This window comes from Phaethon aethereus (assembly GCF_964289735.1).
Source record: "Phaethon aethereus genome assembly, chromosome: 2".
Lineage (NCBI taxonomy): Eukaryota > Metazoa > Chordata > Aves > Phaethontiformes > Phaethontidae > Phaethon > Phaethon aethereus.
Genome location: NC_138582.1, coordinates 25566474 through 25632534, shown reverse-complemented (window position 1 = coordinate 25632534; position 66061 = coordinate 25566474). Strand labels below are relative to the sequence as shown.

At 41.6% G+C, this 66061-nt stretch overlaps 3 protein-coding genes across 3 annotated transcripts in view; 1 reads left to right on the top strand and 2 right to left on the bottom strand.

Annotated features, from left to right (window-relative positions):
- Positions 1-5881: 5881 nt before the first annotated feature.
- Positions 5882-14634, bottom strand: RIDA (reactive intermediate imine deaminase A; the record flags this gene model as incomplete). Its single annotated transcript, XM_081996871.1, has 6 exons — positions 5882-7048; positions 7476-7531; positions 9136-9204; positions 10079-10133; positions 10691-10796; positions 14570-14634. 6 exons carry the CDS (start codon positions 14632-14634, stop codon positions 6986-6988), a joined length of 414 nt encoding a protein of 137 aa, XP_081852997.1. The 3' UTR covers positions 5882-6985.
- A 361-nt stretch (positions 14635-14995) lies between these two features.
- POP1 (POP1 homolog, ribonuclease P/MRP subunit) lies at positions 14996-37596 on the top strand (the record flags this gene model as incomplete). Its single annotated transcript, XM_082014981.1, has 15 exons — positions 14996-15116; positions 18231-18413; positions 19258-19433; positions 21835-22083; positions 22647-22734; positions 23051-23226; positions 23839-24089; positions 24223-24316; positions 25111-25222; positions 26208-26327; positions 32256-32371; positions 33728-33919; positions 34839-34993; positions 35767-36111; positions 36936-37596. The coding sequence occupies 15 exons, from the start codon at positions 14996-14998 to the stop codon at positions 37594-37596; spliced, it is 3039 nt and encodes a 1012-aa protein (XP_081871107.1).
- A 26342-nt stretch (positions 37597-63938) lies between these two features.
- Positions 63939-66061, bottom strand: part of NIPAL2 (NIPA like domain containing 2) — a gene marked incomplete at its 3' end in the record, with an annotated part of 52591 nt that continues 50468 nt past the window's right edge. The window contains 3 exon segments of the mRNA XM_082014752.1: positions 63939-64033; positions 64351-64445; positions 65783-65846. Of these exon segments, the coding sequence (XP_081870878.1) occupies positions 63939-64033; positions 64351-64445; positions 65783-65846 (254 nt within the window).

Sequence of the window (66061 nt, the reverse complement as noted above, 5' to 3'; positions counted from 1 at the left end):
TGGCTGAAATTATCCAGTGATTTCAAAAGTTGTTAGGAGAAAATGCAGCAGGGTGGGGAGGACCACAAGACTGTTGCAGTGTAACTGGATTTCACATAGGTGATGTTAATATCTGTAAGAGGAAGACTATGAATGGGATGGGGAAAGAGGAAGCGGAGCCAGTGGATGCTTGTGGCTGCTGCAGGTCTACACAGAACATCCTTACAGATCGGGTAGAAGAGCAGGTACCCCCTTCATCCTGAGATGCTTTTAGGGAACTTTCACATTGAATTCCTGTTAGATTTATTGCTTATCAAGTTGTACCCTCAAATAATTGTTAAATTATTTTTTCCATGTGTTTCAGAGACAGCTAATAACAAGGAATAGAAATTACGTCTCTATGAACATCCTCTTCTTGGGCCTCGCTCTTCTGTCCACATGAACATTTTTTAATTTTATTGGGCTGGGAAAATGGAAAAGCTTTTATGGATTGAGCCACAAACATGAATAAGAGGCATCAGAAAAAGTTTTATGTATTTTTGAAGTCAAGTTGCCAAGACTTCAAGAGTTTGAAACACCTGAACTTTCACCTCCCTGCCACAGAGTGCCTTCTGTACACTGCTTGCACAGTGGAATCATTTTCCGACGTCAGTATAACCATTCAGTTTTTATTTAGGATTTGTTCCAGGTTCAGTTAACTAAATTCAAACCTTCGACACCTTCAACCACCGTTATATAGGATAAAGAATATAGGGTTCTTTTTTTTTTTTTTAATGGTTGTATACAGGCAATTTCTCTGAAGGTCTGGAGTACCAGTGTATGGAGCTGCTGAAGTCTATAGCACGTAGAGGACTGGAAGACAAAAGTGCCCATTAACCAGCCTGTAACTAAATGCAGAGGTTAGTTTTTCAGAAAATGGAAGATTTATGGAGTGCAGTGTCCAGGACCCAAGTGAATGTCTGCTGCTCACTCTCCATGTTTAAACACAAATTTATTGAAAGGCCAGTAGTCCAATATCTGTGATGACTTCCGCAAAAACAGGGAGAAGATGGCATTTTTAACTATGATGTTTGTTTTATAAATTCCAGCACACTTAAAATAGTATGTTAACTTCACAGCTGTTAACATTCATGGTGATTAATAACTTTCTTTAGCTGTGTAGCTCCTCATATACATTTGTGGCTTCTAAAATAGATCTCTAACCAGAGACATATATAAGCCTGTTCCCAAAGGAGAGGTCATCTATTATATTTCTCTGTAGCGCTGTCCTCCAGAAGGAGTATGCTGTCAGGGACTGCCTCGGTTATTTTCCAAACTGCTAAGTAATCAGTTTGGAACTGAAGCTGAATGGCAAAGCTTTCAAACAAATTTCCTGTGCAAATGGGCCCTGACTATAATTGGTGTTATGGATCAGACAGAGAGTAAAAATTTGTTCTGATGGTGAATGTTGCAAAGGGACTGTATATTATATATTATTGGGGACTGCATTTACAGGATTCTTTGGCATAAGGAAGTAGAATACAGAGAAAGGGTTAGTTATCTAAAAAGGGCAAGTTATCTAAAAAGGGCGAGAACACGTTGCTATTTTATTAGCTTTATGGTACAAAAGACCTTCACAAAAATTTTTAGTGTCACCAGCAAATTATACAAATCCCCTCTAAGAGCTAAATTTTGTGCTGCATGTGCACATCTGACTCCAGCTGACTTTGGTTTGTATTAAATAATCTAATTTATATCCTTGGCCTATCAGCCTTTTGTGTAAGCTGATCTTCCTTGGCTATATCACTAAATCTAAGGTTTTCTGCTTATCAGCACTCTTATCAACTTGTCAGCTTCATTGAAGGTCACTTGCCTGTTGGCAGCACCATAAACTTTTAGAACCAAAATGCGTATTGGGGCGGGGGGGGGGGATTTTTGGTAGGCGGATGTTGCAGAGTTTTAGTTTTTATTTTTACTAGCTGTCTATAATAGAGAAGTTAAAACGAGCAGCTAGTTGTATTAAACATCTATTGACATTGAAGTGGGAATTAAAAATTCAAACAGACGTAATCAAACTTTTTACCCACATGCCCAAATCATTCTATAATAAAGAGCCATAAGAGACACACCATGTACTTGGGAGAGCTGAGGAGTGGGGGAGTGGGTACTGAGCAGGATGAGGACTCCCTGGGGTGATACAGGACTGGGCTGGGTGTACAGCCAGGGTCCAGGACACCCCAGGACTTCCACAGCGCTCCTTCTGGTGGCTTGTTTCCTCCTGAGAGCTGGGAATTCGGTTCAGCCACCAGCACCTGTGCCATCTCCGAACACAGGATATGAAATCGCAGGGGGAGCCACGCTGACTGCTTGTGAGTTGCATGTTAGATCATGAGTTGCAGTTTGACCAGCTACATCGAACAGTGTAAAAACATAAACCAAGAGGAGTTCTGTGACAGAGATCAGCAGTATTAATAGCAACAGAGGAGATTGCACTTGGAAATAAAATATGAAGATACATGGGAGTCAGGATAACCTCCTCACCTCAGTCAGTCTTTCTACCACTGCTGTTATAAGACAGACAGATAACAATATATATTCTTTCCTCACTGTTCAACGTTTTCAAGTCATTAAGCAATGCTAACTGGAAGCAAGGAATATAAGCCAGTCAATGACTCAACAGTATCAGCCCTTCGCAGTCATCTTCAGTCCTTACACATTCTGCCATTACAACAAATTAAAGCTATTTTGCCTTTTCCCTTCTAAAAGATGAAATATGCCTGATGCTCTGCTAAACATGGAATGTTAAATCACATAAATTACAAGATCAGAATTTGGCTGCTAGATGTTGAATGCTGAACACCCCTACCTTGAAATACATTGGGGCGTTCCTGGTCTATAAGCTACCAAAGCACGTACTATGCATAAAGGGCCAAAATATGTGCAGTTACTTGCCTCTGCAAACCTGCAGACATCAGAGATTGCCAAGGGCAGAAATTAGTTTGTGGTTCAAAGAGCTTTCTGATGTTAAAGGCTGAGAAGATGATATGAGAAGATGATATGCTCCAGCGTCTGTATTTACAAGACATACCTCCAGAGATAGGACAATACACCCTAGCTTGCTTTTTTCTTTTTTTAAACCATAATCAAAATACAACCCCATCTTCAGAACTGTTTATCAAAATCTAGACACTCTTCAGCCCTCAGCTTCATCCACGGTAGACATAATCATTCCATGTCACAGGGTGTGCTGGGCAGGACAGTTGAAGGAACAAACTTAATTTCCAAGCTAACAAGAAAGCTCTGTTAGGAATTTTGTTTCAATTACCAATAACCACAGCCCTAGAAGAGGTTCAATTTTCACCCTGTCAGCTCTATGCAGACACATATACACACCGTGTTAGGATCGCAAAAGATAGCTGGCAATCTGGCTGGCTAGGGTTGGCTCTTGCATTCAGTGAGGAACTGCTTTCTGGTAAAAACTGCAGTAAGGGCAAGGTGGTTGTAGCAGATGATGAGAGCAGTTTAAGTTTAGCTATATGTTTTAACAGAGAACAAAGTTTTATTAAAATCATGTACTGAGCTTTATTTTTTCACTGTTTAATCTGTAGAGGATATAATCACTTGGAGAAAAAAAAACCTACTAAAAGAAACACCTGGTAGAACATGAAAATTTAAGTATTGCTTTACTTTTCAGAAATAGAGGACCTTTTTGTGCTTGTGTTTTTTTTTTTTCCCCCCAAAGTTACATGTGATAGAAACAAACTTTAAATGTTGAAATTAGTTTGCCACAAGCTGAATTGCGACTTCATATTTTGCATGCTAGCAACTCAGTCTAGCGAACAAAAAAAAGCTAAGTTTAACTTCGCTCTAGTTAAAACAGGGTTTCTTAAATGTTTGTGTACTTTGCTAAACTAAGACCTAAGAGATATCCACAATACTTGCTTTTCATACTGGAGAATTATGGGGTTTAGCCTTTTTGTCTTAAAGAATAGAATCAAATAATATAACACTGCTTAAAAAAAAATAAAATTTTTAAACATCTCTATGGAAGGCTGATTGCTTCTGTTGAGAACTGCTGTGTTATAGCTGTAAATGAGAGGTTATTTCAGTTATTCTAGAATTCTGGTACCTGAATAATACAGATTTAGGTCTGAGGCACTGAAGAAACTGTGCAACTGGTCTCCAGCTAAAAGCTAAAGAATCGCAGAGCTAAAAGTGGATTTTTACCTCCTGAATTTTTGCAGAATGTCACCTACCAATACAAACATTTTTAAAGGAAGTAATGTGGCTTGTTAGCTGCATCCAGCATGTATTTTTCACTTACATTTCAGTCTCAGACTGTACCTTACTGCAAAAAGCAATGGTATATTCATACTCCTGTGTGAAGACACCCAAGGGAGTTCTATAAAGGATTTATATCAGCAAGCAAACAAGTCAGCACTCACCAAGAAAACCCCAAAACTGCCATCTAGTGTTAAGTTCAAGGTTGGCAAAGAGGCAGCATAGCACAAGCAAAGCAGTGGAGAAAAATGCGAGAGGTAAGAAGGGATAACCATAGCGATTACACGAGGCTGAACGTAGCTCCGGTTTGACACTATTGAAATCCACTGAAGGTGAACTTTAACTAAATCTGCTACAAATAAATGAAATATATTCCACAAAGTAATTATATCTGAGCAAAGCTGTAACAGAGAAACACAAATGTAAATTAGGAAACCGTTTAAATCCATTCAATTACATTACTCTTAATTATTCTTAAGTGACAAAAGTGAAGCAACTTCTGCTCTCTGTTTCCTAGAAGGTCATAGTTAGTACTAGCTCCTTCCTAATAAGCCTGGTCATGTTTTTTTCTTAGGTGGGATTGCTGCTTGAGTCAGAGCTGTAAAGAATAAAAGACATTAATAGTCTAGCCAAGGAGAGAGAACAAGAGCAGAAGCCAAGACTAATAAAGTTTATGTGTAGGAAGTTCATATGCAGAAAAGTCAGGTATTTTTCAAAGGTTGTTGCTTGGAAGTTCGCTGTTTGAAATACCAAAACCATTGTCTTGCTTCTAATACAAATAAATAGCTTCCATTTTGTCAAGGGAAAGCAAGATAATGCTGTAAAAAATCCATACATCTGTACATACTTGCCGAGGCAACCTCATTCATTATTAATCTTGTTTCTATAAAGGTACAATTTACAAGCTCAGCGAAAAGCAGAAGAAATGGCCACTTCATGCCATAGCTAGAAGGGGTAAATAAGGTTGACTGTTCTCACAACCTTCCAATTGCCCTGCTGGTGTATGCTGAAGTGATACCAGCAATGCATGAAAAATACAAAATACAGTTACTGCAATAGTGCAACGAAGTAACGAGAGCTGGAAAGCATGGCTGATGAGCAGGAAGGTAAGAAACCACAAGTGGGACAGTTTATCCAAGAATGGAAGATGATTCACACAATGTGGCTGTGGTATTGAATGCGGGGGCTGATTTTCAGGCAAGGCAATATCTGCGTGTGCCACGCAAAGGCAGACGGCAACACGGTGCTGCTAGGTTGGATTTTTCTTGCATGCTTACTGTAAGAAATCCTTATGAATGCATCATTTATAATGAATCATTAACCAATTAGAAGTACGTGAGATGATCATCAGTAGGCATTATACATGGAAGACAAGTGATACACACACAGGAGAACTGAAGTTTGGATTTGAGTCGTTGGACGGCTGAACCCACAGTATTGTGACTTAACCCATGGCAAACCAGCATTATGCCCTCTCCTTGAAGAATTTCTGCTCATTTCCCCCCAAATAAACCAATACTGTGCTTAGTGATATGGCTGCAAGGAAGACAGGGAATCAACTACCATGAGGTAGCTGACTTTCAAACTAGTTCCTTAAAAACACAGTATCCATGTCTACTTGGCTAGAAGACAAATGCAGAGGGATGGGATAACTTACTAGCATAGTCAGTCTGACTTCTCAATGTTGCTTAATCACCCCATCAAGCAGATGCTTCTGTCCTTAATAGCAGAGAGAAAAATGCCAAGAACTGTAATGCCATGGTAGCTGAAAGCTTCCTGTCTTGGAAGATTATTTTCATTCTTAGCTATTAGGAGACAGATAATAAACCTATTCTTTTGGTTTGAATTATTTCTTCTTGAATAAGCAAGATAGGGACTTTTTGTAATGGAGTATCAAAGCATAACCAGAAAAAGAATAGATTGTTCCCAGAATAGACAAGCACAGTTTTACAGATATAATTATAATTTATTCTCATTAAACAGGATTATTTTTGGTGGTTTTTTTGTTGTGTTTTTTTTTTTTTTAACCAGAAGATAGTAAAATTTGAATTGCTATGAAAAAGATTATGAAAAAGGTTACAGGTAGAGATTAATTTACAGCTGATTTATAAAGTTAGCACTCTATTTCAGAAAGGCATAATTTTCTTCTTTCTGAAATCAATATTCACTTTCTTAAGCAATTGCTTCCATATGAAAAAAAATGTCAGTTCCAACAGTAATCTGTTCTGTAAAGAAAGAGTTTAAGATGGTTCAGAAACAAATCCAGCAAAATTCCCCAAAACACAAAAGTGAAAATGTAGGCTAAGCAATTCAAGTGTTCTACTGTTTTCCCATTTGTCATTTTTTCTTATTTAAAATTGTTACTAAAAACTTACTACTAGAAATCATTACAGTTTTCCATGTCCAGATCACCCATAGTGTAACTGCCATACGTTCACCCAAATGTGTACGTTAATATCCAAATATCCAGTCCCCATCACAAAGTAAGGGCCCTGTTGTCCTGCAGTCAGGCTCAGCTGGTTTTAGCAGGACTCCTGGAGGTTTCGGGGTTTGCCTGCATAGAACTCACTGTAAGCTTGTATTTTAGAGAATCCAAGGCCACAATCCAGAAGAAAGCACCTTTCCTTGGTAAGTTTAGTGATTTCAACTGTATGTAACTGCTGATAGTCAATTGTAGCAATAAGATGTAAGGGAGAAGTATTAAATCTAAAACTGCTGTTGTAGGATATTCAGTCTCTATTTATAGTCAGGCTGAAGCATCTTGGAGGGGTCCCTGAATGGCAATAGCTTCAATCTCAACTCGGGCACCCTGGGAGAAAACAACGAAGAAACATATTAGGAATTTAATATATCTATTTTGTGAAGCAAGTGGATGTATAACACAACCTTGTGAGAACAGAGTGACATTTGAGGGTGATTATACTTCTGACAGCTATATTACTGATTTAGCCATGTTAAGTAATACTGAAAATTCACTTTACTCTTACTTAAGTATCATAAGCCCTTCTTTCTAGTGTTGTAGCCATGTTCCGCCACAAAGAAATGTAACTCATATTCAGATCTCTCTTCATGTGTGGGAATAAGACTGGTATACTTAGAAAAAAACTAAATACTTAAGAGCCTTCATGAAAATAATTGCAATTGAAGCTATTCCAGAATAAGAAAAGCTGTCAGAATGCTTCAGAATTAAGAAATTTCAGAAATATCTTTTTTGTAGGCAGAAAAGTGACACTTACTTTTGGCAAAGCAGCAACCTGATAGGCTGCTCTGGCTGGAAAGTTTGTCTTGAAAACTGTAATTTAAACAGAAACATCCACCAATCACTTAACTTTGCTTGATAAAACACAGTTCAAAGTAATCTGTATAAAATACAGTCATTGGAACAGTTTCAGGTTCAAGGCTATAAGACATATAGTCTTCTGTGCCAACTATCATTTCCCCATTGTTTTTTTTTCTTTTTTTGGTCATTGCCTGGTCTAACATCTCAGCAAACTACCATTCATCATCAAGAAGGCAGCTACAGTTGTGACCTAACGGCCAGTGATAATTTGCGCTCTGCTGACACTGCATGGCCTTAGCACTAACTTGGCTGAAAAAGAAAGATTAAATCAGAAAAGTGATCATCCAATTATGAAGACCAGAGAGTGGGAGGGCTCTTTCATAGACAAAGCAAGAGGGAGAAAGGCCCCTGCCAAAAGAGTCATGAGCAAAGATCCCAGATTTGCCTAAAGTCAACACGGGTCAACCTTACTCATATCAAATGAAAGCAGAGTTAAAATAGACCCTCGACCTGTTCCTCCATTCACAATTAGGCCTGGCACTCAAGGATATTAAAACAGCGGAGGGAAAGGGTATTGGTCAAGATATAAGAGCTGAATGTATACAAATCATAGAATAGCTTGGATTGGAAGGGACCTTTAAAGATCATCTAGTCCAACCCATCCCCCTGCCAGGGGCAAGGACATCTTTTACTAGATCAGGTTGCACAAAGCCCTGTCCAACCTGACTTTGAACCCTTCCAAGGAATTTGCATCATTAAATGAAAGCTTTACTAATCAGACTTAACACTAAGCTCAGAAATGTTCATTTCAGGGTCCTGCACTGACAAGGCAGGATAACAACTCAGAATCAAACAACAGCAACAACTGCTTTCTTCAGCTACAGGGTGGGAGGCAACAAGCTGGTCTTTTTTTTTTTTTCCACCCTGCTTAAATGCACACACGATTCCATTTTGACATGCAGAAGACTACGTTGATAGCTCATAAATGACTTAATTCAAGACCAGGTGTTGCTATCCAATTAAAAGCCAAAGCTATATAAATATGGAACTTATATGCATACTCTCACAAATTCTTCTGCACAGTATGGCTCATTGGAATCACCTATTTCAGTCTACATTCGGTTTTGTTAACCAAGCATTATTTTTTTTTCTTAAGTGGAGCAGTGTGGCTCATCCTTGTATAAAAAATGAGCCCTGTCCTATAACAATAACCCACAAATCATTCAAAGACATGAACTGACTTTAAAGAAATGGAGATACAAAATCTGAAATTAAGCATTTGAAGGCTGCTTACAGCAGAATTACATTAGGGACAACACAGCATCTATCAACGTAAAGAGGCATAGAAGTTCAACCTGTAGTAACCCAGGTGGTGATCTTTACATGACAGTGAGTTAGTGGAATGGTAGGACACAAATCCAGAAGAAATTGGGCTGTGCTTTATCTGGTGCTTGCAAATTAAATATTTTTCTTTAAATGTTGTATTTCTACTGGAATCTCAAAGAATCTGGAACTACATCATCTGAGTCATTAAAACACTTTGCTTACTGTGAATATAATTTGTTCCACAAGCCATACTGGTAAAACAGAAAAAAAAAAAAAAAAAATCTACTTACACTGTTTGTAAGTATCATTAATATCATTGAAGTCCTTCATGTCTGCCATCAGAACCGTAGTCTTCACAACTAGAAATTACATTACTGCAGTTATTTTGGACCTCTGACTTTTATACAAAAGTTGAAAATCTTTAGTGCATTTCTTGCTTTTATTTCATAAATTTCTCTCAAATATTCTAAACATTTTGCAAACAGATATTGACCATTACAGCTACCACCTACAGAAACATCTAGAAAATCCGAATATCTAATACATAATAAAACCTTAAGGAATTAGACATTCCTGTCCAGCTCAGAAAATACCAGTTTTAAATTTGTTCTAAGCCCAATTCTTCCAAGAGGCACAGAACTGATAAGCAGGGTAAATAAAAAAGCTGTTGTAAGCCAACAGTTGGCAAAGATTACATCATATATAATATCTGCTGCCAAAAAAAACAAGAGTCTATAAAAGGCCTGAAGATATAATCTATGCTAGAATTTTTTACCCATGACAGCCCAAGCCAACATCAGTCCTGGTTTGACTCCACTATTAGAGTCCTCTTCAAAACAGGCACTTAAAGTGCCTAGAATATTAATATTATAGATAACAGACCTGATTTTACCTGGAGCAATGTTTAGGATGCTTAAAATGCCTGTAGTCAGTTGCAGCTCTGTCTATACCTGAGGTGCATCAGTTCAAATTAAAATAGTAGTACTGTGGACAGGAACTTACGGTGAAAAGTAGTGTCCCATTGATACCCACCACAAACACTTGCACGTTGATTTATTTCTTTTCTTTTTTAACCCAGACTCATGATTCCTTTTGTCTCCTTCAGTTATTGATAACAACTGCATGTTTAGCAAACAGCTGCTTTTTTTTCCCCTTTAAAATGTCACTTAATTTTTTTTCATTCCAGCTAGGTAAAAAGAACGACTTGTTTGCCACCATCACCACAACACTTACCATTGCCATAGTCACAGCCTGCAGCTTTCAGAATTTCTCCCATGTTTTTTAGAGCCTAATGAAAAATGAGACAAAAATCTTTAAGTATAAGCTGGGTTGTATTTAGTTAAGTATGCAAATATGCGTTGCAATCTAGCTACATCCGTGTCATAGTGTAAATTCTCCCATCAAATCTTCAACTGTGATCAGTAAGCAAAAAGAGAAATAGATTAAAAAATAAATTAATAAAAGGGAGCTTCTAATAAACCACAATTATTAAACCATCCATTCATTAGATGTAAATGCATGATGCAGCACCATCTCATCCTACCCATTACCTCACACAACCTCTTTGCTGCTGGGGGAACAAATCTTTCCCCATTTCAAAGCCAGGGTTTTCAGTAGGGTCTGAACCTTTGTTACAAACATTGGGGTTTTTCCTACATGAAATACAGATTCCTCCCCTGACCTCCACATTGTTTGGGTGGAAAATGATAGGGATAGGACGGAATAACTCCTCCATCTTCGAGGATGTGAAAGGTGCTCTCTAGGGCTCTTCAGTTTCTCAGAAGTCCATGTTTAACTAAGCACATGCCAACTCCATGACAAGTTTATTGCTAGAAGACATCTTACCTGCTTAGCTTCTTCCTTTGCCCCTCCGGAGACAAGCTGCCCAGTGGAAGGTTCTATACCTATCTGTCCTGCAATGTACATCGTCCGGTCTACCAGCACTGCTTGGCTGAAAACGTAAGTGACATTTTAGGTTTAATGTTTCCCCACTGACACATTTAACTATCTGAACACACACTTCACATTTTCTTCAGTAGTTTACAGTAGCTTAGAAAGATAGAAGACTTAGGTTATGCATGCACAAGTCTGTACACATAGTCATATGTTCAATTTGCTTATGCTTTGGGAGACGTGGGATTAGATCACCTATGGAAAGACATAGCTACATTAGCATAGCTCTGTTTTTGAGGTAATAAACCCTGTTTCTTGGAAAGGCAAAAGGCATGAGGGCAGCAACACAACACTAAACACAGCTACACAGCTTCCACACTGCAGATAACACAGAGGGGAGGCAGAGTAAATAAACATTTTTTGCACTTGCCCATAAATATTTCATCCCAGTTTGATAGGTAGACAATACCTTTCATCTACATCTCAGCAGCAGAACAATGAAGTTTAAAAAAAAAAAAATCAGAAAAGAGCTGGTTAGTAAATTGACCATTTTCTTCTCAAATGGGCACCATTATAAACACAAATTACAGCTTGAGGTGAAGCCCTGCACACTAGTTCTCTGGCATTATTCATCCAGAGTCATGAATTTGGCCCACCAGCACACCACCTTGATCACTCCATTCCCAGAGCAATCACTCTCCTATCACAAAATAACCTGGATGACCTGTTGGCTGGGTTAGTTCAGAATAATGCAAATTTCAAGCTATTTGCAAAACATTTTTATATAAATGTCAGCTGTGTTTTTGCTGAAATAGAGTTGGCAACTATTAATGTCTTTAATTACCACAAAGAGATTAAAAGATTAAAACAAAGATTTCAACTACCTAGCAAATGTTATGTGAGAGACATAATTTACTTCAGCTGGTGATTAAAAATATCTTGCAAAGAAATTAAGAGATATTCTTTTGAAAGTGTTTGTGGTGTGTCAACACTCGTTTTCTTATCTCTTCCCATTCCACAAGAAAATGCATTGTTTTGACAGTTCAACAAGCCTCTCAAGATACTTCAGGGAGGTGCCTAACTCTAGTTTGTGTACCTCAATTAGGAGGTTAGCTTCCCTTTAATGTCAATGGAAAAAGAAAGGAATGCTTTGAGTGAACATTTTTATTACATCTCTTCTCTTAATTGATAGTGACTCGATTGGAATGGATCAATCCATTGACTTCACAGGGGACCAACCTAATTTAGAGACTCGGTAAAATGATTATGGTTAGGCAATACGAACAGTGCCATCACTCCCCATCTTTCCTTTTACCCCTGTCCTATATGCACCTGTAATTTCATAAGGGGAAAAAATAGCCAGGAACTTATCTGATATAGTAAAATTTCTTACACGGTGATTATTTTCTCCATCATCAACTACCAAAAACTGGAGTAAATCAAAAAACTACACAATTTAAAGAAGAGAAACTAGTGAATGAAGTAGTTTTCTAGCTAATGCAGTCTTGTTGATAGAAAATGCGTGTATGAAGCAAACACATATGCTGCTTTAATTTTTTCTTTCCTACCATGTCCTGGTTTGTTTGAGGCACAGGCCCTCAGACCACAAACTTCTGTTTCTGTTTGAAGCACGGCAAACCATGCAACAAGAAGGTATGAGCTCTTTAAAAAAAGAGATTGTCTTGTACTGCTTATTATAAAGCAAATGACACAATAAAATTTATCCCAAAGACCTTCAGACAGTTCTAAATCATTAATAATTGGGGAAAAAAAACAAGCTGAAGCCTTCCGATATCACTGCCAGATCAACATCTGCAGCAGTCTTACTGGGTTCCCTCCTCTGCTCCTCAACTTTCTTCTCTTGGTATGCTTACCAGTGGAGTCCTCCATTCACTGACTATTAACAATTTACCAGCTGAAGGACATACTTCTACTGCAGTCAAATGCATGAGTGAAGCTCAGAGAAACTTCAACTACACAAACGCCAGTCACACTTTAACTGCAGATGTATCCTATAACTAAGGTCAGTCATACCTATTCTTTCCACTCTGATTCAGCAGAGATGTGTGTGCCTAAAGTCATTCAAGTTTCAGTATAACTAAGTGCATAACTGGATGGACATTGTGACCTTAGAAGAACATCATCCATCAGAGAGATGGTGTTAAGAAGCATGGTCTTTAAAGACAAGGACTGCAAAGTTAATCAGATCTTTACACAAATGATTGTTGATTAATACAAGAACAATATCTCTGCTGTGTCTTTTTTAAAAAGTTTATCATCATTAATGAGAGAGAGATATATACACATACACACTCACACATATGAGTCTTTTTATATACCTCTCTACCTACCTATCTCAAGGTACTGGAAATCGGATGCAGTAAAGGAAATGCACAAATACATTAAAGATAGGTTACCAAAAAACATAATGAAGGGTGGAGGCAGAACCAGGAATGCAGCCCATACATCCCAATTCTTCATTCCATATTAAGCCCTCATCCCTCTGTTGCCATGCTCAGACTCCACAGCAGAGATGTAGCAGTTATTTCTTGTGCAACTTTTGCTCGTTGGACTTTGACAAGTTTACTGAAACCTGATAAACTAAGTTAGTGATAAACTTATTGATGTTAGACCCGTCATACAATTAACAGGCTGCACAATAAGCTGGATTTCATCAAGAACTACCAATAAGTACAAAATGTTGGAGTGCAGTTAAACCACAACAGAGGTGGAGAGCTATGTGAAGGCTAGGCCAGTTGCTCTGTGTGTGTGTGTGCAGCTGAAAAATGGTTGTCTTCCCATGTCTTAAATGTTCTCCTAACTACAAGCGATGCCAGGCCCCCAGCTGCAATTCAGTTTACTGTTTACAGAAGTTAACCTTCATGTCACGTCTCTCTGCTTCTACACTTCGTATTTCTCCATCTCTGTAATTCCTATAAAGAACACACAGTTTGAAGCTCAGAAAACTCAAAGTAATGGAGGCAAAAACACACCCGGAAGGCACTATGATGCTACAAATGAAAAAGTTTAAACTTTTTATAAACTGTGTTTATATTGAGAAAGCAAAGCCTGAAAACAGAATTAAAAATTTTTAGAAAATACCCTGGTAAAAATCCCTTAGATATAAAAGTCTACTATAGTTATTGAACATTTTTTTCACATTGAAATAGTAAAGAGAAACCTTTCTCTAATTAAAATTGGGATTTATTTTTTTAAATTACATTCAGAATTTGTTGCAACAACATACTTGTGAAAATGTTGAACAACGCCTTTTATATTTTTACAGCAAAGCATTTAAGCTTCCTGGGAGTCACGTTCAAAGAAAGAAAAGATGTGCAGTTCCCAGGCAGCAAACTCCCCAGCTGCCAAAGCACGTCCTGGATCGGACTCAGCCTTCACTTTCCATGGCCTCCAGAGTCAGCAGTCACTGCTAACTTGCCTATGCAACATGCTTGTTTCCTAGGCAAGCGTTTTTTTCCTTTCTCTTGCACTTGTTACTTTCTCATTCATTGCTTAGCACTAATTTCATAATTATTTTCCCAAACTGACTTTCTGAGAGGCACTTGTAAAACCTCGCCTAGAACGATCAGGGCACGCCAGCCAGGCTGAAGCTGGCCGCTAGCACTTGCGGACCCACTCGTGCTGCAGGGCCTCAGGCGCCCCCGGCGAGGCGGTTACCAGGACGGAGATCGGTCCCTGCTCGGAGCGAAGAGGGGGTCACCTTCCCCACAGCCCCCAGGGCCGCCTGACAGACACCCCCCTCCCCCCTCAGGGACCTGCTCCCGCTCACTCCTGCTTCTCACAAGAGACCGCCCTCCGGCTCAGGCATACCTGTAGGGGCCCAGTGCGGCAGGGGCCTTAGCAGTGCAGATTATTTTCTTCACGAGGGAAGCCATAGCTACCGCCAGCCCCCTTGTACCCGCTCCGCAGCGCCCCGCCAACTGCTGCCTCCCCCCGCCCGCCCCCTCCCTAGACGTCCCCTCTGGGGTTTCTGGGAAATGTAGTCCTTCGGGGGTGCGGTGTGCCCTTGCGCCACGCGCATGCGCGGTGCCCAGGTTCGGGCGGCCGCGTGTAGGGGGCGGAGGCCGCGCCGCGGGTGCGTACCGGGCCGGTGTCGGGCAGGGCTCTTTCCGTGGTTGCCTTGCCCGCTAGCGCCTTCCCGGCTCTCCCCCACTACAGAGAGGCTCGGCAGCCCCCGCCAGGCGCCTTCACTTGGTGTGACCCTCCTCTTCACACGCTCCCCGGGCCCTGCCGGAGATGTCCGGGGCGAGGGAGAAGAAGCGGGCCAGGAAGATGAGGAACCAGCCGGCCAGCGTCACTCTTCCCGCCGAGCCGGGGCCCTTCCCCGGCGGCGGGAGCAGAGCCTGCCCGCCCCCAGGTACGGCTGGGGGACCCCTTACCCAGGGCTGGGGTGGGTGACCACGGAGGGTGACTCCCCTCAGGGCCGGCTGTCCCCGTCTCCTCAGGCCCGGCGGCCGGTAAGGCGTCCCCGGTGTGGGAACAGCCATGGGCTTCGTCCCCTGCCGTTGACTCCTTTAGCCATGGTTCTCCTTAATAACACGTTTTTTTGTGTCATCCCTTCGATTGCACAACAAATCCCTGCCCATCTGCCGTGGTTACTAGCCTTAAAATGAAATTTAATTTTATACTCTGTCCAGTGACCTCCCTTCTTTTTCCATCAGACCTAGGAGCCGCAGGCGGCGCTGGTTTAGCCTGCTGGCCCCACGGCAAATGCATGTTTTTACTTTTTTTCCAGTAAATGCATGTTTTCCCATCAGATCAGCAGGCCCAACCAACTTGCCTTTTGGCACTTGTGGCTCCTGCATCTATGGAAGAGTGTTGGCAGGAGGCAGCAAGGCGTTTCCCTAAAATGGCAGTGTTGCTAGGTCATTGCTGGAGCATTTGTGTATACAGGTAACCTTTGCAGCTGAAGACTGAAGGATCCTGTATGCTGGATGTGGTTTTTGACCTGCATCCTCTATGCTTCAGCTGGACTTTGATTTCCACCTCATCCTTTTAATGTTTTTATTTTGTTACCCATATTGTTTCTGGAGGGGAGAAAAAAGCACACATAAGAGCAGGGACTGTTATTGTGAGGCCTTCAGAAGTTGACAAATTGCATCTTTGTAACTGAATAAAAAAATGCTTAAGTGTCACTGTGTATTTAGGTGACTGAAGAGATTCTAAGCAGATAGAATGACATAGCAAATTATGGTCAGCCCTGTCTGAAAATTTTGGAACATCATTGCAGGAGTACTGCCAGGTTAAACACGTTTTTCTAACTTTATTTGTAGCAGGGAACCTCAAAGATTATGTGGATATGTTTTTCTGACCTGTTGAATAGCATGCATTTTCATCCATATAACATTCTTTGGTAGTGTTAGTGAGTATCTTGGTTTTATAGGGCTATTTTGTAGAAACAGGAAAGAAAAAATCTAAATAGGAGTTATAAAATGATGGATCCACATAGTACCTGAAATAATTCAAGTTTTCTTTAGGTATTAAGTCAGTCACTGTCTTTTGCAACGTGCTTCCATCTTCTGATTAGAATAGTTCCTCCATTCTTTGACTAACTTGATAGCGAAACAGTGTTTTTGTGGTATGAGTTAATTGCTGTCCAGTTACCCTCCCATGATTGAGTTGGGCTGTAGTTCTACACAGATTTGCTGACTGAGGCAGAACCCATCTCTCCCAGCTGTTTCCTTCACGCATTCACCTCGCTGTCTGGACAGTGCTGCTCTCAGCCATGTGGGGAACCCAGATCAGGGAGTTATTCCTCATAAAAACTAACTTCTGTTTCCACACCGTATTATTTTTTCATCTGAATTACTGCAGTTCTGCATGATGTGTGATTGCATTGGGGCTGCAACAGCATTACAGCTGAACATGAAACTTCAGCATCATACTTATTTGAAATGGTGTCCGGGTTTCAGCCAGGATAGAGTTAATTTTCTTCATAGAAGCTAGTGTGAGGCTATGTTTTGGATTTGGGATGAGAAAATGTTGATAACATGCTGATGTTTTGAGTTGTTGCGAAGTAGTCAAGGACAGTCCAGCTTCTTGTGCTGGCCTGCCAGCAAGAAGGCTGGCGGTGCATGGGAAGCTGTGAGGGGACACAGACAGAACAGCTGCCCCAGGCTGGCCGAAGAGATTTTCCATACCATATGACATCATGCTCAGTATATAAAGCTGAGACGAAGAAGAAGGAAGGTGTGGAGGGATGTCTGGAGTGATGGCATCTGTCTTCCCAAGAAACTGTTACACATGATGGAGCCCTGCTTCCCTGGAGATGGCTGAACACCTGCTTGCCCATGGGGAAGAGTGAATGAATTCCTTGTTTGCTTTGCTTGCATGCGTGGCCCTTGCTTTCCCTATTAAATGTCTTTTTTAAGAAGCTGATCAACCTGAAAACTGATTTTTTTTAATCTCTTACCCTGTTTCTCCTGATGCATAGGTTGATTTTCACTGCAGGAGCCACCTGAACTGTATGGCCCCATGTTCCTTCAAATACTCATCTTGATGCAGTGGGTGGGGTGGTGGGAATGGCTGTTTTGGCCCTTTTTAGTACAGTTGTCCAGCATGAGCTGCCTGAGAACCATATCTCAAGTTATACTTGAGAAATCCTAACCAAGACTTAACTGAATAGGTTGAATATAAACTAATCTTTAAATATAGACTTCAGGGTCTTCTTAAACTTGAAGTACTGTTAGCTGCTTATCACTCTTGAAAGTTGTTTCTGTACCTTACGAAGCTTACTGTAGGCTTTAGTTATTTAATTTCAATATTGGTTTAAATGCCTGTACCAGAAAAGTAACTTACTGCACCAACATACATGTGTCATGCTTACCTTATTTATTGCTGTAACAGAAATACGTGTCAGTGAGACAAGAATACATTTGCTTATGGGAAAAAAAATCAAGAGGCAAGAGGGAAAAATTCTAATTTTGCAGGTTTGGTACTAAAACCCTGGCTAGACAGTAGTAAAATTCACTACTGGTGTTGCATAGACCAGTTTTGGTGAGGTCTTTCCTATTGGGTCCGATAGAATATTGGAGGCAAAGTCTGGGTTGGGTATCATTTTCAGAATGTGCAAAAATTACTTAATCTATCACAGAATCATTAAGGTTGGAAAAGACCTTTTAAGATCATCAAGTCCAACCATCAACCCAACACCACCATGGCCACTAAACCATATCCTCAAATGCCACATCTACACATTTTTTGAATACTTCCAGAAAGGAAGTATTCTTCAGAAGATCTACTGCAGACTTTGCTGCAGGACAGTGCAAAATTTTTATTTTTTCCTGTTGAAAAAGAACTTAATTCTTCTGATTTCTGATGGCTGTTTCAGGTACATTAAAAATATATTCATATATATATATATAAAGGAGGAATGTGCAATGCAATCTTTTGAGGAAAGGCTGTGTATAGTTATCAGTTACTCAGACTGCTTTGCATTTCTGTTATCTCTTTTCATCTCTAAACCCTCCAGGAGATGTTCATTCTGAGCAGCAGTATCAGCAGCAGAGATTTTTGAATCAGTCATCTGGGCCTTCTTACAGGAAAGACCAGCATTTTCCAAAAGGGCAAAATAGAGGAGAGAGAGGCAGAGGAAGAGGAGGATGGCAAGGAGGACGCCAGAGTGTTTCTGAAGAAATGCCGAAATACATAACAGGTATGTATATAAGACAAAGGTCATAATTTATATGTCCAGGGTAACTTGCTGGTGATTACGTTTGTTGACTGTTTTTGTGCAAGAGCAAAAATTAGAACTGATGCTATGTTCTTCTGGTTTTCCTAATTTTCTCCAAAATACAGAAGTAGTTGTGTACTGCAATGAATGACCAGCTGTTGTTCAATGAGTCCTTTCAGACTTCTGAGTTGAAAAGTTGCACTTGTAATGAGGGGTGTGCATTTTGGTTTGTGTTTGCCAGCAAAATGAGTACTGACAGTCATCTGCTTTTAATGGAGCCAGTGAAACTGTTTTTGCCCGTGATGTGAGTTAAAGACAACTTTTCGTCTAACAATGTTTATTTAGGAGAGCAAATTAGCTTTTCAAAATGTGGCAGTGTGGCTCTGATAGTAGGTACACTTCCATAAGCGTAAAACAAGACCAACCTCTGGATTTTTTATTTGATCATTTTAAAGCAGTCTGCAATACGATTATTGCTTCCTTTTTTTTCCATGCTGAAGGTTTTTTTCTCTCTCTGAATACCATCTGAAAAGATTGCTACTTAATTTAATAAAGAAGTACTTAATGCAAATAAGACTTGTTGGTTATACTACAGCTTTCAGATTTATTCGTGTGTAAGTATTTGCTTAACCATTATCTGTAAGCTTCAGAATATCTAAAGAATTGAAATTTCTTCAGTTAATAGTATGTAGTATTTACTTTTCTCTCAAGAAGTCATTAGACTGATGTACTAGGAATACTCTGGTATTTCAGTAATTTATGTACAGTGTCCCCTACTTTAATTTTTGGTGTTTGTCATGCTCTGATGCATTTCTTTCTATTCCAGTGTCTACCTTTGCTCAAGCTCGTGCTGCTGAGATCAATGCCATGTTGAAAGCAGTTGCGCAGAAGTCTTCAAACTCTCTAGTTTTCCAGACTCTACCTAGGCACATGCGAAGGCGAGCTATGAGTCACAACATTAAACGCCTACCCAGGCGCCTCCAAGAGATTGCCAGGAAAGAGGTATAACTGCGTTTTATAGTATTTGATACACCATATATTGGGCATAGCTAATGCACAGTGTTCAGTTGTACATTTATTAATGTTCAAACCTGACCTTATCTGCAACACTTCCCTGCATACACAGGTTCTCAAACTTTGACTGATGTTTGGATTCAAAATGGAGGAACACCTCAGTTTTAGATGTTAGCTCAAGTAGATCTCACTAACCACTTGGCTTTGTGATTATTGGACATCTTGAAAAGTTAGTAGAGTAGTGATGATAAATGGGCCCACTGCAGGAGGGATTGCTCAGGCAGTGCATTGGTCCCAGGTGATCCAGGAGTCCTCGATAACACCTGTCTGCTTTGCACCCCACCACAGCTGTTGGATGTGACCCTGCCAGCTTCAAGCCAGCATAGCCAATTCATGACCAGCATGATGGTTCATGTGTTATAGCTCAAATGTGGGAGGTACACTGGAATCGTTGGCAGGCTGCAGGCAGCTTAAGACTTACTAAATGACTATTCCCAGTTGCTCATGAAACTCTCTCATTTTGTGGCAGTATCTCAACTTCTAGTCAGAATGCTCCTGTGGAGTTACTTGCTCCTTACCCACTGCAGTCCTCCCGAGTGTTTAAAAATTTAAAAAAAAAAAAAAAAAAAAGGTTCAGTGGGAAACTTCATCGTCTCTAGACACTTTTTAAAGTGATCAAGTGAGTTTGCTTCCTAAGTTTTCTATGTATTAAAGTTGATCGATTAACACATTTCTTGCATTCTTTTTTTCCTTTGCATTGTCTATTTCAAGTTCTTTGAGACCTTACCTCCTCCACCCCGAGTTCCTGAAAATAATTGTTCATGATTCAGAAGTTGTTTCGCGTACTTCCACACATGTTCCTTAGGGCGTGTTTTACTGGCTCTTCATAATCTGTATCTCTATTTTTACTGCTCTACCTGGCATTCTTTTTGCTTTGTTAGTCATGACAAGAGATGCAATTTGGCCTGTGTTCTGAGAACTGAGAAGCCAAGAAGGCATGGTAGTTAGTTGTGTGCTCTATCCTTGCTAAATAATCAAGACTTCGTTAATGTTTATGCTTGGTTCTTTTGTGTCCTGTTTTTTTAAATCCTTTTACATGGTAGCCTTTCTAACTTCTCTGTACGTGCTCACACTTACTTTCCCATCCTTGTTTCCACTCCCTGTATGATTCTTGGATTGTTGAGATTATGTAACTGGCCCTTGTGCAGCTGTATTTCTGGTTCTTCTCCTTAGGTCTTTTGGTTTAGTTTGTGTGTTTGCACAGGCTGCTTTGTTTCATGTTTTCTTCCAGCTTGTCATATCTCCTGAGCTATTTCCTTTTGTAAAGGTTCTGCCTATTACGTTTCAGTGTTTGAAGTCTGCTTCTGCAAAGTTCACTATTCCGATTGTGCTGCATTTTCTCTTCCTTTTTCTTAGATCCTTTATTATGACCATTTTCATCCAAACATTTATCTGGACCATCTCTTATCTCTTCAAAAGCTTAAAGACATACATTTTTCACATCCCTTTTTCTCTAATTGTCTTTCTGAACCAGTGAGTCACATACCATTGATCCAGTGGCTTATATTGCCTGCTCTCTGGTGGAATGATGGGTCTGAATGGGAATGTATTTTATTTTTTTGTGCATTTCTATTTTGATGTCATGGGTTGCTTCAGTGTTTTCTGCACTCTTGGCAGCGATCTTCTAGAATTCTCATTCCTTTGCTGTTCTTAGAACCACTGGTCTGTTGTCAGCTCTTCCTTGGTGAGCTTACAAAGAACATCCTAAGAAATTTTTTCTGTGTCTTACAGTTCCTATTTCTTTCTACCACTTCCCTTCAGAAAAAGACAAATCAAACATTGATTGAGAGAGTCAAGCCTTCCTCTCCAGCCGTGCATTCATGCATAATAATTCAGACCTTGACTGGGTATTTATCAAGAACTTGATCAAGACATCACCACAGTCCTTTCTTGTTCGCTTCTACATGTTGTAGAATCCTTAGGACCTTAGGGTCCTACCTGTCAATCTGAGACTCCATACTGTTTCTGTACAAGCTCAAATCTCCAGGTGTTCCTAATGTCACATTCATTTGTTCATGTGGATATTGATGTTGGGCAAAAACTTCACACAGGAAGTAGCAGATCTTACAGTTCACTGGCAAGTTTCTGCATGTGTGGGGAACTTGGTTCATCTATGGGTTCTAGGCAAACCTTGGTTCACTTGTGTGGATGGGGCTTGTGTATAAAGTTTCAAAGTGTTAGTTAGCCTCAAGAATTATGGAGAACAAACATCAGAATAAAGTATGACTTTATGCTAGTGCTTCCTGTATCCTTATGTATGTCAGCCTTTTTCTTCTATGGAAGTTTGTCCTTTTGAGATTTACTTCAATATCCTCCCTTTTAAAAACAGGCGGAGAAAGCTGTACATCAGAAAAAAGAACAGTCAAAGACTAAATGCCGCAAAGCTAGAAGGCGCCACATAAATTTGGTAGCAGAGTTTAATCGCAGGCAAAGAAAGAATATTTGGCTGGAAACGCATATTTGGCATGCAAAGAGATTTCATATGGTGAAGAAATGGGGATACTGTTTAGGAGATAGCCCTACGGAGAAGAGCTACAGGGCTTGTTACCGAGCCATGACAAAACAGTGTCTTCTTCAGGTACCACATTTACATATGTTCTATTTGTTTTCTTTGTTATTGTGCCAAGGTGAACTAATCAACTGTTCAGTTATAACAAATATTTCTGTCTCTTTCAAGTATTGTTGTGTCAGCTGTTAATAGCTGCTAAGTATGAAATGAGTGATTTCGTAATTGTAATGAAGGGTGGCATGTATCGGAGAGAACAAGATGAATCTTTAGCAAAGTCTTGTGGTAACTATGACTGAAATACTGCATCTTCAGTCTTCTCAAGAGCGAAGAGATTCAGTGAATACCTGCATCATCTTCCTGATCAAGATGCTGTTGAAGACAGGCACTTTGTTCCATGCCCTTTTTGATCTGTTAGTTTGAGAGGCAGGTTGGCCCTTAAATAAGAAATGCCTGACAGCTCTCCTATAACTAACAATTTTAAGTTAAAAAAGAAAACTTGTTTCTCTTTTACACAAATTTTAGTGAGTGAAAAATTACTACTTAAGTGTAAATTGTGAAGCTCTGTCTGGTCCTTCCCTGCCAGGGTCACTTTCAAGAGTTATTCTCACTTTACCATTATCCTATTGTTTCAGGACTTATCATATTATTGTTGCCTGGAATTGACTGGTAAAGAGAATGAGCTTCTGAAGCAACTTGCTCGAATATGTAGCATTGACACAGGTAAATTTTATGTAGTTCAAAGTAAAGTTAAGATTCTGAATAAACTAAAGGATAAGCCATACTTTTAAGATTGGTAGGATATTAAAAAATAAATAGTAGTAACAGAGTTGATACTGACTTGTGATTTTAATTGAAAAACATAATTGAAATGTCTCATACTAGGAATAGACATTCTTATTTTCAGTTGCTTATTAATAAACTAATTGTGGTACATGTTCTTTCTTTGATACTGTCCCAACAGCCAGACTGAATTTAATTTTTTTTTTTTTTTAAACACGAGATTATTTTGTTTTTCAATAAGTGTCATCTTCTTTAGGACTGACATTTGAAGAGGCTTGTTGTCTGTCTGGAAGATTCGAGGGTTCCCTGAATCTTTACCGAGCAGATCGCTATCCTGAGGACATGCTTGGTCCTGTTACATTTATTTGGAAACCCAGGGATGGGTCTGAAAACAGACAGTTGTGGATCTGGATGCATCCAGCTCTTAAACGGGTATTTTTCTTTACAGTTGAACTCTGATTTCTTTATGCATTGTACATTTTTAATGCTGACGATACCTTCTGAAGGTGTAGAAGAGTTGGATATAAGACACGGCTTTACGAATTAAAAGTTGGAAGACTGTTTCGGCTCTAACAATATGTATGTTCTGCAGCTTGTTTTTATAAAGCTTGTACAGAAGGTGCATGCCTCTGAGATTTTTATAGTGTTTGGGCTTGTTAAGTTCCCTAGTGTCACTTGCTTCGGGATACATTTACAGTAGGATTGTTGCTTGATTCACATCCTTCCCACTGGCACCCCCAACAGGCTGTTTGGTCTAATCACAGATGATCATAATCTGATACTTAGCTATGAACTTTAAAAAAAAAATAAATAAAGAAAAGTAAAATTTTGTGCATCAGGAATTTTTCTTACATTAATTTGAGTGGGTATAAATTCTTAGCAACTTTCAGCTCTGATAGTGAGCCCTGGACTTCAGCAGAATGAAGTTTAGTCCCTTAAATCCATATAGGAAAATAAAACATTTAAAAAAATAAATTAAAACTGTACTTAAACTTTGCAATGCACTGCTTATCATCTTAATCCAAACTTCTCTCTTTTTTTAAGGACATACTGAGAGAGTTAAAAGCAATTTTTCAGTGTTCAGAGCCTGAAGAAATCTATATTCCTGAACCTGTTACAACATCAATTCAAGAGGAGAAACAAATGGATGCTGTTCTGAGCCTTGGCAAGAAAAGAAAGACAGAGGATAAAGAAGGAGAAAAAGCTGTGCCAGTGAAAAAAATAATTGGTGATGGCACTAGAGATCCATTGCAGTCCTACTCTTGGATCTCGCAGACTACTGGCATTATGATCAGGTTTGTTCATAGTAGAGTCAGAAACTGTGACCTTTAACCAGTTAATATATCTGAATTTCAGCTTAACAGTACTGGGGAAAACACCTGTGTACTGTACAATTGTACATTCACCTGAAATTTTCCTCTGTTTCAGTGATAGAACTATGGAGATTCTCAGATATCGGCTGATTGGCCCGTTATCACACTCTGTCCTTACAGAGACCTTGAAAGCTGCTTCTCTCCAAACAGTAAGGAAATTGGCAGTTTGGATATTACTGTAATTTTGATAAGATTTCTAGAAGGTGCAAGCTTGTTTTTGCTAGAAGGAACCATAAACTGTCCAGCCTTACTTATTATAAAGGTTAACCTATGTATTTCCACTCTGATAACTTCTCTATATTGAGCCACTTGCCTAATGCTGATCTCAGGAAGAACTCCTATCTGGATTTTGAGTAGCGGTAGGAAGAAAATAGAAGCAATAGTCCTGTTGAGCAGGTTATGTAGTTTCTGTTGTAGTGATGTATTGTGCTGAGAAGTCCAGAATAATTCATATTCTCTTTGACAAACCACAGATGATGTTTCTTGAGCAATGAGATAGAGCACCTAGAGCTAGAGGACAAGACACGTAAGGTATAGAAAACTTCTGTGTTTTCAATCAAATGTGCACTTTCTCGAGGATTTAGTATTTTGTCCACCTCTTGGCACATAGCATCATTGTGGTTTTAATGGGATTTTTTTTGTCTCTTGCGGCAAACATGACAAGGCCATGATATATCTGGCTTTCTGTAGGAAATAATTAACAACAGAATTAGAAAGCATTGTGGATATGGCTTGCTTTGTTTTTGGGACACAGATTAAACTGAACATTTTACTGGGGATTGCTTAAGGTGGAGTATAGGAATAGACTGCACCAGGAAAAAGTGATTTTGGTTTGAAACTTGAAGAAAGCAACCATAGAGATTAAGGCAAACTGAGAGTGAATTCATACTGATAGAAAATACTAAAGGACCACTTGAGTTTAATTAGCTGTGTTGTTTTCCAGGAGATGGCAGACTCGGAGACAGAACTGAATAACTGGTGGGTGGAAAACTGCAAGGACTCTGAAAAAGTATCTCTTCACCAACGTCAAAGTGCTATCTTTGAGCTATTAGAAGGTATTTGGGCATGTGGGTGGTATGAGAGGAAGGGGAAACTCTTAAACTCTAGTGGTCAAAACTGGCATGCTAATAAGTTTACTTCAATTTGGAAATGCTTATTTTTTGCTTGATCAAGAGAGTGATGCTATTGAGCATGTGCTTAGGTAATTACCGTGGCATGTCATTGATTTGAGAAATGTTACATTAACTCTTTTCAAGGGAATTTTGAACCTCTGTGTAGTCCAAACTCTTACTAGATAAACTGAATCTTGTTTCTTATCATCATGAACTTAGATTTGAGATTGCTGATAGATACACAGTCTGACATATACTCTCACTCTCTCCTACATATAGTCTCACTCTCTCCTCCCATACACACCACTTAAGGCAATAAGTGTACAATACCTCCACAGATAAAATGGTAGGCTCCTGCTCACAGTGAAAGTATTATACCTTGCTTTATATATTTTTGTTTCTAACAAACAGTTGTATATTTGGCTGCGTTGTAAAGTATCAAAAAGTTAACAACATCTCCACTTTCTGGCAGTGAAGCAGGTAAGGAACTGGCTTTGGTAGATCTCACACTATACTCAAACTATCCAATGTGAGGCAGTTAAGCAGAGATGAGGTAAAACTTAAAAAACATTCTTTAATTTCCTTTTTCTGGAAGACAAGTGTAAAACAAAGGTTGTTTGCTTTTTAAGAGGTGTACCAAATGTAAAGGGTGAATTGAGTCTGTAAGTTGTGAGAGTGTCCTCACTTCTATGCTAAGCATCAATGTAGTTGTAAACTAAGTCTTATGCTGCTATTGTTGTCTTTTGTTACTGGACATTTAACAAGCATTGAGTTTTCTAAACATGTTAAATTGAGTACTCTGAATTGCTTCTTTGGCTTACAGTGGTGTCACATCCCTGCAGGGAAAAACGCACAAAACAGTAGTGCAGAAAAGGATCACAACTTAATTGGTGGTTTCATGGTAATGTTCATCTATGTATTTTTAAAGGGCTAAGTTCACCATCAGAAATGCCACCAGGTACAATACTGGGCCTCACTGTTGGAGATCCTCGAGTCAATTTGCCAAAAAAGAAGACAAAAGCCATGCCAGACTTTGAAAAATACCAAGGTAAAATGCCTTGCTTATTTTATGCTTCTGGTGGAACTGCTGAAGGCAAGAGATTCAGCTTCTGTCTACACTTTTGCTTTCATTTACTGTGATCTACTGATTATCTCTTGCTGTTTTCCTCTAGCATTCAATTTCAAAATGCTTCCTTCCCCTTTCCACAGCCCCTGACTGAACAGAAACAGCTCAAAAGTTGCATAGGTTTTAGAACAGCAATTGTGAGGCAGGGACATGCACCAAAGCTGGTCTTGTGCTCTGTGGAAGCCTCTGTCTGACCATACAGATGATCCAGGTTCGAATCCTGGCAAGGCCAACCAGGTGCTAAAAGCTACTTAGTAAGTTTCTGTTTGGTGTTTAGTCTTGCTGATGCTGTTTATCTCTCAAAGAAGTTATCTGCTGTTTCTGGTTTGTAGTCCTATAATGATGAAAGTTGCAATTCCACCGAAGAAAAAAACCCACCAAAGTGCTTTTGCGAGATCAACATTTCATATGGCCAAGATGCTGGTTATGTTAAAAAATCAAAGATACATGTGTCATTTCTGAAACTTTAATTTCAATGCTGACTTATGCAACCTTTCAGTGCAAAAATCAAATTCAGATGGATATGAATGTCCTTGAAAGATGTGCAAGAGCATATACAGTATACAGTGAGGTCTCTGTACAGTGCTGTGTAGGCATTGCCATTTAGGTTGACTGGACACAGACTGCCTCACCTAATATGAGAAACATAATAGCCAGCTAGCAAACAGTAGCAAATAGGACAAGTTGAAGGTTCCAGAGACTTGAAAATACTTAATTTCCTTGGTGGTGTGTTTGCACAACGCTACAATAATCTAGCCTTACCTTTCACTTAAATCAGGTTGAACGCCTGTTTTAGTTACTGTCTTTTAGCTCTCTGCACAACTCTGTTACTTGTATTTTCTTACATCCTCCTATTCTACCCTCTATATGTAGAACAGCCTTTCACCTGTTAATTAGTTTTGTTCAGCTAATTTCTCATCGTTAATATTCCTGTTGGAAATGCTGCAGCATACATGACCTCTACTTTGGTTCCTGCTGAGAAGTAAGGTGAGCTGTATAGCACTTGTTTACAGATACTGGTTTAAGCTGGTAAAGAACTTAGCAACTACAAGAAGTAATTCAGCCCCCGTCATCCTGCTTGTCATGTCTGTGAAGATGTGTTCAAGAAGGCAAGATCAGCAGAAGGCATCTAGGCACTGGAAATGTCTCACAGTAGTTTCTCTCCCACTGCCAGAGCTGGTTGTCCCTCAGGGAAGGAGAGCCATGGTAAAGAGGTAATGATGTAAGATAGGGAGTCAAGAGGAAGAAAATACCTATGCCTTTTTTCCTTTGGCTGGCTAGAAATGTCCATCTTCAAGATCTTTCTACTTGGGGTTATCCTTCACTTGCAAAACTCTTCTAAACCACAAACATTCAGAAAGTCTGGTGTTGCTTTCTGGTTCCTTTCTGAGTGTTTTTTTGTTTCACCATGAACTTAAAACTGCATCTGCCCTCTCTGACTTCTATTTAGGAGAGGGAGAAGGTCCTGTTTTGTTTTACCTAACAAGGAAAGGTAAACAGCATGTTGCCTTCTGATTTAGGTTCTGCTAAAGGACTTGATGTTACATAAGCACATCACTGCTAAATAAGCTAAGTAAGCAGAAGGATGAAAGAAGATAGGCAATGCAGCTGTCTTCTAATAGAAAATTAAACGGACATCAGGGTAAGGAAGTAGAAAAGGAGGGGCCAGCCCTCCTACAAGAAGCGGTTGAGGAGAGAATACGGGGGACTAATGGCTCAGCAGGGAAAGTGGCTGCTGTTTTTGATGTTTCCCACCTGAGCGACTTCCTAATGCTGTGTAGGAAGAGTTACCGGATCATTCATAATCTCCTGCGTACCTATTACATGTGCAGTAGGGGAATCCTATGGCATGGTAGTTCATCTCTCCTGCCTGAGAAACTCAAGACTGAGGTCTAACTGCCACTCTGTCTCCCTCATTGAGTATCCCTAGGTGTTAGTTGGAAAGAGAGGCCATTGTTACTCTGCAAAGACTGTTCCTAACCTAATTTTATAGTTGGCTGTGTGACAGCTGCTACATGTGCTATATCTCTGCCTTAATGGGTCTCCTTCTTCAAGTAGTTAAAAGCAGAGAAGTTACCTTTTTTTAAATACTTATAGAAAACTAATCCATGTTAGATTATTAAGATCAGATACTTTTATAATTTTCTAGTCAGGGAAAAGCATTCAAGTGCATTTAATTCTTGATGGTTTTGAAGGAAAAAGTAAAATTGCATATGTATTAATAAAAGGAAGCCTAGACATAATCAGTTGTTGTGCAGAATGCATTTTATGTCTAATCTGTTCTCTCTATGCAAGCATTATGCTTTCTTGCCACTATTTACTGTTTCAAGACCCACTATAAGGTCTTCCTGAATTCTATCAGTTTAGTTTGTAATCTCCTTGGAGTGTGGCATCTTGTTGCATATTTCACTGCCTCTATACATCAATTGCATTTATTCCTGTTTCCTACAAGCCTCCTTGATTGTCTGGCAGGTTTGCAGAGTTAAAAACTCAGTTCAATATGTGACAGAGAACCTATTGAAGGCCACTCAGTGCAAAAGGATCACCTCTAACTGAAGAAGTGTGTTAGTCACAAGTGGCTAGGAGCCGTCAGAGTGAGGAAATGCAATACTACATACTGAGTCTAGTGTACTCTTCCCCAGGACCCTGTTACTGGCCACACTTGGAGTCAGATTACTGAGATATCAAGCAAGAGTTTCACCAAAAGCAGCATATTCCCAAATATTATTCTAGTTTGATTTAGCACTTTTGCCAGCATTTTTCCAATCAGTTCTATTCCTTTATTCACTGGTTCTTCTGTCAAGAGTGACCCAGGAATGGAGACTATCCTTCCCTTCAGTTTTTTGAAGGGCAGTTCATTTAACTGAAAAAGGAAGGAATTTAATCATGGCACATAGTATACATCACTACAGCGATGGTGTTGCCAACATTTCCACAGTAACACCCACCCAAAAAAGAGTTAGACTTCTCTAAAATCTGCAGTTCCATTTGGGTGGTATTAATTGCTGTAAAAAGAAATCTTTTTATGAGCCTTAGAACTACATAAACTTTCTGAGCCTTCATTTTGATGTAACCCTACTCAGATGTGGTAATATAGTGAGCTGATCTTTATTTAAGAAATGTTAATAGTCATTCATTCGCCTTAATGACCTATCATGTTGATTGAGCAATAAAAAGGAACCCTTGCTGTATTCCACACTTTTTTCCCCTTTTTGCTTTCTGGACATTCAAATACTATTAGGATTAGTGTAAGTAAGATTGAAATGGCACTGTGTATGTTAGCAGATTCTGTATGTGCTTAGCCTCTCTTGTTCTTTAATGCTGTATAAAAGCTAATTCTTTTTTTTTTTTTTAGGACATCTTTACTAATTTAAAGATGCATTGTTTGTCAAATGAGTGAATAGTTTAGGCTAAAGTTACAGCCATCATCTTTGCCTGTGGATTGTCATACATGCAGTTTGTGAAATGATACACATCTGTCCATATCCCTTTTTTTTCCAAAATGCTGTTTTAAGATATGCCTGTGTAGTTTTTCCCCTGTGAGGGACATGCTAACAAATCAAAGGTAATTTCAGGCTTTCCCAGTTACTCTCGCTCCTGAATGCATATGCATGTGTTCAAGCTGTGTGTTGTAGACAAATGCTGCTGGGATTTAATCAAAGAACTGTCCTCATTTCTTCAGGCGGGGGATAGAAAGTTTGTGAATAAATCACTTCTCACTGCCTTCTCAGCAGGTTTATGCCTCTGGAAGTCAAGACTCCCAGTAAGCAGTCAGTGCTTACATGACTGCAAATTAGTGCTGTTCTTTCCTCCATTTTAAAGTATGCTTCTGACATTTTGATGTGCTTTTACTGTCTTCTGTGGGAGAATGCAAATTCCACTGCCTTACAAACTGCTCAGCATGGACTATGGTAGAGCTTTTAAACAATCAGTAAATAAGATGCATAGAAGGAGAATGCATCATGAAAGATAAGTGAGCTAAAGTTCCTTCTGCAGACACAGAGCCTGAGTCCTTGCCTGTAAACACGCCTCTTGCAGAGGTTTAGGTATCTGACATCAGTTCTGGTATACACCCCTACCTAATGGCTCGTAAGTGCTGCTAGGGAGCAGTTTCAATTTTTGCTTTTTCTGCTATTTCCTCACAGAGGGAAGGAAAATTTTCAAATGGAAGAACTCGTACTTTTAGACCTGTCTTCTAAGACTGTTAGGATAGTCAGCTATACAAATCAGAACAGCAGCTTGAAATGGAACAAAACTTTCCTCTATCTGCCAGTATTGTCTAAGCATCAACCATTGATACCAGCAGAAGTAGATAATTTGCTGATTGTTGCTGAGGTTTAGTAATACAACTCCCTATTTCCTGTACGAGCTCCAACATCTTGCTTCCGCTATCATCAGCACCTTATTTATCAGTAGCTTTATTTCCCCAGCAATCTTAAAATGTGGACTTAAGAACGCAGGAGAGAGGTGAGAAATAAAGAGAACTGGTGTGAGGATTTGGGATTATGATTTGAATTATAGTATGTTTAGTAGAGAGATTAAATTCTCCAAGTTCAGTAGGGATCAAGGAGAAAGAATGTACCAAATTAGAGAAGGGTATTTTAGGGTAGTGAGGGGGATATTGGATGGACTGTGGTCATAGTGTACTAATTTCTTCAGTATTGCTTCCTCGCACGAAAGTGTCATTCATCAGCAAGAACGCATAGCAAGCATCAGCTTAACACCATCAGGAGTGCTGCCATATTTAATATTTCTTTTGAAGGATTTTGCAACTCTTTAGTAATGGGAACATCTTAAAGATTATAGGTTTTAAATAAATAAATATTGCAGTTATGTTTGGCAGTACCTATTGTATTATTAGTACCACTGAATAATCCATATCTTCTGTACTCAAAGTCTTTGTCAACATTAACTGGAAAAATTAGCTGAATCTTTCAAAAGACTAAGTGACGTAAAAAAAACCCCCAAACCCCAAGACATTATGTTTCTTTACTCTCTAAGACCTTGTAGATGACAAAATGAGCAGCAGTCCCTGTAAGTTTTCATCACAGAACTTTTGTATTGCTTACTGGTAAGAATTTTTTTACTTAAAATACGGATCAGCATGCATTATGTACTGTACACTGAAGGCTTTTAATCCATAGATCACTAAAGGTAGGTATACGTTTTCTCTGCTTTGGTTAGATCGTGGAGCTGAAGAAGAGATAGGTCATTTAATACCTCAGCTATCAGTTTTAAATCTAGAAGTGTTATTTATCTTCAGTAACACAACTGTTGACCTCTGCAGACATAGGCAAAGAATAGTCCCTTCCTTGAAGTGCAGAGCCTGAAAAGGTGCATAGTGGGAAGCTAGTGCTAAATAAGTAGTTGCATGCTAGTCATACCCATAAAAATTTTTCCTGTATATACATTTCTAAAAGGTCATCCTCGCTTCTCTTACAGGTTTACTTAGGCGGACTTTTTTCAGTCTTTGTATTGTTGCTTTTTCTGATTTTCACCAAACATGTTGAGCTTCACGCTGCCTGAAAGGCCAGATTCCAGAATATTAGAGGTGGCATGCTAAAGACGTAACTTACATTGCCAAAGGTGATGTCATTTGTAATAAGAAATGCCTATTTATAATAGAATGCCAGGTTAATGCTTCTAAAACTAACAGTTTCTTTCACCTTTTCTATTAGGAAAAACTGATAGTAAGATATTGCAGAAGCAGTGATGCTTGTTAAGCTTTTAATAGTCTGTTTACTTAGTTGTTTGCTCATTGTACTTATGAAAGTGGAGTGGTTTTGGTAATTTGATACTTAAGCCACAAAAATTGTTCGAATTCTGTTTGAAAGTTCTCTTCTTTTGTAGATAATGATAAAGTTAGGCAGCTGTACCTGGAGGGTGTACCTGTAGACTGTGCTCACAGCTTTATCTGGGACCAGGACATCTGTAAGAACGTCACTGAAAATAAAATCTCAGAGCAGGTAACTAAGAAGGTGGATTGCCATGGAGAAAATGGCTAATGGTCCATAGAGTCCATAGAGCGAGACTCCTGAAACTTGCATAAATCCAAGAGCAGTAGTTTCCTAATGTCATAGTATCCAGCTGCTGAGTTGAAGCGTTTTATTTTATAGCCTTTGTGTAATGTTCTTGCACAACCATTGTTAATGATTCAATTAAAAGAAAGCTTTATTAAATTGCCTACAGGACTAAATAGCTGTAGGTTTATTTATCAGAAGGGTTTGGAATTGGATTTTCCTACATTGTCTTGACTTATATCCAGCAGATAAAAGGGATGAAGTGGCACAGAGAGGCTCTGGCCAGGACGGTTCTTCTGACAAAAAATCATGCAAGTTGGAAGGAAATAAATCCCTCTGGTTCTGAACTGCAGCACATTGTGTTGTGGGCTTTCTGGGCAATACTTGTGATTTCTAGACAGCTTTAAACATGCTATTACAGGTTTGAAATCTCCTATCTTGACATTTTTGTTGGCAATGGAGGAGCAACCCATAAAATGCATGGGTAAAATGGTGATTTCAGTCACAAGAGGTGATAAACATTTGGCACTGTTGTAATCAAAAAGAGAAAATATTTGTATGGCAGAAACATCTCTCTAAATATTCTCTTTATGAAGATTAGTTTTGAGCTCTTTCAAATTGGCTGATATAGTGTAAAAAAAAAAGCAGAGTACTTACAAAGTGCTACACTAGCACATAACAGTTACCAGCACCGTCTTTTTGTATATTGTGTGTTCTTCATGCTGTCATGAAATGTAATTTTTACCTTATAAACATCTGATGCAGAAGGGACTTGTAAAGAGGCAGTCTGCTGGTCTGGGTTTTTTAATAAATGTGTTCTTAACGTGCTACAGTAAAATATAACAACTGGTGATTGACAGAGCCTTGGTGCCACTATGCTTTATGTGAAACTGTTTCATGACCAAATGTTCTTCCCATCTCCTTGGATGTAGTTCAGATTTGCTCCATGTATTGACAGACTGTCTGAAAGCACCTGTTCAGTGTAGTCTTGTGCACAAATCTATAAATACCAAGTTGCAGTACTTCTTTTTTCTCTTTCATCTGTGCTGTACATTTTTTGCTCTGAGTTTCAGTACCTGCCCTCCATCAAGGTCTGTGGAAGTAAGAAGGGGAGAAAAAGGGTGCTTAATACTTTTTTCTAAAAACATTTTTCATGCCTCGATGAAGGTCAGTTCAAATGTGTAGCATATTACTAGTATATTTTTCCTAGTTATAAGCTCACCTCCTCTCTGTAACTTGGAAGGGTATCTACAACAGGGGAAAATGATTACTAACTTATGGGAAATGTCTCCTTCTTCTCAGGATTTAAACCATATGAGAGCTCAGTTACTGGTACCTGGATCACACCTTGATTTGGGTCCTTGTGAATCTAAGATTCCAATACTGTTGGTGCAGCAGCCAGGGAAAACGGCTGGAGAAGATCGACCAGGATGGGGGAGTGGCTGGGATATCTATCTCCCAAAGGGCTGGGGCATGGCTTTCTGGATTCCTTTTGTAAGTGACTTTCACTGCAAATTGCAAGTAATGTGACAAATTATATAATTTGGTTCAAAATAATTGATTTTGGAGAGTATACTTCACATTGTGTAACCAATTCACAATTACAGGATCAAAATCCCACTTTAATAGAGGGTGTATGAACTGGTTGATGACAGAGGCTTCATCTTAAAAATCTTAAAAATAAACAGTAGCTTTCTGTTATCTTCTGTTTGGTATAACTGTGCCCACATGGCAGTCTAGAGTAGGAAATCAGAGTGGGGAGTAGGGAGAGAAAGCTAATACTATAGCTTTTTGGTTTTGTGTTTCTAAGGTCATATATCTCTAAAGGGAAATCATTTGACACCTGCTGCTAAACCATTTCCAGCTTGGCTATCTCTACCACTCTGCCAACAAACTGGTTGCCTCTGATTTAGGGGAGAGCTTGAAACACAAAGTTTGAGTTAAGCTTGAATACTTCTCTGGTGCTGTTTGGAATGTCCTGCTTTGAATGTTTAGATGGCAGTTCTAATGTCTTTCTGCAGTTAAATTTATGCTTTTGAATGTGCAGGGGGTTTAATTGCAGTGATACCTATTGTACAGTTAAAATAAATTAGGGAGTGACTGTATTGAAGTACTATGACGTTCCTGGCAATGTACAAGATCAGAACCTGTGAAATTCCCTTCAGTTTTGTTGATAGTTTTTCAGAATTAAATTTAAAGAGGATGACTAACATTTTTGTTGAAATAAGCATCTAGAACTGTGACCATACTTAACTTTTGGGTTGTTTTTTTTTAAAGCTGAAGTGGTAGATTTTCCCTTTTCTAAGGCAGCAGCTTATGGAGCATTAATGTTTCGGGGTTTGTTTTTTTTTTTCAGTTAGGAACCCAGAATCAGTACAAATATTGCTTTTTGGGGTTTTGTTTTTTATAACAGATCTATCGAGGTGTACGAGTCGGTGGCTTGCAAGAGGCTTTAAAGCATTCTGAATATCAAAGAATACCTCACACTCCAAATGATCTCCCAGACTGCCAGGTGGGAATGCAGTTTGCCAAAGAACTGGAAACCAGTCTTCTTGAAAAATTCAAACGGTAATACTAAATTCAAAATTGATTGCAAGAATGAAAAAAATGAATACTGCTTAAAGAATTCCCTTAATTATCTGTTGTGTTTATTTAGACTTGGACTTTATTAAGATCTCTCACTAGTGTTTTAAATCCTAATATTATAAAAAAGAAAAGAATCCTAGATGTATTTAACAGAAAAGCTCTGCTAAGCAGTGCTTATAAATTAACTAGAATATATAAATAAATATAAATATATAACTAAAATATATTCTATTCACAGAGATATGCTCAGTTATAAGGCTGTAACAAGGCTTCATAACAGTAAAATAAACAAAGCTACTTCAAGGTCCCTTAGCAGCAAATGAGGGAGGAGGAGGGAGAAGGCAAAGGCAGAATATCAAAGAACGCACTAAGCGTTAAAGAATGAAGTGAATGAGCAGTATATTTCAGTGTCCACTTTTTAAATATGAGGTATTCTGAAGTTTGCCTTCATTTTCACTACAGTAAACACAGAACTCTTAACCATGAGCATGATGTAGCTCGAAGTGTCCTCTGCAGCACCTGGTGTTGGCTTCCCTTCCAGCTAGAAGGGGGAAGTAGGAGAAGTATAACCTTAAAATTCTTGATCAATGAGATTACAAACTGTTAGCATAGTTAACTTTCTGTTTTGAATACTTGGTTTTGAAAACAGAAAACATTATTAGACTGCAGGACAAAGTATACAGCCTTTTGAAGTGCTACGGGCTGAATAAGGGCCCAGGAAACTAATATTCTTACCTACTTGATTTATCATTCAGGCGTCCACCTGCAAAAAGGGCAAATTATGTCAAGCTGGGTACTCTGTCCCCTTTTGTCTGTCCTTGGGGGCAGCTGACGAAGAACTGGGAAGGAAGAATGAAAGCTTCAGGAGAATCTGTACGTCCTACTTCCTCACAGCCCGAGCGCTGTGCAACTGAAGGGCATAGTTTTTGTGACCCCAAAGAAGAAGTGGTCAAAGAAGCTTCCTCTGAGACTGGTGAGGTAGAGGAGACCATGGAAGTAACAAGCTCTGAAGGTGTCCTAAAGACAGATGATGTTACAGGCACCCAAAACTTCGGTGAGAGAGGTCAAACTATGACAACAAGTGACTTTATTGTTCTCAGGTATGTCAAAATGATGCATGTGAGGTGTTATTTCTTTATTGGGAATTATTGAATTGGGGAAAGGAAGAGCTCAGCCTTGATTATTAAGATGAGACAACTATTTGATCCAAATACAGTGAGGAGATTAAATAGTTTTGTCATGGATCAGAACTTGCTGTTGAGTGGAAGTCCTTCTCCTGCTTTTCACCAGCAAACTTGGTGACTAGATGAAGTAAATTTCCTAAATTATCTTAAATTTAACACTCTTGAGTTTAATGTGGTTTTGGAGTTGGCATATTCTGTTTGCTTCCCGGTGGGTGGAGCTTTTAGAGTCTCATATTTGCGATTTTAAAACTGTTGCTGTGTAAATCAGCTTGGATTCTTTTTTCTAATTCATCATCACAGGTGGCTCTTGCAGTACGTAATAGGGTCCCTAAAGAAAATGGAGAATCCCCTGCATTCCAATGCAACGCATGAGGGCAGCAACAGTGTTTGGAAAGTGCCTGAATACAGGTCTTCCATTTTTGTGTAGTTATTAGGGGAAGAAAACATTGGCAGTTCTGGACTGCATTAATGTCACTGAAGGTTTTAGAGCATTTGTGATTTAACAAGTTTTGGGGGTTTTAACAAGTAATGTCTCCTTCTGAAGAAACAGCCTCGCACATGAATTCCACTCACCCATGTTCTTTTTGTGCTCAGAGTGATGCAAATACCATCTTGGAAGGTTACAGGAAGCCCCAGGGCTTTTTTAAATCGTGCTCTTGCAGATATGCAGGGCTCTGGATTTCTGTTGTACTACTTGTTAATAACTATCCTTGATGTTTATTTTTAATTTTTTTTAATAGGAGTGAGAAACTACTAATGCAGTTATCAGCCTGGTGCTATCCCACTGCTGGAAAAGATCGGCGAGTCCGCCTTGTTTCTCGACTGGGACAGAAGGAAATGACTGAAGATATCTTTTTGCCAATCTTGATGAGATATCCAAGGGCTCTTGTATGGGTCAACTTGTCTCTCTTGAGAAAGGGGAACCCTGAATTACATGCCATGATTTGCATCCCAACAGAAGACGACTTGCTGCATCTAAGCAAAGACAAACTCTTCTGTGGTCCTCAAGAACCCAAACATCATGACATATTCAAGCACAAGGTACAGAAGCTAAAAGAGGAGAAGAAGAAGAAGAAAAAGGATAACACAAAGGCTCTAGAAGGTGACCCTCTGAGCATTCCAGATAAAGAAACAACTGAGGAGCATGAAGACCTCGTTCTTGGTCTTTGGTCAGACACTCTCCCAGATGTTACTTCCCACTGCTCCAGGACTCTCTTGGGATATGTCACTCGAGGGGATTTTTCATTGGCTGCTGGCTGTGGAGAAGCACTGGGTTTTGTTAGCTTGACAGGGTTACTTTATATGTTACACAACCAGCCAGCAGATAAAAAAGGGCTCGTTTTGTTAAGAACTCCAGCATCTTTACAGTACAGATTTGCAAGGCTTAATATTGAGGTTTAAGTATCATTGCAATGCAGTAGAGTGCCAAAAATACCAAAGAATGTCTGTTTTGTCTTCTGTGGCCTTTCTGATATGTCTCAAATTTGAGGTGATTCTGAGCCCAAATAACGTCTTGAGGATTATGAAATGATTAAAAAGCTTTGTAGGATTATTAATGAAAATAACTAATGCATAAACAGACCTAGTATTACTTTTGATGTCTGCATTGCTAAGGATTTCTAACAGTAATGCATCAGTTATCGTGATCTTCTTTATCTCTAAAGAAGCATGTTGTTCATTTTTCACCTCAGAGCAGTGGATGCTATAACAATACACAAAAAAATCATTGTTTTCCTTTTAGAAATCTTTTGGTCAGATGGATTATAACTTTCCAGTGCATCATTCACATGTAAGTGCATGCGATCCGGACCAGTGTATATAGCAAGTAGCTTTTCCTGATTCTTCCTGTCTGAATGCAGGTGGCTGCAGTGGAATAGAACTAAGTAGACAAATCCATTAAGAAAGCAGAAGGGTACTTTGGTGGAAAAGCTCTGTGCTTAAATGAAATGCAAATAAAATATAGCCTGGCTATATAATCTTGAATTACAGCAACTGGAGCTCTTAAATTGGAAAGCATATCAGTCTCTAGTCTGAGAGAAAAAAATATTTTTCAAAGGTAATATGCCTTTCAGATGCAGATTGCTGTTGGTGGGTCAGCATACATTTTCGGTTAATAATAGGGGATATTTTGGCTCCTTAAAAGATGAGGTATTTTTGTATGGAATGTGCTAGGATTGAAGGCTTCTTCATTTTACTATACGGTTTATGAATGTTGTATACTTCTGAAGTATGCTGGAGGAGTGAGGGGAGAGTGGTGTTTGATTTGACTGGGGTGGAGTGGGTTGGTTGGTTTTGGTGTTTTGTTGGGGTGTTTTAATGATAACCTTAAGCTTCTAGCTGTCATTGAGTTAAGCAGCTTGAAAATGAATTTACAATAATATGCTGTAGTGTAGTAGCAGCATGATCTAAATACATACTAGTTGGTAAAATTACCCTGAAATGATCATGTACAAATAAAAATCTAATCTATTCTTGATTCAGGAGTCTACTGACTACGCTTGATTCTTTAAGAAATTAAATATGGATCAGTTAATGACTTTGTCTTTCTAAGTATCAGTCTGCAAATGAATTCCCTCATTCACAGTTTTGTTTGAAAAAGTCTTAGGTGAATAGATTTTTTTGTTGTTTGGAGTTGTTTGTTGGAGGAAGGATTTAGAGTACCTTCATGGTTATTAAAATTTAGGGCCATTGTTGGACTAAAAGTGGCACACACATGGGGAAGCAGAGAGAACCTCCCTGATTGCAAGGGAAGTATGGGAAGTGGAGCTGGATTTTTACTTTTTTAAGTCCTCAGAAGACCAATTTGAGAATCAGATGCCAGTTGGAGTTACGGCGGCATGTGGGACGGAAAGACGCAGCCTCCAGCACAGCTTGGACTACAGCTTCATGAGAAATCATGCCTAATGGTTCCTGCATCGCTCACCTCCGATGCACCTGATAAAGCAATCCTTGTCCCAGAAAGGTCCAGAGAACCATCTGCGTGAAAGCCGGCAGATGGCCCCAGAGGAAAAAGCTTGGTGCTGCGCAGGGCGGGGATGCACACGCTCCGCACCGTGTGACTGTGAGTGCTGCAGCCTGTAGGTATGCGTGAATAAGGAGCCCCTTAAACGTTACAGCCTGGCTGCTCCAGTCAAGTTCTCTCGTGGTAATAATCCTGGATTTAATGAACCTTTTGAATTGTGAGCCCAATTGAAATATTTCTAGGATCAGAGTTTCCAGCACTGTGCTTCATGGGAAGAAAGGAGGGGAGGTGATGTTTATATGGTGTTTTCCCCCCTTTGCCTCCCTCATCTTCTTAATAGATGCGTATTTTCTTGCCTCACTAGACCTGGCTTGTATGTTAGAAAGGAAGAGGAGAAGCCCCCCACCCAAGCTATCATTTTTTCTTTTCTACTTGTAGTTCTTTTGTTCACTGAATCTTTCCCAGGTTTTTATTTTTTTTAAAAAACATCTGGAGTCTTTTTTCTTTTCCTCCTATTGGTAATTTCTGCCAGGTTTTCATTTTGACACTTCCTGTTACTTTTCTTTGATTTCCATTCTCTATTTCTGATTTATGATCCTTCTTTCTGGTGAGCCAATGAACAGAAACTGGAATCCAAGTGCATCCTGTTCTGTATATCTTGTAATATTGTTACACAGTTGTTTTCCTTTAAGTCAATGATTTATGGCTTAAGACTTCACTCTCCTTGTAAAATACACTGCAAGCCAGATAACTTAAAAATGCTCAAAACTCTTAGCCAAAGTTTGTCAGAAAAATACTGTGACTTTATGGAGCTGCAAGGAAATTTTTATCTGTGGTTGGGATTTTCAGATTCTGAGCGTCTCGAGGGTGACTTACTCATAAAAACCGTGTCAACACCGGATAATCAAACCATGGATAATTAAACCTGTGTTACTGGTGCATCAGCCGGACAGTACGTCTGTGTTCATCATGTTGAATCAGGTGTAGTTTGCAGCACACATCTGTTCTTGGGCTGTACCCGTTGGTTAACTACCCCCGAGCATCTGGATCAGCTCCTGTGAACTCTGATACATGAGCATTTTTGGGAACCCAGGAAGATCTCGCTCAGCGAAAGATGCTCTTAGAAGCTCTCTGGCTCCCATGCTGTTCTCCAGATAACTTTCCCAAAATGGATGCCAGCACAAACCCTTAGCTCTCGTTCCTTGCTTGGCAAGAGCTTTTGGAAGCTGATGCGAAGAACAGAAGGCAATTCTGGCATTATCTGTAGCACTGTGAAGAGACTGAATGCTACCGTGCTGCTCCCGCAGCTCTACCTACAGCTCCCTCACAGCAGCTGAATAAATGCTGTGCTTGAGACTCACCTGGTAAAGGGTCTTTTCCCAGCCTGAACCATGACTTACATGGTAGTTGCCTGCTACAATAAGACAGGTGCAGTGACTAATAGACCTACCAAGTTGAGGGTCTCATGGCTTTAAAATGCACATTCTTTGCCATTGCAAATCCAGAAAATGAGGTTGCAGAAGAGGATGGTGATTACTTTGTGGAATGAGGTGAGGTGGGACCCTGGCCAGATTGTTGTGTGTTTGTTAAAGACGTTCAGGGCAATTGGTTTGTTTAGCAGCATGTAAGTAATGGAAGAAGTTACCTGGCAGAAAGGCAGCTGGGGTTGTTGAAACAAATCTGGGAAAATACTTGGCAGGGTGACAGACCTCTTGATGGAGGTGGAAGCCTTGGGGGATCATGGCAGACGCAGACAGAGTGTAGTCAAATGCAGCATGACAGTTTTCTTTCAGTGCTCTAAATCTGGAAGAGCCCGATATGTCAAACCGGATCCATTCACATGTCCATGTGAGGTAGGTAGCAGGAACAGAGCTCGATGGAGTAAACTACCAAAGCAGGTTTCTGAAGTGCTAAGACTGAGAAAAGCAGAAAAGCAATAGCTTTGTTCTATTTTCCAAAAACGTGACATGCAAAAAAACCCAACCCCAAAGTCCCATACTTCTAAATGCTCTTCCCAAAGGTTAACAATGTAAGTAGCACCCACAGTTTACCTCTTGCAAATTCAACTCAGCTGTACTAAAATTCTCCTTTGTGAACACTGGTCTCATCAAATCCTGCAAGAGCAGGTAAACTTGTACTGAAAAATGAGAACTCTGGGAAAAGACAGAGAAGATGGGCCGAAACCATTTTGTGGCAGCTTTGAAAGTCAGAGCCTGCTTGGCTCTGGACAAAATAAAATTTAATGAGTTCAATGTAGTTTGAAAAGAGGTGGGGTGACAAAAGAACGGAATAGACAAAACACAGCTTTCATGTATTGCATGTGGTCTCTTCTTAAAGAAAGTTTCTTGTATAGTAGGAAAAAAGTCTACACAGAAAGATTTTTTTTTTTTAATTTTTTTAGACACTCCAAGATGTGCATAACACGTACCAGCATCAGCTTGCTTGACACATTTTAGCTGTCTTTTCATTTTGGGTTTACAGCAGTGCTGCTAATCTGACAGCCTTGCATAGCTAAACCTGATTCTTAAAAAACAGAAATCAAAAAGACATCCAGGACACAGCAGGAATAAAGCAGAGGATGAAAAAGCAGTCTGAAGGAAGAGAGCGGCTCAAATTTCGTGATCCAAATATGTGAGGATTTGCTGTAATTTCTAGAAAGGTTGGTGTAATTCAATATTTCATTTCATCTCCAGAAGATCAAATAAATAGAAAGGCTGTTTGTTTCAGCTCAGTGCTTCTCTCTGCATCCTGTTCTTTAGCCCAAAAAAGGTTTTCTTTTAAAAAGAATATGATGGTTGTGATGCATGGGAGAGCTTGTGCATCTGTAAACCCATGTACCCGTCAGGCTCCACTCTCACACATTGCTTCTCTTAATTTCTGGTTTTGTTCTTTTTTTTCGCATTGGGTAATATCAAAGAGGCTCTTTTTTTTTTTTCTTTTAGAAAAAGGATGAAGTGAAAGTAAACTTGGACAAGCAAAACCTGAGTTATTTAAAGCTTTATCACTCAAAAATGAATTTAAATGCCACTTCAGAATCGGCCACCTCTTCCTCTCCTCTTGAGACACCCCAGTTGTTTTAATCTGTGGCTCTAGTGATGAATCATATGTGTCTACAGTTGTAATTAATTATAAATACCACACATGTACTTATGAAAAAACTTATCCGAGTTGGCCAGGTGTGTAGTGGGCACCAAAGCCGCTCTGTCACCCCCCTCCCCACCTGGACAGGCGAGAGAAAGTATAACAAAAGGCCCGTGGGGCGAGATAAGGACAGGGGGAGATCAGTCACCAGTTACCCTCACAGGCAAAACAGACTCAACTTGGGGAAATGAATTTATTGCCAATCAAAATCAGAGTAGGGTAATGAGAAATAAAAACTAAACCTTAAATCACCTTCCCCCCACCCCTCCCATCTTCCCAGGCTCAGCTTCACTCCTGATTTCTCTCCCTCCTCCCCACCAGCGGCGCAGGGGGACAGGGAATGGGGGCTGTGGTCAGTTCATCACACCTGGTCTCTGCCGCTCCTTCCTCCTCAGGGGGAGGACTCCTCACCCTCTGCCCCTGCTCTGACATGGGGTCCCTCCCACAGGAGACAGTCCTCTACGAACTGCTCCAACATGGTTCCTTCCCACAGGCTGCAGTTCTTCACGAGCTGCTCCAGCCTGGGTCCCCCCACGGGGTCACAGGTCCTGCCAGCAAACCTGCTCCAGCCTGGGCTCCTCTCCCCACGGGACCACAGGCCCTGCCAGGAGCCTGCTCCAGCGTGGGCTTCCCACGGGGTCGCAGCCTCCTTCGGGCATCCCCCTGCTCTGGCGTGGGGCCCTCCCCAGCTGCGGGTGGAGATCTGCTCCCCCGTGGAGCTCCATGGCCGCAGGGGCACAGCCGGCCTCACCATGGTCTTCAGCAGGGGCTGCCAGGGAACCTCTGCTCTGGCGCCTGGAGCCCTCCTGCACCTCCTGCTGCTCTGACCTGGGGGCTGCAGGGCTGTTCCTCTCACACATTCTGACTCCTCTCTGGCTGCATTTGCTGTGTGTAGGTTTTTTTAATGCCCCTTTCTTAAATCTGTTATCCCCGAGGCGCTGCCACCGTCACTGATGGGCTCGGCCCTGGCCAGCAGCGGGTCTGTCTTGGAGCCGGCTGGCACTGGGTTCATCAGATTTAGGGGAAGCTTCTGGCAGCTTCTCACAGAAGCCACCCCTGCAGCCCCCCCCCCGCCACCAAAACGTTGTCGTGCAAACCCAATACACAGGTGTCACCCATGGCAGCTTCACGCACGCGCAAAACCCGTTGCTCAGAATGGGTTGGGTTGGGTGAGAAAAAGGGACCACAGGTGTCAGAGTCTGTTGCTTTTCCTTAGCACTCAAAAAAATCCGGAGTCCACGTACAGAAGAACCAATTGTAAATCTGCAATTAAAAATATGCTTTCCAGGTTGGCAGTTGCTTAATGCAGCAATTTTTAATTTTTTTTTTAGAGAGGGGTGTGGAAGTGGTTTTGATACTGGCCAGCAGGGATTAAAGGGTTAATGATAGATCATTCATTTTCCTATAAGACAAAGGTCTTACAGGAATCAGTTGTATCCAGGTTTTCTGAATATTTTTATAATGCAAAATATATCAAGGGGGTTCCAAATGAAATCACAAAAAGGTATGAAATAAGCTAAAAACGTCTCTTTTCAAAGAGAAGCAGATGAAAATAAGCATTGGTGCATCAATAAGATAGTAGCCCAGGGAAAGTCTTAAAAACTAATTAATTGTAGTTTCTACTAGTCCTGTTAAGACTTTCCCTGAGCTACTGTATTTGAAGGTGTTAATAACTCATAAGCATTAGAGTAAATTAAAAAAAAAAACTAACTGTATTTTTTATTAGTGTCTTTAAGAATTTACTTTTATGCCTATAGGTAGCACACAGTGGCACAACTTCCAAAATGGCAACTCCAAAACTACAGCTTTGTGTAGTCCCTCAAGTATCCCCCAAAGCTGATGCTGGGTGCGAGGAGGTCTCAGGGCAGTGCCTGACCCCGGTGCCCACGTCCGGCAGCCGCCAGCTGAGACAGGCGCTGGAGCGTGAGGAAACGGCCTCTGTCAAAATTGCTCCTGGAGCACCCTGACGGCAGCTATCCGTTGAAAAGCTGTGGAAGCACATTCTTCCCGTGCTGGTGATGAAGCTCTGGAGTCCTTTGGTGTTGGAGAAGGAAGGGTGAGTCTAGCTCAGAGATCCCGATCCAAGGCATTCTGGGTTCATTTCCCAAAAAGAAAAAAAAGGAAAAAAAAGAAAAACCACCAAAAAAACTCCTCAAAAAACTTCCTTTTTTTAGGTTAGTAGACACGCGGAAGGCTAGTTTCACTCCACTTTAAGTTGTCCAAGAAAACCAGAAACATCCAGAAAATAGTAATACCCTGCCTGAAGGCTGGTTTCTCACGTCATACGCAATCAACCCCTTTTTGTTGTACAACACGCTGGCGTAAAGCTAGAGCTCACCACTGTTGCAAGATGTTGCTGTGCAAGTGTTTGCACACGGGCAGCCACGTGTGACACGCACGGTAAGAGGCTTCCTGATGTACGTACATTTAAATCGCTTTTTCTCTTGGAGCAAATAATTTTCTGTGATTGCCTGAGGAGCAGAAGAGGCTTGACACAACTTTAAAATCAAAACCTCCAAAGTCAGAGATGTTTTTAATCTCTCCTGGTTAAAAGCACTGTGGTTTGAAACTTGAGTTTTCTCTTTATTTAGAAAGGTGGTTTGAATAGTATGCTATATTTTAACTCCTAACTTGTAAAAATGCCTTAAGTTCAGCTCCTTTTTCTTGGTGGAAAGCGCTCTTGCAGCCTGTTGACGTTGCAGACGTAATCACATCAGAAAAACAGAAGTCCTGGGAAAGGCCTCCCTGTAATACAGAGCATATAGGCATTCAAACCCCGTAGCAAGGTAATGTTTGGCAAACACGTTCTGTCATTTGCATTTTTAAACCAGCCAGAAAGATGCACCGAGTACAGTTTTCTGGCCTACCTGCAGTGCCTCAGGCATCCCTTCCAGGGCTAGAAAGGTGAGTTCATTTCCCACCTGGAATTTTTTCCAAGACCTGTAGTCATACAGGACAGCAAGGAAACAGATACACGTGCCACCAGCAATACAATCTTTTGACTGTTTCTCTGAATGGGACACCAAATCTGATTCTTGGAGTGTGCTGTATAAACAGTAGCAGTCATCCATTTGCTGCTTTGATTTTTTTTCTATTTAATTCCTTATTCTTTCAGAGCACTTTAGTTTTTTAATTGTAATGCTGTAGCCTTGGGATTATTTTCTATAGCATACGCACTTTAATGTGTACATCAAAGCACATGAAATGAAGATTAGATATAACCTTAGATATGAGATATCGTAAGTCCACAGCATTAGCATGTCTCTCAAATGACCGATCTCTTTCAGTAGTTAAAATGCTTGTCTTTTAAGAGCGAAGCATTTCAACCCAGCAGCGTGCGGGTGGGCAGCACCCCAAAGGGGACCTCAGCCCGTGGGGGCTTTGGGTCCGCAGCCTCAGTTGTGGTTCTCATTGCGTCCTTCCGCAAGGTTGACTGCTGCGTTCCCCCCATGAGTTCACACCCAGTTCCCTTGTTGTTTGGTGTGGAATGGTTTATTTTTTGGCAACTTTCCTGTTCCAGTGTGGTAGAGGACACAGAAGAGGGAAAGGCCACATTTGTGCTCTATCTGTGTTTTAAATTCCACTTTGGTTCTACTCTGAGTAGATCTTGGCCTTCATTTTGAAATACTGGGATTTTTTTAAAATTCGGATTTCCATCTGTAAAACGCCACCAAAAACTGAAAGATTACTGTCCCACAGTACAAGGAGGGATGCTGTTAGTCTGGCCAAGCAGCTATCAAAAAAATGCAGGAAATACAACATAAATTCATTTTTCTCCAAATGTTTTCTACAGACAAGATCCCAGGCTATTAGGTTAACTCCAGGAACTACAGAGACAGTAACTTGAACTAGAAGTCCCAGGACAGTAGCCAGCTTTCATGTGGTCTTCAAGGATGGGAACAAAAAACCCTACCAAAAATAATAATTTCCCTTTCACCATTGAAAACATTGAACTCCACAGGACAGCTAGATTTCAGAGTTTATTAAGAAGCAAGAGAGGTGACCTCTTCTATCTGCAAGGTCATTAAATTGATGACCATTAAAAACTGATCCTTATCCAGATCCAATTGTAAAATTAATTTGCATATTTTCAAGAATATAAATTAGTCTATGGGGACCTAGACTTGATACAAGTTGCAGTATCTGTTTCGTCCTTTTCAGTCCTCAAAATGTTAAGACCACTGAGTATTGAAAAATATGGAAAGCTTCAGCCAACCTCCTGACTGAAGTTTGAGTCTCCTTTTCAATACTTCTATAACATAAAATCATAGAAAGCCCTTAAACAATTCCCCTTTGAACTTTGATTGCTATCATTAAAGTTTCTTACCTTTAGAAATATCTCACCTATTTTCTTTCATAGGCTGCAGTAAGTACCCTTCAGTTAACTTCTGTATGTACCTTCAGTTTTTGTCAGGTAAAATTTTTTCAGTTGCAAAATATAAGGGGGAAGAATGAAAACTAGACATTTTTTCTGACCCTTTAGACATCCAGGTATTTTTTTCCCAAATATGAAGCAATATATCTTACAGAAAAATCTATAGGAGCATGGTTTTAAAATAATTTAAAATATTAATTTATATTAAAAATACAAATATTTTAAATAAAGTTTTCTGTTTCCACTTTGACGGGCGTGAAATTTTCAAGTCCTGAAATACCCTTGGATAAACTTGCAGGGCACTTCTCTCCCCTAAGTTGCTTTTGGGCACGAGCATGCACTCTGAATTGATTCCTTTCCTCTAAAGAATAAAACCATCAATCTCTATTTCCTGCCACTTCAAATTCAAGCTGGATGCTGAAGGAAGAAAGTGATTGGCAGAGCTTGGAGAGGGAGCCAGGAGTGAGGAGTGCCAGCTCGTCCCGCAGAAAAACTCATGCAAAACAATTCCTGGTCCAAGGAAATCAGACCAAAACTCTCACTATAACATCCATCACTGATAGAAACAAAAGCTGTCGTGTTTCTGAGTGTGTTCCAGCTTAATGAAGGGACAAGCAACCAAAAGGAAAAAAAAGAGGAACCTCCAACTGTGACAGCACATATGAACAACATCTCTTCATGAGGGAAATAAAGCACTGAATTAAAATTTATGGCTTCCCAGTAGCATTACATACCCTGGGAACAGTGAATGTTTTGTTCCTTCCCAAAATGACAAGTGTTAAGATCATAAAATCAAACTCAACTGGAGTAGCAAATTGATTCTAGACTATCTAGTTCTTCCAGGCTGTGTCATGCCGAGCGGAGTTGGTGGTTGGTTGCCTAGGGTAGCAAAATATTAGGAATAACACAGTATTTAGTGACTGTTCCTTATGAGCGTGCCTCTGAGAGGGGAGGTGTGTTCATGTGTTACTGTGCTTAGCGCAGCAGAAACCCTAGAACTGACTCAGTCCTGAGTTGCCTTTCTAGCCAACTTTCCAACAGCAATTGGACTAATAGCATTTCCAAAGGTTAGGATTTCTGTAACTTTGCCAAATGGTAGGGTCATGCCCTGTTTTTCTGCTAATACAATTTACTTCCCTCATTTTTTTCTCATGACCTTTTCCCCACTATTTGCCACCATCCATTTTGGCCCTTTCCCTTATTGCTACAGACCTTCAACATACCTCTGAAATGATCAGCTTCGTATTTGTGTTTTGCTCTGTCTATGCAAGTGCGTGCTGCAGAACTGCTGTAGCTGTAACAAGTCTGCCTAAGCCTTAGCTGCTAATCTCACAGCAAACAAGGTAGGCTCTTAACTTCATATGTGTGCATGGTTACTCATGTGTCCAGTGTGTTCAAGGCTTAAATCTGTCTTTAATGGAATATTAACTTGTCAGCAGCAAGCACAAAAGCACGTGGAGACATTGCCCTGGTGTTTACCCTTACAATTTGGTGGCACATCCTCCCCCCTTTTTTTTGTTTCAATGAGGCAATGCTGCGTTTCTCCTAGAAGAATGTGTTCCTAGAAGCCTTGACTCTTGATAAGGAGACTGTCAACATTTTCACCTGATGTGCAATTACTGGGTATAGGTGTTCCTGCCCTTTGCTCTGGCACCAGCTGGTTGTGGCCAGAGACGGGATAATGATCTGGGTGCATCACCAGCGTTATCTGATGTTGCACATCTTTTATAACTTTAGTAGTTCTTCGGTGTTGGAGGATATCCAACATGTGGTTCTCAGCCTCTGAAACTCTTCCTGCTGGGCCTGAAACTTTTTCTTAACAATTTTTTTCACAAGTAGGGTATTTGAACCTTTTCCCCTTGGATGCTACATGCTATTCCTGATACAGATGACATGATGTCCCAGAGGCCCTGCAAGAGATCAGGGCTTCTGTGCCTCAGTGCCATCTGCGGGCTCAACAAAGCCATGTAGTAGAATGAAATGCAGCGAGGACAGATCAGGTATTTACTAAGAAGAGATGCCACTCTTAGCCAAAAGAAAGTAAGAGGCACAAATAAGAGATGATCCCTGACCAAAGAAGTCACTCTTGTATGCAGGTTTCTCTGAAGCAATGGCCAGCATTTACTGTATCCTTGTGTTGTTTATTGGGCTCTATTATTCCCTAGTTCTCAGAGAAATGAGTCTTCAAAATTATAATTCCACTGTGACCATATTATCTAGTTAGATGTCCAACTTGTTTGCTTTTTCCTCGGGAGCACGCTGCGTTTTTTGTACCCCAGCAGCATCGGCAGGCAGCACTAGCGGAAGGACTTAGCTGGCGAGAAGGAGGTGGCCGAGAAGGTCCAGCAAAGCCCTCACCCACAACCAGCGACAGCCAAACGCGCCGGGCTGAGACTTACAGCGGAGAGCACCATCGTATGATTTTGTGATCTGCAGGAGCTCGCCGCAGGCATGGGATTTGTCCTTCTCTCCAGACCCTTGGCTTCCTCAGGCCATTTATTTCTGGAGACGGCAGTCCCGCACGTGGCTGTTTGCTCCACAGAAATGCACCAGGTGCAGGTTTAATGAGCGAGTGAGACAGCAACACCCTACCGCACATGCTCGTTAGGCGATTTCCAAATCCTTGTAACTGTCAAGTCAACAACAAAAATTTGCTCTGGGACCCAGCACTGTGCTGCACTCCATGAACGTGTTTCCATAGCACATGTGGCTGCCTGAGACTGCCTTTTGCTTTGAAGTCTTGCTTGGAGGGTGGGGGAAGGCAGGGAAAGGTCTGAGTATATTTTTGTAATGAAGAGAGGGTTTTTTTCTTCACTTCCCACTCACACAGTAATGGCTGAACTTTGCTTCCTTCCTTCTTGGGAAGGAAATGTTCCAAAATAAACAAAACCACCGAGTTGCAAGCAGCCGTGATGCAGGGAAGCCTGGAACCGGAAGGTGGCAGTTTCCTAAAGTTAGGGACTGAAGTTACAACCAAAGTGTTTCTACAAGGATGTCAACCTCTCTTCTCACCCTAGGTTTTCATACAAACCATTACCAAAACAACTTACACAAAGCCAACATGAGGAGAAGCAACAGAAGGAGAAGGACATGTTGTCAAAAAAGGGGTACTTCCAATACCTGCGTGGTGGGGCAGTCTGGAGAAGATGCAGGAGAGGCAAAGGAGCTGTGCGGTGGTGCCGCGTGGTCATCTGCAGGTGCAGAAAGATGGCGGGACCGAAAGGGAGAAACAAACGGAGAGGCTAAAGGTGCTGGGGCCAGTTTGACGTGAGGAGGGACTGTGAGATAGCTGGCGGAGGATGCACCTCCAAGATCAGGGGGACGTGCCTCTCCTAGATGTGAAGCTGAACAGAAATGAGAGGAAGGAGGTCCCTGTCCACCTCCTCCCGGGATCCCAGCTGACCCGCTGGCCCCGGTCCTTCCTGCGTGGTGCTCACAGCCTGGCCTGTCTACCCCCGGCTGCGCATCAGCTCCTTACCAGGGCCAACTATTTTTCAGCTGCTTTTCAAACTCAGGCTTGGGACCTGTATTTAGCTCTAAGAAAAACATTTTGAAAGCTGTGTTCTTTCTCACAGTGCAGGCACGAGGTGTTTTTAATTATCTTAAGGAAGCTTTCCTTGGCCAGGCCAATTTGTTCGCTGTTTCTCTTGTGAAGTTGGTCTGTTTGTCTTGTGGAGCTGGCCTATAAACCAGCTATTAGGGGTTTATTGTATAAAATTATCAAGAAAGTAATCTTTGAAAAAAAAATGTAACCCTTTTTTTCCTTTGCAAATAACTTGATAGAAGCCAAATGATGTCCACAGCTGACCACCCAAACCTGCTGGACAATGCTTGCTCCAAATGAAAATGTTTAGGTTTAGTCATGTTTTAGTCTAAAATGTTGTTAAGTGATGATTTGGGCAGGAAAAAGTTCCTCCTGTAGAGGGATGATACGGGAGAAGGAAGACTTCTTTATTTTTCAGAGTTCTATGGTTTTGAGTCATCAATGCATGATATGTGCAGAGACAAGCAAGTCCTGCTCTTTGCTAGATTTATGTCTGTTTTACACACACACACGAGACACACACACAAACACACATGCATGTACTCTTACATAAAGCAAGCAATGGGGAGAGAGAACAGCAGCGATTATTACACCTACTGGTTTTATTATTAGTTTTGCTGTGCAGACTCTGAACCACATGGGTGTTGATGGTTGACTTTTTAAGAGACTTAATGAAGGTTGCCTTTGGAAATGTTGACATTCATGATGATAAATGTGCTACTCACTTAGAGGAATTCAATTATCTTAAACAGACTATAAGAAAAAAATTCACTTTCCTTATTTTTTCTTTGGCATACTTCTGCATTACTCCTTTTTAGAGCTAATGCCAGTATTTTTCAAATGGCTGTAATTTTATTGCTTTCCTACTGACAAAGGGAAAAGAGGTACATTTCTTAAGTACTCCTCAAAAGGAACAGAAAAGCAAGACCATTGTAAGTACCGAAAGGAGACTCCTCAATATTTACATTTTATTACTATTCAGAAGGAAATTTGATGCAGGGGGGCTACTGATTCTAGCCAGATTACCCTTTTATGTCTCATTTCTGAGGCATCTCTCATTCACTGAGAAAATGTTTCCAGTCACCTAAGAGGCTGCTCCTCAACCCAGAAAATGAAAGAAACCCATTAGGAAACCTGGCTCTTTTCAGGGGTCCATACATTTACTGTCCATATCTTCTAGAGCCCACCCACCTCTCTTACACACTGATGACTCCTGATGCATCTTTCCTTGAAATCTATACTCCTCAGTTCTTGCATGTTTTCATCATCACTGAAATCAGTTAAAGCATATGAGGTGTTGAATGTATCAGCTCTGATTTTATCCTCTAGTTCATGGGAATACCCAGGAGATCTTACATCTCAGGCTTTCCACACATGCTTGCAGAACAGCATGGGTTACATTTGCATTGGGGTTTAAACATTTCCTTCGCTATGACAACAATTAGAGTGCTATTTTCTATTTCACTGTAAGTTAGAGATGTAAATAACAGTGGAGAGGTCTAACCACCCCCTGCTCTCTGACCAAACCCTCATGAACTCAGCAGTTTTGGGGAACAATACAATTCTGCTCTCAGATGTTATTGTGTCTGTGGGAGAGTATTTCTCAACCTGTGCTCTGGGGACCACTTGTGGTCTGAAGGACATCAGAGAATGGTTTGTGAGATCATTTGAAAACAAAGCAACTCTCCCCACTATCTCCCCCATCCCAAAACTGCTCAAACCCACACGCACATGTTGTCACAACTTTCAAAGAGTGGCCTAATTTTTACTTGATTATTCATGAAGACCACTGCTCAAGCAGCCTGCAGCTTTGTCCTCCAAAATGTTCGGGCATCTTTGGATTAAAAAGCATGGAGAAACACTGCTTTGGAGAACTGTGTCCGCTATTTTATTTATTTGGGAAGACACAAAATATCTGTCTCATGCATCGTCTGTACTCTTTAGAGTCAATGACAGATTGCTGCATCAGGCTTCCATCTTCCATCAGGTGCTTAATACTCATGAATGAAGCATACTAGACGCAACAGTGCTAGTAATAAAACCCAGCAGCTTTATATTGTTTTACTCCACTCCTTTTGTCTCCTGGACACCACCTCAGATGCTGCCGAAGCCCTTACTACCACTGTTGCAGTAGGCTGGGTTGGTTTTCCAGTATAAACATTGCTCCTGGAATATCTATCTCAGCTACTGCATAGCTTCAGCTCAAATGCAAGTCTTCTCCCTTCCTCACAGCTCCGCTATACAGAGAGGAGGTGCTTTCTGCTCTGCACAGAAGTTCACATTGCAGCTTTATAGCTGCAGGAGGCCAAGACGGAATGTGACAGCTACGTCAGACTGTGGAGCGCAAGACAGGGAGAGACCCCCACATCAGAGGCTCCTGTTCTATTGCAGACAAAGAGATCATATGTTCTGCAGGCTCCGTCTTAAGACTAGTTAGGTTTCTTGCTCCTGCTGTTTCTACTGTAAAGCTTGTTGGAGCCTTGTTCCAGAGCTTGGTTCTCCCAGAGCTTGCTGGAAACTTTGTAATTCCAGACACATTTTTATGGTACGTATAAGCCTATTTATTCTTGTTATTCTTATTCCTATTTATTTCTTTTATCTTAGTGAAATATTTGTACAGCAGTCACACCCATGGGCCCTACCCAGATGCTGCTGAGCACCCAACAAACTCTGCATCTGGAGCCGACCCAAAAGGATTCAGAAGGAGACTTTAAGCAGAAGATGCAAAACACAAACGTGGGCGGAGGAGTCAAGCTGGTGTCCTGACTGCTGACAGCTCTGGTGCCTCTTCCATCACAGGGAACACAGAAATACTCCAAAGCCGTACTGTGAAAGGCAAATGGAGGGAATGGGGGAGAGTCAACAGGAGTGGTTGCTCCAAAGAGGAGGACGCCAGGTTTTGTGGCTATACCTACTTCACCTGAATTCGATTCTTTGAAAAAAGGAACAAAAACATTGCCGTATCCATGAGCTCACAGGAATTCAGGATTGTCTATTACCTGTCCTGGGGCACAGTCTTTTGTAAGCGCAGGCTCATGGCAAGGGTCTGAATGCCTCCCAGTACCCCCAGCTCACCCCAGCAGTTTGGTTGCTAGTTATAAAGCAGCTGAAGGAAAGCACAGGGACTCTGGTATCTGCTGTGCCTTCTGCAATCTATGAGCACCAACATTTGCTGAAATAGAGTTAGGACCATTCCTATAATTTGTTAGCACAACTATATTCTTGTAGGTTCATGCTGAGATTGTTTTAACCAATGCTTTACTGCAGTGTGTGTTGCACATTTTACCCTGTTTCATACAGCCTGAACTGCAGCCTAGCTCTGCCTGTGGCTTGGTGTGTTTAAAGCCACCATTTAGCATAACAAAACAAATTAACACAGGCTTGAGTTTTGGCCAGCCAGCATGATACATTTTTAAGCTATGATTTTGTTTCAGCCAATGGTTAATGATGACATGTTTAAAGCTGTGATATTATTTTGCATTAGAAGACGTAATTATGCATAGCAAGTAAGTATTTTTTCCAGTTCTAATGATATTTACTGCATGTTGCACAATTTCAGTCTCTAAGAAAGAAATAAAAAAAAAGTCCACTCTGAGCACTGAGTGGCACAGCACGTTGCACAGTAACAAATAGGTGATAGGGCTGATACCAGAGAGATATTAATCTATGCCACACAAGTACCCAGTTAACCAGACATATACACAAATGTTTTTTCCTCCAAATAACACTATTTCAAGAAGTATGAAGTGCCACCACAGCACCCTCCAGACTGCAGCAGCAGAGTCAGGGATGAGCAGAAGTCCTTATCCCCCAATAGTCCAGTTCTTCCAGTTCCTGAAGACATAGCTAGTGGTCTCCAGTTCAGACTGGGGAAGGATTTCAACTTTTAAACTTCATGTTAATGTTTTGACCACTAAGAGGTACCCTGGAGCAGTGCATGCCCTGAACTCACTTAAGGCTGTAGGAAGCCATTTGTTTCATAAAGCGCTGCATCCTTTGGAGCCATGCCCATCTCCACAGCCCAGGGCACCCTCCCAGTGTAGCTGCTGGATGGGGTTATGCGGATGGTCCCTAATCTGCTTCAAGCAGTGACGGTGGGGTTAGCAGAGGTCTCCCTTCATCGACAGTGAATGCAACACGAGGATGCTCAGCTCGCGCTGCGTAATGGTGTCGGCTTCGTTCCGTTCAGCTGGCAGAGCTGTGGAGCATGAGGGCAAGCGGCTGGGGGAAATGCCATTTTTTACTCAGTACAGCCTTCGAGAAATTACAGTTTGTCTGCCCTGTAAGTGTCTAGGTAAAGTATCTGGGAAGTACACGTCCAGGATACTTCTGGAATTCATGTGGGCACTTGTTTGACATAAGTGGGACTCATGAAAGGCTCAGCTCAGCTCAGCTAAGCATCTGCAGCACCGGACCCTGAACCAGGGAGGAGGGGGCCGACGTTTAGATCATTCCTTGGCAGAACTTCCCAAGACTTCGCGCTCTCCTTTTCCTTCCCTTTCAAGGGTGCCCTTTTGGGTTCCCAAATGAAAACTTTGCCAATCGCAGCTGGAGAGCAAGGGAGCGCAATAAACAGGAAACTAAGAGCCTATTTATCTCTGGCACAGCCTGCCTTTTTCTAGTCTGGATGGAAAAGAAGACGGTAAGTCCACGGAGCACTTGAGCGAACAACAAATGGCATAAGAACAAATGCAGCAAAAGGGAATGCCAAGGTTGTCATCCCCCGTCAGCGGTTTGGATGGGTTTCCTCCTCGGAGAAGCACTGGGGAGGCTCGAGGCGGGACCTCGTGCAGGAAGCAGGTGGTTTGCTTTACCAAGAGCCATGCGTAATGGTCAGGGAGCCGCGCTGCGCGCCGGGCCAAGCTACAGCAGATGGGCTGCAGTTCGCTCCGCTCAAGGATATTTTTCATGTTATGTGTGGAAAAGAGCAGTAACCCTTGTTTGTTATATGAGGCCTTGTAGGACTTTGTTTGGAAAAAAGCCATTTTTGAGATAAAAAAAAAGCCATTAAAAATATGAGTCACTGTAATCACATTCAAAGTGCTCCAGCATGGCCTTTTATTTGCAAAGACCTCACTATTAAAAGCAGCTTTTCTTTCTTTTTTTTTTTTTTTCAAATGAAATATTTCACCACAAATTACATCAGGCTAATTGAGGTGGCATTACTGAGCTGTTCATTTGAAATTACTAAAAAAAACCCCAACCCAAACACCTCAAAGCACTGAATTCAAACTATTCACAGTGCAAGGATACCAGCAAAACAGCTGTGCCTGCTCTGTGGTGTAACATGGGACCTTGGGCTGTAAATGCACCACAGCGTTCTCTCCAACACAAATGCATTTCAAAACCTAGATCCCCAAAAGGGCTGGGGGAAACTTGTTCCCTGTGCAGGGACAAGAAGCGGGACCAGGACCACAGGGTCCCCCCCAGGAGCAGGACCCTGTGGGGAGCCTTGGGCACCTCAGGGTGGGGATGTCCGCAGTCTGAGCAAGTTGCTGGTCACCTGAACGAGCCAGAGGCCGGGGTTGGCACGTGCATCCCGGCGCTCTTTGGGGTTCAGATGCCCCGTCCAGCGTTATCAGGTGCTCACGTCCTCTCAGAGGGGAGATGCCCAAGCTGCTGCTTTGAAAACATGTCCTCGCTGTGAGGCTGTGAGCAGCAACGGGCAGAGGGAGCAGAAGCCTTTCTGTCATACATGACAAATACCAGCATCTTTTCTCTCTGGTCTGCCATCGCCATCCTTGAGGAGAGACCAACTGACCTGGGCAGGGTCTCCTCACGTCCAGGCACCCCTCCCAAAGCCTATTTATTTCCTGCACCTTAAACGGCTGCCGAATGAGTCACCCTCCTCTCAAATCCGGGCTGAGCTCTCAGGTCGCGTGGGCGCTGGAGGAAGGGCAGCTCGGTGAGGTTGCTTTCTATCACTGCCAGGTGCCACCATGTCTGTGCCAGCCCCCGGGCCGGAGGCTTTCAGGATCTCCTGCTGTGCTGGATCTCCCGGGGACCTCTGACCAGGGGCACCTACTCTTTGGACCGTCGCCGAACTCAGCAATGAGTCAGAAGTCAAATCACTGAACATAATCAAGGCTGCTGCACCTCTGGGTGTGCAGCACGTTAGTGCCAAACCAGAAAGTGCAGGCGCCTGCGGGGAGAGGTGGCCGCTGAGCCGGGTGCAGGGCTGCAGCTCTGGGGAGAAGGGAAGCCGGGCACCCGATCAGTGCGTGCTGGGTCTGGTCCAGTGCTGTGCTCCTTCTTCAGCACTGCTAGGACCTGATTTTTACTCTGTATTTGGCCAATTGCAGACACTGGAAAAATGGAGAGAGAGCAGAAAACAACCACAGAAAACAACTTGAGGGCTGACAGAAATGTCTGATGGTGAGAGACTTAAAAGGTCCGTCTGTTTGGCTTAGAGAAAAGCCCTAGTCATCTTGCTGTATTTTACTAGAGGGACTTACTGAGTGTTTTAAATCACTGGCAAAAGACAAAATAGCAGCAAGCTAAATCCAGACAAGTTAAAATAGACATAATGCACAGTTCAAAAGCAAACAATGACTCATTGCTAGTACAAATTACTAATGGCATTGGTGGATCCTCTACTTTGACTAGTAGGAGAGGACGGGGTGCCTTCTTCTGTAGATGGGCCAAAGGGTTCTCACAGAAGTGCTTGGAGGAGGTTGTCTGACCGGAGCTGTGCAGGAGGCCAGGCCAGATGACATTGAGCTGCCTTCTCATATCAGCAACCTGCCATTACTCACACCGCCGCACCGAATCCTGCAGCACATCCACGCACCCAGCACCCCATTAGTATTGTCAGGACGTGCCTGTTAGTTAACTGTTAAATATTGTCTGGAAAAAATAAACACATGGGTAACTGTGATGCTTAGTAATAGTAAATCGTATTTCTCAGCTCCTTTCCCTTGTAAAACACAGAACAGCTGTTCTTAGAAAACGGAATAGAAGCTCCAGTACTTGTTATTGTGCTCTATTGCCGTACGATGCGTTACCAGCAGTAACCTTCAGTGACAGGTAAGAACTGCCTGATTAGCAGCCTCTGTGCCATGCAAGCTTTCTCTCTTACTCTTGGCTGAGGGCATGAGAGAGCATTAAGGCAGCATAAAGCCTTGGGCCTGGTACACATGCTACTGAAACTCAAGAAAAATATTTAAATTTTTTTCAAATGGAGAGAAAAGTCCTGATCCTGTATTCATGCTGCTCTGGATTTATGCCCACCAGCTATCAAACAGAAGACAAATGACAGTGCTGTTCTTTCAACCAGTTTAATGATTCTGGCAAAAGATCTGGCTGTGGACTCCAAAGATTTCATCTAGTCAAGGCAATACCTATTCCAAGAGTGGAAATCTCCAACTGGAGACCTGGCAAGTGCATGTTTGTGCTGGCGGCTTAAATCAATCATTTCTATTTTTCCCAATGTGATCTAGCAAAGTACCGAAATTGTCTCCTTCATCAATGGCCACAGGCCACTTTTCATGTTTAAGGTATTAGTGCCGTAGGCTACAGTGCTACATTAACTTCATATAAAACAGTGTTAGAATCACCTGTTTAACCATCCCTTTAAAGTAGCTCTACTTTGCAAACTGTCAACAATTGCCTTGTTGACACTGTCAACAAGGAGACCACTGTGTATTAGTGGTCTGCTGGAGTGTCCATGCAAAATTCTTCTGCCACCATGTTACATTTCTGATTCTGCTGTCGCTGCTGTCCCCGTCGTCATTACCTTGTGAAATTGCACAAATTCCTCTGGCACTGACGCCTGAGTCCATTAGCAATCAAAACGCTACTGCAGATTTATCCTATTAAATGCACTTTCTCTCTCAAAGGCTTGGAAAAATTTTAGCAGCCTAACTGCAAAACTAGGATTTAGATTAAAAAAGAAACCTACTCAGCAGCCACCTAACTCTTTATTTAGGATCCGTCTGTTGTGCCTGGAAGTTCCTGAGGTGCCAATAGTTCTGCTTCTGTGGATACCCAAAACTGCCTTTTCTTACTCTGGTTGGAATCACAAAGTAAAGGGAACATAGTCTAAGAATATAGGTTTGCACAACTCCCTTGTAGGACAGTACTCTGCAAACACTTCCCAGGTCAAGGGAAGTGCCCTGGCAATACCATATTTTCTCATCAGAGCAAGCCTGTGGTGGGTACCCACCACCACACAGTCTAATCTCCACACAGGGAGGACCTGGCAAGAGCTCTGCGAGGGAGACAGTACATGCCGTAGAGGCATCAATAGGATGCTCAAGGCATCCCATTTAGCGTGTTTCAAAAGTATGTTTATGTGCAGCCTAAGGGGCCAGATCAGCTACATGTGCCCTGAACGGATTTCACACATGTCAAGAGGACGGGGATCTTTTCTAAGTGGTCATGACTGCTTAATATGTAGTATTTGCCAGTGCTGCCTCCTTGTGTGTTACAACTCAATGGTTACTGCAGCCAGGGTGCTTGGAAGGTGCCACTATACTTCTCCCAGCTTCAAAAGATGGAAACATCTCCTATCTGCCAAGGGAATGCCCTATTTCCCCCCCGCATCTCTACGTAGAGAATAATTCAGTTAAAAAAAAAAAAAAAAAGGGAAAAAAGCCAAACTACACCCACATGCAAAAATATATGGAATCACTATTCACTAATGTCACTATTTCTATCCCAGAATCCAGAAACATTGCAAATGCAGGATTTCTCAGACTCCTGAGAATCCAGAGTATAAATTTTCTCTATCTTTTTCTCCTCAAGTGGCCTCAGGTTGTAAATCTTCCAGCTTGGCCCTCCAATACTAATTATGGTAATTAGCCTCTCTCTCCTTTGGGCTAACTGCTAACACAGTCCAGCTGATTTCTCCAACAGGAATAAATAAACAAATTTAAACAGGAAAAAGGCCAAGCCTCAGAGAACAGTAACAAAAGGGCAAACTGAAAGACAGCTCAGTGTTATCAGAGGCAGCATTTTTCTCTGCGGGCAACCAACGATCCTGCATAAAGTGGGTTGGAAGGAGAGATCACAAGGGGAGACCGTTTTGAGTTCAGAAAACTTTTGGTCCCTGTCCATCCCTCCAGCAGTATTTACATGCTTTATAGCAGTCATTGGAAAGAAAAAAAATCAGTCCTTAGAACAAATTTTATAGTCAGACACATGTCCAAGCTCCTAGCTGACCTTAGGACGCTCCTTGTGCCACCAGCTGCCTCTCCCAGCCCCGCATGGAGCCACTCGGCGGTCACTGTGCACAGCCCGGTGAGCCTGGCTTGGGGCTCTGCTTCAGGAGTCAGACACTTAAAAGTGCTTCAAGAAGCCTATAACTGCTGCCACTGGGACGTGGTGACACCGGGGGAGTGAGATCATGTACTGGGTTTGCACGACAAGGTTTTGGTGGCGGTGGGGCTGCAGCGGTGGCTTCTGTGAGAAGCTGCCAGAAGCTTCCCCTGTGTCCGATAGAGCCAGTGCCAGCCGGCTACAAGATGGACCCGCCACTGGCCAAGTCCGAGCCCATCAGTGACGGTGGCAGCGCCTCTGGGGGAATGGAGTTAAAAAGCTGGGGGCGGGGAACCTGTGCACAGCAATTTCAGCCAGAGAGAGGAGTAAGAATATGTGAAACAGCCCTGCAGCCCCCAGGTCAGAGCAGCAGGAGGGGCAGGAGGGCTCCAGGCGCCGGAGCAGAGGTTCCCCGGCAGCCCCTGGGGAAGCCCATGGGGATGCCGGCTGTGCCCCTGCGGCCATGGAGCTCCATGGGGGAGCAGATCTCCACCCGCACCCAGGGAGGGCCCCACGCTGGAGCAGGGGGATGCCCAAAGGAGGCTGTGATCCCGTGGGAAGCCCACACTGGAGCAGGCTCCTGGCAGAGGAGGAGGGAGGAGCCCTGTGGAGAGAGGAGCCCAGGCTGGAGCAGGTTTGCTGGCAGGACTTGTGACCCTGTGGGGGACCCAGGCTGGAGCAGCCTGTTCCTGAAGGACGGCACCCGTGGGGGGACCCAAGCTGGAGGAGCTTGTGAAGAACTGCAGCCTGTGGGAAGGACTCACACTGGAGAAGTGTGAGGAGTCCTCCCCCTGGGGAGGAAGGAGACGTGTGATGAACTGACCACAACCCCCATTCCCTGTCCCCCTGCGCCGCTGGTGGGGAGGAGGGAGAGAAATCAGGAGTGAAGCTGAACCTGGGAAGACAGGAGGGGTGGGGGGAAGGTGTTTTAGGGTTTAGTTTTAGTTGTCATTATCCTACTCTGATTTGATAGATAATAAATTAATTTCCCGAAGTGGAGTCTGTTTTGCCCATGAGGGTAACTGGTGACTGATCTCTCTCTGTCCTTATCTCGACCCACGAGCCTTTCGTTATATCTTCTCTCCCCCGTCCAGCTGAGGAGGGGGGTGACAGAGCGGCTTTGGTGGGCACCTGGTGTCCAGCCTGAGTCACCCCACCACAGCTTAGCAGGATGTTTGCTGTATGGTGAAGGTCTTCAGAAGGGGAGAGCTAATGCAACACTTCTCCCTAAAGAAGAGGGGTCTCACTCCCCCTCTTCCTTTTCCCCTCCTTCCCACCAAACGCTCCGGTCAGCCTGCTTGGCTCAGCTCAGAGAGCCAGCCCAGCAAGGAGAGAAAGCGGTTGGTTTCTGTGGGGTGAGTGAGTTGAGGTGACTCACAGAGAGCCAGCGGCCATGCAGGCCCTCAGAGCCGGGACAAAGAGAGTGGGACTTTTAGCGGCACTGAACTGCTCAAGCAGCACACCAGGTGCACGAAACCGTGGCTTCAAAGCACAGAAGCTCAAGCCCCTATAATGTCCGACCTCTCTCTTCTTTGGTTTCAGGTGACCAGGGCCCTTAACAAACAAAACATGAGGCCACCAAAAGCTGGGCTGTCGTGAGGAGCAGGCAATAAGCCTGCCAGGTGAGTGCCAGGCCCCTACCACAGGCAGAAATACAAATCCAGTCCAAAATTCATTTATTTTTTGCCCGCTGAAACCATTTGGTAAATGCATCCTGATATTTTATGGCAAAAATTAAACGGCCTCGCTCTACTCCCGAGCTCCCATTTCCAGGCCCATGGCCAGTTAATACTTCATCTCTTACCGCAGCGTGACCAGCAGTGGAACAAGCGCTGAACGAGTCCTGCTGGTTCTGGTCTGTCAGAAATCCCAAGCTGGAGCCTGGGGACCACGTGAGCCGCCGCCTGCACACCACGCCTTCCCGTGGCTTGATTTCCGCAGATCCCGGGGAGGATCTGTTCAAGAAAGTTCAGTCCGCAGGTGCAAGCTTTGCAGCTTATAGCTGGCCCACGTTTTTGATGTCAGGAAAAACATTGCAAGGAGAGAACTCGTTATTAATAAGAAGGGCTCCAGAGACCTTTTTGTATTCCAGTGAAAAGGTTTTTCTTTTAGCAGGCGTTTGTCTGTGGTGTTTGCAACCTAAATATCCCAAGCAGAATCTGAAAATGACGTTGATTAGAAACTGATTCTTGAAACAAATCATATCCCTTTCTTGGCAGAGCAGTAATGAATTCTCATCACTGAGTTTTTCCAACCTTGTAATACATTAATTAGTTGGAACACGCTCACATCTCAAAAATCAGGTCAAATCACAAGTTTTAATCGCACATGATTCCCGCCAGTGTTTTGCTCCATAAATTAATTGCAATTATATTCAAGTTTACAGAAAACATTTTAACCCTTGTAAGTTTTTCATAAACCCATAGGAGGAAAAGAAGTGTTCAAGAAGAAATACAGTAGTTTCAAATAAATAATAACTTTTGCCACTTTTTTTTACATTTGATCTCCTGCTCTAAAGAGAAAATCCTGTATGTGGTAACCCTCGTTATCTCCTACAGCCCTGCTGAATAATGGAAACAGATTTCAGAAAGATGCCCAAGGTCAATAATTTAAAAAAAGAAACAAAAACAAATCCTTTCACCCATTTGTTTCCCAGATCACAGAATGAAAAACTGTAGGCCTCCGATTTCCATGTTTAGCACACACTCTCACTTGAGACTTACAAAGTGGCTTAAATTTGACTTGCAAAAGAAAGATAGAGGCATGCCTGTATTCCCTGGAGAAAGCATACAAAAAGAATGTGGGGTTTTTTGTTATTTTAAGCTTTAGAAACTTGAACTCAAGCTGGAAGAGGGGAAAGGAAGGCCACGGCCAGGCAGCTGGTACAAGGAAGGTGCAGACACAGAGTTTTCCCCTGTGCCAGCTGGAAAAGATCCACACTGGAAAACAACTTCACAACCCCCCGCCCCAAGCCCTGGCTCCTGGGACACTGCTGCATAAGAAAAACTGCAGTTCTGCGTGCACTTTGTAGGGTTTGAAATGAAACTGCCTCGTGGATCTTCAGCTGTACCTATCTTAAAATGAAATAAACAATTATTTGGGGAAAAAAAGAGACCCCATTTCCTCATTTGCCACTGAAACAAAATGCACACAGCCTATGGCCCCTATCCATTACTGCAGATTAATTAAAACCTACAAGAAGTTTCTTGTCCAAGACATGAACACTTTTCAAGAGCACTTTCACTTGTTTCTCCAGAGGAGGTGTCTGCCTGTGCCAGCTCAGGTAGATCGGTGCTACCAGGCAGGCGTAAACGGACCCACGATGAATGACCAGAAGAAGCTTTCTTGCTGGGAGGCTGGGACTGAGGGACACCGAGACCTCCCAGACCTGAACATGGAGCCTGCATTGCCGTGGTTCCTATCACTGCTGGCTCTTCAAATCAGTGTGGAGACACTACCATTTAATGAAGGAAAAATTGTACTGTTACCATGACTCTTTGTGATCCTGGTTTTTATAGCCTTTCCTCATCTGGGATTACCAGTGGTTTAGGAAGGAGGCAGGAGTTGCCCTACTTTTCTTTTTTAGGAGTATTTTTCCAAGACACTTCAAGGGAGGGAGCCTGGCTACCCCATTCCCTCTGGAGAACTTTGCACTTTCTTCACTAAAACCTTGTTTTCCTGAAAACAGAGGCTGAACCTCAGGCTAGACTATACTAACAGATGGTATAGCCCAGCCCAGTCCAGCCCAGTGCACAGGACTCTCCTGGGAGGATGTAAAACGTCAAGCGTGGTTCCCTAGCTCAGCCTTAGCTGGGTACCTCAAATGTGTGCGTGTGCGTACGTGCCTATGTTTATGGCAAAGGCTCTCTTCCTTCCCCCTCCTTACACAAGTGTTTATTTCCTTGGAGGATAAGAGAATGAGTCTGATGGCAGAAGATAATCAGGATTTTCCCTCTACAGGTAATATAAAATACTTTGTATGTACATGTTTGTTTATACTGCACATATGCCCACAATTTTGACAGGAAGGATCAGATTTTTAAAGGTATTATATGTATAGCAGAATACTTCGAAGTCACTTAGGAAATTCTCCTAATTGCCCACCTTTGTCTATAAGCACCTACACAGATCTGAGGGGTATCAAAGGGGAATTTTTATAAACCTGTTCTGTGCCTATTTGCATTTCAAGGCAATTAAGACTCTAAAAATATCCTCAAGAGGCATTGATACCAGGAGAATGTTCAGTTTCATTAATGGTTATTTAGTTCTTCTTAGGGCTTCCTTTATCTTCAGAACACATTTAGGACAGCCATAGGATAAATTAAGTAGGATTAAATAATAAAATGACTCATCGACATAGAGGAGTTCAACATATACTTGAATATGTCCAACAAAAAGGTGCTGCTGATCGTTCTTCCAGTGGCGTTCCTCCTGTTAACTGGCCTGTAAGATGCTTTCTTCTTTCAGCTTTGACTTTTTACTGAGTTGTCTTCATTATTCAAAGTGCCATAGCGTGAACTGTGAGAATCTGGTTGTATTTTGCCTGTAAATTTTTGTCCTAAGGAAATGGGGTGAGAGAAGGGAAAAACAACAACTCTGTGAAGAATTTTAATAAAACAAATCCCCCACCAATCCATCATTTAAACATTCTTTGCTCCAGTAATCATTGTTTTCATTTGACTGGTTGTAACAATAGCTTGGAAAAACTCTGAAAAATTCTTTGAAAAATCTGTTGGGAACAGGAATAGAAATTAAGGGAACAGTATATTTATTAAATATGACTTAGAGCACATTTGTGACTCAACTCTCCTAGGTCATCCCATTATCTGATATCTCATTTTTAAACAGAGAGATAGGAAAAAAAGCCCTACTCACCAGGAATATGTCCACAGTCAATAAAATGAATTTGTAAATGCTCCTCTTTTTTATTTCTTGCAATTACAAATACACCAAGGAAAGATAGGAGACACCTGCAAAATAACAGTGCCATAGCATCATTAGAAACAGTTTACTGCATCTGAGATGAGACTTTCTTTCTGTGTTTCTTTTTCAAGGACTTCCAAACTCAAGCTGCTCAGTTTATAAAGAAACTTTTCTTCCTGGCAGCTCTATAAATTCATCTTGGGCTCCATTTCAGTCTAGTTTTTGCCTTCTGAAATGTTATTATCAGTTCCAAAAGCTCCACAGGCAAAATTACACTTTCAGCAATATATACCTAATCAAACGCCTGTGAGTGTGAGACCACAACATTTGAATCCCTGAGCAAATCTTCGCAGAGCATCTCAGCTAGAATTCTAGCATTTGCAATTTCATTAACAACTCAGTCTAGCTGCAGACAATCAACATCTCTGTTGTTTTTCTCATTTGACTGTGTGTCTCAGGGGCAAGCTGCAAGCCAGGAGCAATGAGAAACTGCTATGCTTGGATAAATCTTCTATCCACTCTGTGTTGGACACACAACCGCTAATTCCTGCCTGCCAAATACATGGGTTGAATTTGCTCATCTCCATTTTCTGTCACTTTTCCTGCAGTCAGACAAGATAGTGGTTGTGTGCACCTACTCCTGTCCAACTGCAGAGGACGAAGACGCCTGTAGCTATCAGCCCCATTTACTTGACAGCACTGTGGCACCCCAGCAGTTCTTGGAGATGCTTTTAACCACCTCACACTCCTTGTCAGGTAGCTGTCACCTGTCCCCAGAGTTGTTACAGTACCGGTAGCCAGCAGAAGGTTTCTGCTTTCACAACACCTAGGCCCTTCTTCAAACATTTATTATTACTTATATTATTCTTCGCATGCTCTGAACTTTACTGCAGGCATGCGGTGTCCTCCTCAGTGCAAGAAGATGAGGGAGAGATATTCTAGTACTGCCTCGTAGGCAAGCAACTCATATAATTCCCCATGCCTAGTGGTGGCAAAGACCAGCCCAACACGCAAGTGGAAGGTAACATGGGAGGAGATTTCTCACAGTTGTAAAAGCATCCCCTATAACATGATCTTTGGTGGAGAGCAGTGATTTCTCCTTCCTGCTGGAGGAACACATGCTGCTGGTTTTTCATTCCATCATGAGATTAATAGTTCATAAGTGTCTCATATTTTTACATATTTGGATTCAAAACTAGGCCTCCAAACTCCCAAAGCACAGACATCAATCTTCCCTTTAATGTTTTTTTATCCTACTATAATGGCTATTCCATAATACTTTAATAACAAGACAGGTTTCTTCTTACTGAGAAAAGAAGGGATTCCACAAGGCAATGCTGTTTCAGTACAAACGTTAGTGCAGATTTTAGGCTGATACACTTACCCGAACAGAAACATGAACACACTCAGCAAAGCTGCACTTTGGAATTCCTTATAAAATACGACCCCTGGAATGTGACAGAAACAAAAATTGCAGATCTTGACTGGCTTCCAAGTGATATGAATTACAGCTGGGAGGGTCAGGAGCAGTGTCATGCTCAAACAGAGAAAAAAAATCCCAAATAAGGTATTAATACACATTGTGATGGGTTCACTATATACTCATATTCCATTATCTAGGCTTTCTCAAGATACTGCGTAGGACTGGAGAAGATTTAGTCTA